Source organism: Prionailurus viverrinus, chromosome B4 (assembly GCF_022837055.1).
Source record: "Prionailurus viverrinus isolate Anna chromosome B4, UM_Priviv_1.0, whole genome shotgun sequence".
NCBI classification, from domain to species: Eukaryota; Metazoa; Chordata; class Mammalia; order Carnivora; family Felidae; genus Prionailurus; species Prionailurus viverrinus.
The window spans coordinates 69,489,111-69,550,058 of NC_062567.1; the positions used below are offsets into that span (position 1 = coordinate 69,489,111).

A 60,948-nucleotide genomic window follows, 5' to 3' on the forward strand; every position below is an offset into this window, starting at 1 on the left:
TCGTATTTTAATAGCTAAGTTTAATCCATTTATACTTATTTTGATTATTGAAACATTTAGAATTATTTATGCCATACTATATGTTTTATGTTTTTCATGCTTTTTCTTTGCTTTTTTCCCACTGTTTCTTTTCTTTAGTTGATTTGCTAAAGTTGTTTTAATAAAAATTTAAAGATTTCATATTTCTTTCCTCATATTAAAATTACAATTCTTTACACACTGAGAGTTTTCTTTCTGATTTATAGGCATCACTTAATTAATTTACAAATGTGTTCACCAATAAGATATCATACTTCCTCTCTAGAAAACTATTTTTGTGTCTGAATAATGTCTATATTTTGAATTCAATTTTGAACAATAGTTAGCTGGGGATAAAATTATATTTTGTGTCTGCCAGCAAAATTCCAAAAAATTGGGGCAGAGAAGTTATTCTTTGAAGGGGAGTCTAGATAGTACATCACAGGGTCCACCACACCACAATTCTGATTCTGTCCTAACATGATCTGAGGGACATCACAGACTGAGTCCCCATGAAAGCAGCTTGGTTTACATTCTAATTGCTCAAATGTTTAATCTTCCCTTACCATCCCATATAGACTACTTTATGTAAATTATGAAGCTCTGGCAGGTGTCCTAGCCATTTTTTGCTTACCTTTACAGTCTGGAGGATCTACCACCATCCCCATTTTCTTTCACACAATTAGTCTGGTGTTAAGTTTCCAATAACATGTGGAATGAATGTTGTCAGATCTTGGTTGCTGTTGTTTGTTGGTTTTAATTTGATCTGAAAGGATATTAGTTTTTATCAGTTCAATCCATGTATATTTCTTCTGATTTGTGCTTGTTAGAACATACTTATGCAGGGCACCTAGGTGTTTCAGTTCGTTGAGTGTCCGACTTCAGCTCAGGTCATGATCTCATGGTTCATGAGTTCGAGCCCTGTATCAGGTTCTGTACTGACAGCTCAGAGCCTGGAGCCTCCTTTGGATTCTGTGTCTCCCTCTCTCTCTGCCCCTCTCCCACTCACACTTTGCCCCCCCCCCGTCTCTCAAAAATAAGTAAACATTAAAAAATTTTTTAAATTAAAAAAGAACATACTTCTGCTTCTTTATTTTATATTTTCTGTTTATGTATTTTATTCTGATTTCCTGTCTTCTACTTGGTAGATAAAATTTTTTCTGAAGTGAAACTTATGTATCCTATTTTTATTCTCCTTGTGAGTATTCATCCCTATATTTTTCTATAAATTTATTAAGGTTATGAATGCTCTATTTTTCCCTGAATAAGACCAGTACTTCAACATCTTCTCTTTCCTCTCCTACCCTACCTTTATCCTGAAGTATAATGATTATACCATCTAGACTTTTAGACTTCATTAAGAGTTGTTAAACACATTTTTTAAATCTGGTGTTAGGGATGTCTGGGTGGCTTAGTTGGTTAAGCGTCAGACTCTTGATTTCAGCTCAGGTCATGATCTCACAGTTCATGAGATCCAGCGCTGCGTGGTGCTCTGTGCTGGCAGCTCAGAGCCTGATTGGGATTCTCTCTCTCTCCCTGTCTCTCTGCCCCTCTCCTGCTCATGCTGTCTCACTCTGTCTCAAAATAAATAAATAAACTTTTTTAAAAATATGGTTTTATAGGTAAGAAGTAGACTACTAAAATATTTAAACACCCTTATTACTCAAGTATTTCTTTTTGATTAAAGTCAATGAATATGGGAAGAATTTTACATCATATATTTGAATTGAAATTTTTTTGAGAGAGAGAGGGTACAAGTGAGTGAGGGGCAGAACGAGAGGGAGAGAGAGAATCCCACATGGGGCAGGAGAGGGAGAGAGAGAGAAAGTGGGGCTCACCCAAAGCAGGGCTCATGGTCACCTGAAACAGGGCTTGAACTCATGAGCCATGAGATCATGACGTGAGCTGAAGTCTGATGCTTCACCCACTGAGCCACCTAGGTGCCCCTGAACTTAAATTCAATACAGACTCTTCTTTAATTTACTTGCAAGTCTACAAGAACAGAACTAGGGATCTGAGATATATAAGTAAGAAAAATTTTGTAGAAAGTCTGAGCATGCAGATTAAAAAGGCATAGCACAATCCAGACAAAATCAATGAAATTAAGCCATTAACTATTTTGGCAAATTTCCTGAACTTTAAGGATAATGAAAAATTTCTGTGACCTTACAGACAATAAATTTTGTTTCCTACAAGGAAGCAAAATTAGGCTCACCTCTAACCTTTCTTGTGTAACCCTAATGCCAGAAGACTATGAATCAAAGATCACAAATTATAAAGGGAAAAGTATGAGACTCAAGAATGTACTAACCTGATGAATTGTTGACCATTTACTTAAGCCACAGATATATTGTCTCAGATATGTAAGGACTTAAAATATATTCCACCCTAGAGGTGGTAATCAAAATTTAGAATGGGAAATATGAGATATAAAAAAATTGGCTGAAAATGTGAAAATCAAACAGAATTTATTATAACTAATCATTGGAAATATAGTGATAAAATCAGATGCCTACAGTAGAATTAATTCAAAATATAAGATTTGAGTGGTGCCTGGGTGCCTCAGTTAGTTAAGCATCCAACTCTGGATTTTGGTTCAGGACATGATCTCACAGTTCATCAGCTGGAGCCCTGTTTGAGGATCTGCACTGACAGCATGGAGACTTATTGGGATTCTCTCGTTCTCTCTCTCTCTCTCTCTCTCTCTCTCTCTCATCATACCCCCCCACTCATACATATGCTCTCTCTCTCTCTTTCTTGCTTTCTCTTTCATAATAAACATTTTAAAAAGAGAAGATGTGAAAAAATTACATGTTAATAAACATAATCTAGATCCCAGATTATAGCAACAAATTGGGAAATATCTAGCTGGATATGGAAGAGAGAGAGTTATGCGTGTGGAACTGGTTCTTCCTTCCCCTGGAATGAAATTTAAGGCCAGTTCCATGTCTTCTCACCACCTTCTGGTAGTAATTAATAGGTAAAATAGTAATCAAAATTTAAACTCTGTTCAAAGATTATTCCCTTTCCTAACTCAGGCCTTTTACAACCAACTCTCTGTGAGAAAAGAATTCTGGCACTGTTATCACTCCTACCCATCTTCTAAGCTAGTTTTTGGACTCAATTATGTTGGAACCTAGAGAAAGAGAAAAGCAAATCAGCAAAAGAAAGAACTAACCCCATGAGTAAATTTAAAGGGGTACCAGTAAATTAAAACAAAGTTTCCCGATGATAACATTCCACAGGTCATAATTGTTCAATATGGTCTCGACATTATACCCTTTGTTTTGGTTCCTGTCACATCTCCAGCATCAAGGACTGCCTGGCACACCATGGGAACTCAGAAAATATTTCTGATGAATCAGTGGATAAATAAGGAAGTATATGATACACAGAAGAGATTCATTAAAACAGAATGGCAAAGGTTTAAAAAAAAAAAGAATGGACCAAGGTTTTCCAACCAAACATAAATTAAAATAAGACAGAAGGAGCAGGACAAATTGTATAAAATAGAATCCAAAAAAATAAAATAAAATAAAATAAAATCTAAGTCAAAAGGAAATAGTTTAAAAGACATTAGTCCATAATAAAAACATATCATTGAGGTTTAAGCACTAAATACAATAGCTTTAAAATATAGAAAGTGTGATTATTCAAAATAAAAGCAAAACCAAAAACATTTACATTCTAGAAGACTTCATAGACCATTTTTAGCCTTTGACAGATCAAGTATACAAAAAATAATGACATAAGGAATTCGAAATTTAGTGGGAAAAGAACCCTATAAAAATACATAGCTCCTTGTGTCTTTTATATGTCTATAAAAAGTGATAGTGTACAAGATTCACTACATTGGCCTACCCAACATCACTCTAAACTTTATTCTCTACAAGAGGTTCCTTTTCAGTTGTCTGCAGGCTCTCTCTCGTGCCTAGGGGTGCCCACATGGTTCAGTTCTGACCAAAGACACATCAGCACAAACCTGCTGTGCTGCCTCTTCACCTTCCTCCTTCTTCCTGCTTAGACCCCACACTGAACGCCCAAGACACAGCACCATCTATGCATATCAGCAGAGCAGGAAAAGGGCAAGAGCCCCGTTTCTTCATTTCAGTCCTGGACTTCCCACTGTGGACTTGTTCCAGGACACAGATCAGCCCCTTACTCACACAAGCCCCTTTTTCAGGTTTTCTGGTACTCACTGCTAGGCACGATGCTGGTTTACACAGCCCCAAAACACATTAGTAAATACACCAGCACCGAGCTTGTATGGGCCACATCCTCTAACCACAATTCAACAAAACTAGAAATAGGTAATTAGAGTGTTAAAGTCAGTTATAAAATTTACAGTGATCTTCTCAATAAGTACTGGCAAAGAAGGAAGTAAGAATGCAAATATTATTACTATCTGGACAAAAATAAAATTAAGGTATTAAGAATTCTCAGGATGCTTGGATGGCTCAGTGGGTTAAACCTCCGATTTCAGCTCAGGTCATGATCTCGTGGTCCATGAGTTTGAGCCCTGCATCGGGCTCTGTGCTGACAGCTCAGAACCTGGAGCCTGCTTCAGATTCTGTGTCTCCCTGTCTCTCTGCCCCTCCTCTACTCATATTCTGTCTGTCTCCCTCTCAAAATAATAAATACACATTAAAGAAAAATTTTAAAAAAGAATTCTCAAGATATAATAATTTAATTCTACAAATTACAAATTCTACACCCCCACCCCAAATTTCTTATCTACTCTCTCTGCTTTATTTTTTCCCCTAAAATTTATCACTTTCTCATATACTACATAATTTACTATATCTTTTCCACCTCCCACTACTAATATAAACTCCATGAAGTCAGGGATCTTTGTTTTGTTCACTATATCATCCCCAGTTCTTGAAATACTGCCTGACTCACAGACAATATTGAATGTCACAGTAGATATTCAAGAAAATTATGAAATGAATTAATAATTCCACTAAAGGCAAAATGCATCATCTTGATTTTTATTATTAAAATTAAATATGAAAATAACTATTCCAACTCAAGGTGAAAGAGATAAACAACAGTCAACCACCCAATAAATAAAATACCTAAATAAAAGCAGAGATAAAGGTAATAAAGATGAGCAGAAATGAATTTTGAAAAGAAGTTTTATATTAATGAAAAACTTCTTGATGAAAAAATATCATAGACAAACTTTTGGTGAATCTAATCAATAAAAGTAGAAAATCATAAACAAAACTGGGGGGGGAAGCTATTATAACAGACACAAAGGAGAGTAATTAATGATAGTAGAGAACTATTTATAATTCCCTGCCTATAATATTTGGTCTTGGAAAATACACAAGTTTCTGTGAAAAAATTTAATAAAATTGACTTAAGAAGGTCAACGAAATCAGAATAGATCAATAATCATCAGTAACCTAGAAATGGAAGACTATTAAATCATTACTTTTTTTAAAAAGACTTTCAGAAGGAATTTTTTCAGTCAGTTCTTTCAAATTTGCAAGGAAACATAAATCTGGGTGCTGTAGAAACTATTAAAGAACATAGCAAAACATGAAATTGGTGATGAATTTTATCAAGTGACTTGCACTATCCATTGATGTTCTTTTTTTCCTGAGCCTCTTGATTTGATGGATAGTGTTAATAAAAATCCTAATAGTAAATCACTGCCGCATCGTTGTGGTGGAGAAATATTTTACTATACTGTTGAATTTAGTTTGTTGGTCCAACAGCACAATAGAATATTAAACAGCCAATTAAAAGGGAGGTTCTGAAAAAATATTTATGACATGAGAAAATGCTTGTGAAATAACAGTGTTTACTCCATTTTATTCCGTCTAGTGAGTTGAAAATTATACATCTTTGTTCTTGCATACGACATTTCTCAACTCTAAATCCCACTTTGTCTGGAATTCCATTGCCACCTTGGCTTTCAGTGTTTATTACAGCATGGTGTATTGATAACTGGGGGTCTCCAGAGGGTCTATCAAAATGGTCTTTCAGTAGTTTGATAATTTTCAAGAAAAAGGTGATGAAACCATCTTGTTCACATACATTTCCCCAGCTTGAAATATTAGATTAATGATGATTTTCACAGAAATCCCATCACAAAGTAATAACCATTGTGTTTTAAAAAACTATGTATGAACTGAAAGAACCTGCCATTTCATCTCAGTAATACTAATAGCGTGAAGTTCTTCTCGTTATCTTATATTCACCTTATTTGCATATTTGCACATTTCCATTAATTAAAGGACTATATGCAAAGCAGCTGGACAAGTTAGACCTCTTATCTCTCGCCTGTGCTGAGTAGTTGGTAACAAGCTCATTTACCTCCAGATTAAAGTTGTGACAACTTCTACCTGTGTTATATTTGTGGAAAGTTAACATTTTTTCCCACATTATTCACATATTTGCATTACATTTGGTATATTAGCATTTTGCTTTTTATTTTATAGCTCAAATCAACAAAATGGATGGGTGGGTCAAAAGTGTTATATTAAGGAGTAAGCACAGTAATTGACAAGCTGATTTGAAGGTGTATATGGAAATCAAAGGATCTAAAAGAATCAAAACTATCCTTAATAAAGGGTGGGATTTATTTTATGAATCTGAAAAACTATCCTTTATGATTTTGAATGGCTTGTGTGGTGTACATATTAGTTTGAATAGCCTGAACCTGTCACTTTAGGACTGAAATATATGCAACATGTCAGAGTTTTTAATGAGACAAAGCAAATAGTACAATGCTAGCACATTTGACCCTTTCCCATTACTTGATCATTTTCTTCACTTGTTCAAACAGAGATTGACAATACTGGGTCTGTTTTTAAAAATCACATTCCAGGGCACTGGACTGGCTCAGTCAGTAGAACATGTGACTCAATCTCAGGGCTGTAAGTTTGAGCCCCAAGTGGGGTGTAGAGATTACTTAACCATAGAATCTTAAAAAAATAATAAAATAAAAAATCACATCCAAACATTGGAACTCTGCGTCCTTTTGTTACAGAGTTCCTGATGACTCCCAATTCTTTCTCTAGACCCACAGCTCATGCTAGACCAGCACCAAGAATTTCATACACTATTTTAAGAAAGGTTGTCACAAGTTTTATCAGGTGGGTTGCTACCAGCTGCTCAGTATGGGGAGAGAAAAGGTGTCCAGATCCAGCAGATACAATTAATTATCCTGATCATTGCCCTAAACACCCTCCCCCTTCATGTTCTTTGTATTGGTTGGCCCTGAGCTGGAGTGTCTGAGCTTCTTGGGGAAGGATCCTTACTTGTGTGAGCTGTTCCTGTGGGGTTTAGTCTTCTATTTTCTATCCCAGCAGAGAAGGAGCCAGCAGAAAGGAGAGTGATAATAAACAAGGGAAGAAATAATTGACAGAGCAAGTTTCCTGAGGGTCTGGAAAAGATAGAATTGAGAACACAGGTAGAACAGAAATAGCAACACTTTGTTAAATGGAGAGAAGATAGGAAAGCAGGGAGCAAGTATAGCCTTAAATAAATACGTTGTGTGTAATAGCAACTCAAATACTTATTGAACTCAGTAGTATTAACTCGTGACACAAACTACCAGCTCCTAATGAATAGGAAAAAGTGTCACTAAAACTTTATATCCAGCAATGAGCCATGTGGAAATTTAATATAGATATTTAGAGCAAAACACTGGGCTGGGTTAACCATGTGGTTGACCTAATGGTACACTCAGTAGGCACCTGTTCTTTTAATTATAATGATTACCAAATGTACCTTGTTAGTCAACATACCATGACTAACCTGTACCAGCAGCACAAATGCTCTCTCAGCTAACAAAGATGAACTCTTAAGTGAGAGGCTCTGTGCCAAACACCTAAATACGTTGTAGTTTCAGTTAATTTCTCACAACACCACTGTGAAAGAAAGTGACTCAGAGAAATTAAATACTTCACCAAGGCCATTGGTCTAGAGAGCAGGGCTGAGATTCAAACTCAGATCTGCCTCGCTTGAAATTAATTAATTAATTAATTTTAGTTAGTATTTTTTTAAAGATCAACCTCCAGTTAATCAATTTCATGCTAGAAAATAACTGTTCAAGTACCTAACAGAGACAACGTCCTACAGAAAAACAATTCCACTTAACCCAACCCTCTTGCGTAGCTCTATAAAGTGTCGTAGATTTGTGAGTATTTTCAGAAAACTGACAACTTGGGGATGGAGCGTAACTTGGTGCTCAGCTCTAGCCTTCCTGTATTCTGGTGAGAAAGCAATTTTTAAATGCCTCCTATTTCTCTCCCTCTGAATTTGAGGTCCTCTATTATTTTCTGGTGTCAAAACTCAGACAAACCTTATTATTTTATTAGGTCATTGGATATGATTTATTTGTCTCCTAGGAGGAGTGACTGTAGAAAGTAAGAGTGACAGGACATATCAGGCCCCGAGTGGACTGAGCTCACCCATTAAGTTAGCCTGTCTGCCCTGCTCTTGACAGTTATTAATGCCTCCATCTCCTGCTGCTTGCAATGCCTACTCTTCTGGAGTGCCAACTCCAGATGTTATTGTTACATTGTGACAGTACTTAGAGCCCAAACATGCCAGGGGTTTCCATGACTTGGGCACAGTCTTGCTGTGACAGCACCCTGCTTGGCCCCCTTCCGATGCTTCGTCCAGGAAGCCCAAAATGACCAGCATGAGCCAATCAGAGCCTCCAAAACAACCAGCATATCTTTGCTTAGGCCAGTTTCAAGTTGAAATTGTTTCTTAGCAAGCAAAACATTGCGTGTTGCTAATTCCCCATTAACCTGACATTCCCTCGTTTACCTCCATCAGCCTTCATTGTGTTTTAACTTTGCGTGGCTGCTCAGCTCTACAGCCTTATTCTATGCCCACAATAATAGCTGTTCCTTCTAGAGGCTGGGTGAATACTGGCAATGAGAGATGGGATCTCCTTGTATGCATCAGGTGTGCTAGGTTATGCTATAGTAACAAATGACCCCAAAGTCTCAGTGGCTTACAGCAATAAAGCTCTATTTCTCATTAATATGATATGTCCATTGTAGGTTGGCCTCAGCTCTGCCCTATGTCTGCTTCACTCCAGCACCCAGGCTAAGAAGCAAACCTCCCTGGAGAACATTAAGACTGTGGCAGAGGCAAATGAAGCATGACAAAACTGAAGCTCATTCTTAAATCTCCTCTCCCCAGTTCATCAACAAAGCAAGTCATAAGGCCACTCCTGATATCAACAGAGAAGGAATGTGAAATCCTCTATCAGGGAGCAGTGCCCCAGGGAAGGACAACAACTATTTTGAACATGAATACAATCTACCATTCTCACTTTGGAGACCGGTCACTGACATCACCAAACTGTCTTAGAAGGAGCACCGTCTGCAGACCTCAAGTCTCAAGATTTCACAAGATTCTGCCAGGGCAGCAGAGACCTGCTCATTTTCTCAGCTGTGCCGCCATATTGAGTTGAGCTCCTCTGACACTGACAGATGGCACTGGTGTCCTAGAGACCCCCTGAGGTGAGTCAAGGTGTTATTCCTGGTCTTTGTAATTCTTAGGCTGTGTGATCCCAATACCTTAAGAGGCAAACCTCACCCCTTGCCCAGCCCCTGGGACAAGGTAAGTAGAAAAGCTTCTCCACCAGAGGCCGCATTTGTGTCAGTGAAGGACGCTATACTCTGAGTCACTTCTTTTTACAGCCTGTCAGAGGCCAAATTCGATCACTTTGAAGGAATACATTATGACCCATCTGTCCATTCACATAAATCACTGACCTTCCTTTTTTTCTTTTTTTTTTGCCCTAGCAGGAGGGTGTTCAAAACAGTTGTCTCTGTGATAAATCTTTACCAGTTTAGTACTATAAATGTTGTTGTGCTTGATGTTTTATGCTATGATTATTTCTCTATTGAAATGTGTAGGACTTAAGATAATGCTTTCCTCAGCAACGTGAGGCACATATGAAATAAAGATGATTTAATGATGTGAATTTTATTAATATACAGAAAATGCCAGTGCAGGAAGTACTTCTTCTAAATATAGTTATTCAAAATCCATTTGAAAATCATTTCAAAAGTATAAATAATATAATAGTTTTAAATATACCATATTGGGGCTACACACAGACACAAATTAGATATAGATAAATATATATTATAAATTGTTATATTATAAATAAATATATTAAAAATTATGATTTATTATAAGAAATATATATGGTCTTCATTCCCATTTCTGGTTCACAGACCTCAAAACTCTGAGGTTGGGGGCTAGTGGCCAATGGAGCCAACTACATATTTAGAGGGTTGGAACTTTCAGTCCCACCCCAGACTTCCAGAGAATAAAGAGGGGCTGGAGGTTGAACAGTTGACATGGCCAGTGATTTAATCAGCCATGACTATGTAACGAAGCTTCCACAAAAGTCCAAAAGGATGAGGTTTGGAGAGGTTCCAGGTTGGTGAACACATGCAGATTAGGGGAGAATGTTGTGCTCTGAGAGAGTATGGAAACCTTGTGCCCTTCCCACATACCTGACCTTATACATCTCTTCTGTCTGGCTATTCCTGAGCTCTATCCTTTTGTAATAAACCAGTGATCTAGTAAGTAGAATGTTTGAGTTCTGTGAGCTGCTCTAGCAAAGTAATTGAACCTGAGGAGGAGGTTCTGGGAACCACTGATTTGTAGCTAGTTGGCCAGAAGCACAGGTGACAATCTGAATTTACAACTACTATGGGGTGAGCAGGGTGCAGTCTTGTGGGACTGAACCCTTAACCTGTCGAATCTGATGCTATCTCCAGGTAGATAGTGCAGAATCGAGTTGAACTGTAGGACACCCTACTAGTGTCTGAGAATTGCTTGGTATTATGTAGGAAGCCCTCCCCAACATATGTACACACATACACATAGAAATTGGGGCCCAGGAACTTAAATATATATGATATAATTTATTATCAAACATTTATTACTCATATAAATTCTGGAAACAAAGAGAACCAACAGAAAAAGCATCTCTCCTGGTGACAAATTATACATAGCCTATAACTGTTGTACCATTGTAGTTGTGTTTTTAAATGCATGTTAAAACAACTGATATGTCTTCATTCAAGAAACATTTATTGAGCACCAACCATGAGCCAGCCACTGTTCTAGGCACAGAGGACACAGCAAAGAATAAAACAGGCAATAATCCCAGTCCTCGTGGGACTTAGGTTCCAGTTGAAGGAAAGGACAGGAAGTGAAATATAGTGGTAATCCTCTGTATGCTCTTCCTGACCTACTCTCCAGCCTTCTCCACTGTGGGCTGTGCCTCTCCACAGACCACATCAATGAGCTCCCTGGCCCTCTCATCTCCAGTTGGATTTGGTCAATGGGAGGGACTTGTGGCTCAAGAGGAGAAAACAGTTGTGAACTGTATTCATCATGGCATGGCTATATCCTTCTCCCAAAGGTGGCCCTCCCCAGGCTGCTGTCCTTTCTAGATTTTTCTCTCAATTCTACTGTTTGCTCTTTCACTTCTCCCCTACAGGCCTGGGAGTGGCAATGGCTTCCATCCCTACTGCTAGTATTCCCAGCCCTGTGGTACTTCATGAGCCCTTGCTGTTTTCCCTAAACCTTGCCCACATCTTTGTTAATACTTCTTTTATTACACTGTGCTCCGATCACCCAGTGCAAGGATACTGTGTCCTGTTATAATCCTGACCAATACACAAAATAAAGAAATAAGTTATAAAGTAATTTAGATATTGGTAAGTGCCATTGAGAAACACAAAGCAGGGCAAGGGGATAAAGCTACTGGCTCAGGGCAGGTGGGTTCTTTCTAAACAGCATGGTCAGATAAGGCTTCTTCAGTAGAAGTACATAATGGTACACATTTGCCTATCTCCCAGCAGAACTTTGCTTTCAAAGGAGCTCTAAAATTTAGAACCTGGAATTGAGGAACGTCACTGGTTGCAGCAGAGGCTCAGACCACTCACACACAGCCTGGTCCTCCCCCCTTCCCTCCAGGTGGCAGCCTTAACCTGACTCAGCCTTGGCTTTTGTGGCACTCAATTGGTCCTGAACTCTGAGACACTCAGAACCAAGGGTGATACAAAATATTGTTTCTTAACCAAACTATGGAGAGAGTCCAAATGTCCACTGGCTGATGAATGGATAAAGATGTCAGATATATACATGCATGCATGCATGCATACATACATACATATAAATAGATAGATAGATAGATAGATGGAATATTACTGAGCCATCAAAAAGAATGAGATCTTGCCATTTGCAATGACATGGATGGAGGCAAAGTGTATCATGCTAAGTGAAATAAGTCAGTCAGAGAAAGACAAATACAATATAATTTCACTCATAGGTGGAATTTAGGAAACAAAACAGATGCACATATTGGCAAGCAGGGAGAGAAAAGAGAAGGAAACAAACCACAAGACTCTTTTTAAAACTTTTTTTTAATGTTTATTCAATTTTGAGAGACAAAGAGAAACAGAGTGCAAGTGGGGATGCGGCAGAGAGAGAGGGAGACACAGAATCCACAGCAGACTCCAGGCTCTGAGCTGTCAGCACAGATCCCAGTGCAGGGCTGGAACTCATGAACCGCGAGATCATGTCCTGAGCCAAAGTCAGAAGCTTAACTGACTGAGCCACCCAGGCATCCCACAAACCACGCAAGACTCTTAATAGTGAACAAACTGAGGGTTGATGGAGGGAGGTGGTTGGGAGATGGGCTAGATGGGTGATGGATATTAAGAAGGGACTTGTGGGGCGCCTGGGTGGCGCAGTCGGTTAAGCGTCCGACTTCAGCCAGGTCACGATCTCGCGGTCCGTGAGTTCGAGCCCCGCGTCGGGCTCTGGGCTGATGGCTCAGAGCCTGGAGCCTGTTTCCGATTCTGTATCTCCCTCTCTCTCTGCCCCTCCCCCATTCATGCTCTGTCTCTCTCTGTCCCAAAAATAAATAAACGCTGAAAAAAAAATTTAAAAAAAAAAAAAAGAAGGGACTTGTGATGAGCACTGGGTATTGTATGTAGGTGATGAATCACCAAATTCTACTCCTGACACCAGTATTGTACTGTATGTTAACTAACTAAAATTTAAATTTAAAAAAATCCATTCTTAATCATCTCCAAGTTTATACGACATCACTCCAAAGAGACATGAAACTCCTCACCTCACCCTCAGGAATAGCTTTCATAGAACCACAATTTAACATTCTGTCCTCGTCTCTCACTCACAACTGGAAAAAAATACTTGAGGTGTATTTCTTTTCATCTCTGTTTGTAAAATTGACATTAAGTTTCCTGTCCCTATTTTTCTCCATGTCTTTTTCACAAAGACCTATAGGATGAACTACCTCAGATCTCAGGACTGGGAAAGCGTTCTTTCTCTGGCTGAACTTACACGCTTCCTTTAGTGAACAATGAGAAGTATATACTCCTTCATGTTTTCCTCTTGGCATTGGCCTATAGGGAACCCAGAGCTAACTCTCATGTTAAATTGCTATGACTTTTCTCAAAGATGTTTTCTTAATGTAATATTCTTTTCTAGTTTCCCTTCTATGGTCTTTGCTTTATATGTTTTATTTTATTATATTTGTGCTTTTCTTATAGAAGTCAGTAGGTTATAAAGAAATCTTATAATGCAATCTAATTCTATTTTGATTTTGGTTGACTATTTTTCCTGACTATATCTATATCAAAATAATCCATGAATTATGAAAACTTTAGCCAATTAAGAATTTCTGATCTCTGTGCTAACCAAAATAAGCAATTTGACTGATTTTTTCTTTCCCACCCAAGAGACTGTGTTGCTTCATTCATGGAAAGAAAAAAAAATGATACCTATAGGTAATTTATTATTGTCAGGATCTGTGCTCAATACTGAGGGCTCAAAGATGAATGTGGTACAGACCCTATCCTCAAGGAATTTACTGTCTAGGAATAAGTTTATTTATTCTTTCAAACTTATCATTCAGAACCAATATTTATTTGTAGTTAAAGCTAATTTGCACAAGAATACATTTTTTAAAGCAAAATTAGCTTTCCCACTTAGTTCTGTTCTCTCAAGCCAACAGGGTTTAAAAGAAATAAAAAGTCTAAACATTCTACAACAGTAGCTTGCCCCCAAACAAACATGAGATTGTTTTTAAAATACTTCTCACAAAAAACACTTATGGAGACCAGCCACAGCTTCTGACAAACCGCTGGGGGCCGGGGAGCTTTTGCTCTTGATCCACCCTGCTTCCCTTCAACATCAAATCCCCTTCAAACATTTAAAATCAATATGTGCCCTTGAAAGCCTGAAATGTATCCGCCTAATAGGTCAAGCTATCCTTTTATATCAATCATACTTCCTAGCAAGTTTTGTAATTTTCCAAGTTTAATAAATCATTGTTTGCCATTGACTATGCTAAAACTACCCACAAAAATATGTCAAGACCTCCCATTTGCTGATGTGACCAGCCCCAGTGAATCTCCAACTTATATAACATGCAAGTATTTGACAAATACTTGTTAAGCATCTACAGTGTTTCAGGCTCAATACCACGTGCTGGGATATAAAATGGTAAACGAGACAGATATGTGCACTGCCCTCATGGAGCTGTGGCTAACAGAGAACACAAAGAGTAAACAAATAACCCCAACGTGCGAAGGTCAAGGATTTGTGTCTGTTGCCTTCACTGCCGTGTCTCTCAAGCATGTAACAATGCCAAACTCAATGAGTATTTGCTGGATGAATAGTGTGAAGGAGGAAGCACAGAGTCTACGAGAGCATATGCAGGGGACCTCAGCTAGTCAGGGAAGCTGAGGAAGGTCAGCCTAAAGAAATGGCATTTCATCTGACACTGAAATGATGAGTTGAAGAGGAGAGGCAAGAGTGACACACGTGGAAGAAAAACTTAGCTCAGAGACCCACACGTAAAGGCACTGGAATTTTGTTTGTACTCACATACCTGCAAACCCAGAATGGCTGACTTGGAAAGAGCATAGAACAGAGTGACAAGAGATGGGATTGAAAAGTTTGATATAAGCGCCAGCTCAGACAATCTCACCAAGCAAGTTAAGAATTTTGCACTTTATCTTACAGGCAATGGGGAAACACTGAAGGGTTTCAAGTGGATGGGGGATGTGATCAGATTTGTATTTTTAATAGATTCTTCTGGGGATAGAGAGAAGTCCTTGTAGCTGATGTGAAAGAGTGATGCCTTTATTCCCATAATCTTCCTATTGCTCTACTCTCTTTATTCCCCTTTTTGCTTGCTCTGTAGTGTTCGGTCTATAAGACATCTTTGTCAAAATCCCATATCCCTTCTGTGATCCCAGCCTTTCCCCTTGGAGAGGGCAGTATCATTGCCTCTTACACAGAGACTTTGTTCCCTCCTCTGTGTGTGTGTGTGTGTGTGTGTGTGTGTGTGTGTGTGTGTGTGTGTTATTCCATGTACCCTTTCATTCATAAACACACCATATCTTGATTTATAATACCATACACGTGTAATTATATGCCAGGATTCTCCTCTCTTCGGTGGTGACTCAATACACTTAATATCCATACAAGCAAATTTAAACTCCTCTGCCTCAGGAAAAGCAGAGCCCTGCACAATTCTGAGAATACCCAGAAAATGTTCACCTTCCTCTGGTGTGGCTTATTCTCCCATTCCACTCTGCTGCTCCCTAATCATTTCCAATGGTCCCATCATCACTTTCATATGATGCCCCAACTGTCTGCAGGTGTACATTGCTCCCAAACACAGACCTACCTCCCTTAAGCCCCTGAAGCACAACCGAAGACTCAAGAACAGGGGAGAACATCAGAGAAGAAAAACAGAACTAAAATTTGGTTATCAGCCCTCACTGTAATCACAAGTGGATGCCCTTGGTTGGTTGGTATTTTCCTCCATAGCCCTCAGCCAACTGCGATGTTGTTGGAACCAATGTCAGTTCAAATGAGAGTCTGGCTCTTGCTTGAACTCCCACACTGTGTCTGGAGCCCAAATGTTCCCTTTCCCTTAACCCCAACCAGAGGGGCTAAACCAGACAGCTCCATAATAATCTGCAAGAGTTGTCAACCTATACAGAATGGTGATAGCTTTTGACATTCCTCTGTGTTTCAACCTTTCTCTTCCAGACTAGCTGCTGGGATTTACTTAACGTGACAAACGAAAAGGCCCGCTAAAATGTTTTCTTCCACGCTAAAAAGCAATCTTCCTTTGAAAGACAGTTCTGCAACATGTCCCTAGAATGCAGACATGCAGCAGATCTTTAAGTAACACTTTGCATTCACTTTATAGATGTACAAATATGTTTAATAGGGGGAAAATTATACATACACCCACGCGGTGTTTCTCCGATTTTGCAAACTAATTACTCCTAACAAGTGAGAAATCCAGGAGGAATTGAGCATATTATCTCAAAGTAGCCTGTGGCAAGCATATTATCTCTTTGGAGTCTTCTTATTTTATCTTCAAAAATTCACATACATTTTTTTGCATGCACTGCATAATATGTCCATTTATTTCAGTACATAACAATAGAATGAAATACACTTAAACGCAACCACAGTGCTGTAAATGGGATCCAAAAGTTTCTATCATATGAAATACAGAATTGCATTATTCCAAGATTATTGAAATGACCAGTGCAACCTATAGACTGGGAGTTCTCGGGGGTCCCCAAGTTATATACATATCAAGTTCTATGAACATTTGCATTATCATAGGCATCACTAATATCTTGATACTTTTTGAGAACACTATAGTATGTGATTTATACCAAAAGAAAATGTGATATAAACTAATCAAGCTCCACTGTAATATAGCATTTTGACGCTTATCAGGGTTCACTCGCTAAGTAAGTGACTTGATCCTACCCACCAACTTTGATGAGAGTATAACTCAACTTCTTGCCTCAGCAAAATTAGAAATGATTGCATATAATTAAACCATGATGTCACTTTCAAAGAGTTGAAACTTTAAATGTTTTCTTCACCCTTGTCTCCTAGAAAAGAGCCTAAAGCAAGGATTAAGATGCCAACATTTTACGTGAGAAGAACAAGCCATGAGCAATCTGGGTGATGGGAAAAGGAAAGTCAGGCAAGGTGCAAAGCAGTGTTTTCAGAGCAGTTTGCTTATCTTAGGATCAAGATGATAATCTGAAGGGAGGCTTCTTGGATGGATTCACTCAGCACTTGCAAACTCTCTGGAAGAGTGACGTGGAGAAACCATGTCTTAGAATAGCCTGTGGGACAGAGAAAAGAGGAAGAACTGATCCATCCTTATTTACCAAAAGCATCTAATTCCCCCATACCGCATCCCCACACTCCATCCTCTGGGCAATTGCTCAGGATAATGGAGTCCCCACTCTATAGTGAGGGGTTTCATCTACATCCAAAAGTGGAGGGGAGAGTGCAGGAAGAGAGCTGAATAAGAACAAGAAGGAAGTAGTCAAGAGCCTCTGAGGAAGTTCACAAGGTTTTGTCCCAAAACAAGCAAGTTAGACACAAAGGACAAAGTTCTATCATATTCAACACTTATCAGAAATCCAACAAAAAAGCTGATCATCCTGACTCAAAGATGAATGAACTTCATGTAAAGTCTACAGTATTATCCCTCTGATTTGAACTCCCCAATCTATAAAATTTTAGAACAGTTTCTAGTTGTTACCCCCAAACTAGTATTTAAATGTCTTCTTTTTTTTTTTTTAAATGTTAGCAGAGTGTGATGTATGGTTTGTGGCTATGTGCATGTTTGTGTTGGTTTTCAACGTTTATTTATTTTTGGGACAGAGAGAGAATGAACGGGGTTGGGGGGGGCAGAGAGAGAGGGAGACACAGAATCAGAAACAGGCTCCAGGCTCTGAGCCATCAGCCCAGAGCCTGACACGGGGCTCGAACTCACAGACCGCGAGATTGTGACCTGGCTGAAGTCGGACGCTTAACCAACTGCGCCACCCAGGCACCCCTAAATGTCTTCTTGTATAGTTTTCTAAGCATGTGTGTAATCCTTGCCCCCTCCCATCACATTTGTGGTTGCTCTAAATCAGGGACCAAAATAATATGGCATAATATTTAATTTTTATTTATTTTTGAGAGAGGCAGACAGAACATGAGCGGGGGAGGGGCAGAGAGAAAAGGAGACACAGAGTCCGATGCAGGTTCCAGGCCGTGAGCTGTCTGTCAGCACAGAGCCTGATGTGGGGCTCAAACTCATAAACGGTGAGATCATGACCTGAGCGGAAGTCAGACACTTAACCTACTGAGCCAACCAGTCACCCCAATATAGCATAATATTTAAGAACATTGACACTGGTGAGTTTACTAACCATTACAATTCTGATTCTTAATAAACTCAGTCTGTTACAAGAAATAAATGACATAATGCATAAAAAACACTTTGTAAGAGCACCTGAGTGGTTCAGTTGGCTGAGTGTCCAATTCTTCATTTTGGCTCAGGTCATGATCTCACGATTTGTGAGTTTTAACCCCGTATCGGGTCCTGTGCTGAGTGGGGAGCCTGCTTGAGATTCTCTCTCTGCCTTTCCCCTGCTTGTGCATGTGCTCTCGCTCTCTCTCTCTCTCTCAAAATAAACGCTAAATCAATTTTTTAAAAAACCACTTTGTAAATTCCTAGCACCTAGAACTTAAACATTTTATACTGCTACTATAATAATTTTCTTTCATGGCACAAATCAATAAAGTATGGAACATACTGTTCAGTAAAGTTTTTTTAGTTTCATGACTGATCCATGTATGCCCCGCTTTTTTAAATACTTGTCTATCCAAGGAGGAATAAAATAATTCTGTGTCTTTTTTGATTTATTGGTCAAATGAAGGGATGAGACTAAATGATATCAAAACTCCATAAGTTTACTTGTTATATATTAAAGTTCTTTGTTGTTGTTGAAATATCTAGTTGCGATAGCTTCTAGTTACTAGCCAGTGTAAGTACAACATGTACTATTATGGAGAAATGAAAATCAGCACTGGGTGTATCAGCTATGATTCATAAGGATGACACAGGTGATGCTCCACTTAGATATCTAACTGCTCTACCAAAATTGAATACATACAAAACTAAACACATCACCTCTCGCCATAAATATTCTTTTTTTTTCTATCACCATGAGTAGTTTGTCCATACACCCGGAGGCTCATGGCAAAGACAAAGGTGGCATTCCCTTTAACCTCAGCATACCTTGTTACTGGCATCTACAACATATATATTTGAATCCATCCAGTGCATCTCCAGTAGCACCACCGAGCTCCAGTCACCATCATCTCTCTCTTAATAATAGCACAACAGAACCGCCTTACGTGTCTCCCTACAATGATTCTTGAATCCTCTAATCCATTTTCCCCACCCCCAAATATGCCTATTTTAAAACCAAATCTAAAATTAAAAATAGAACTACCCTGCGATCCAGCAATTGCACTAAGACAATTTCCCCAAATGATACAAAAATACAGATTTGAAGGGATACATGTACCCCAGTGGTTATAGCAGCATTATCATAAATAGCCAAACTATGGGGAGATCCTAAATGTCCATTGACTGATGAATAAAGAATATTACTCAACCATCAAAAAGAATGAAATCTTGCCATTGGCAATGATGTGGATGAAGCTAGAATGTATTATGCTAAGTGAAATAAGTCAATCAAAAAAAGACATAGCATATGATTTCACTCATATCTGGAATTTAAGAAACAAAACAGATGAACATATTGGAAGAGGGGGCAAGAGAAGAGAGGGAAACAAACTACAAGAGACTCTTAATGATAGAGAACAAACTGTGGGTTGATGGAGGGAGGTAGATGGGAGATGGGCTAGATGGTTGATGGGTACTAAGAAGGACACTTGTTTTGTTGAGTACTGGGTATTGTACGTTAGTAATGAATCACTGAAAAAAAATAAAAAAAAAATAAAACCAAATCTATGTTCCTCACTTCTAAGTATAATCCCTCTGTGTCTTCTGTGGTATATTAGATTATTATAGAAAAATTATTCTCTTGCTCACCTGCCTCCTTTAGAAGATTATACTTCTGTGCTCCAATGATGTAGGGCATGGCCGTATGACTTACTTAGGCCAGTAAGAGGTTAGTTCATGTGACACGAGCAGAATCTGTCCCTGTGGTTGGCTGTCAGCCTTGTTCTTTTGTTGCTATCACCATGAAAAGAGCTTCCTCAGGCAGCTACTGACCCTTGGGCCTACACCACAGAGTGATACAGTTGGAGCACAGCCTCTTTAGCAGACCCTCAGATCTGCAGCCTGAGGTCAAGCCAAGCCAGTCGACTCGTGTAAGCAAAAAATAAATGCTCACTGTCTTATGCCCCCCGGATGCAGTGGCTGTTTGTTCTGCAGCAATCGCTAACTGATACAGCTTCATGTAAAAACCCACTTAAAAATCCTTAATATGACCTGAAAGGCCTATTATGGGTCTCTTCAGCTTCATCTTGTACCATACTCCTCCTTCTTCCTCCCCACACTATACTCTGACCCTCTCAGTTCTTCTAATAAGCCCTTTCCCAGCATGGAGGCTCTACATACATTGTTCTCTCAGCCTGGATGTTACTTCTCTGACCTCTCAGTCCAGCCAACTTCTTCTCACATTCAATCTATCCTTGTATGTCCCTGCTGCAGAAACACAGCTTTAAACTCTGCCTCACCAAATATCAGGCTGGGAATCATCCTCATACTACATATATCCCACTCACTCTGGGCATTTCTTTCAAAGCACTCACAAGAATTGTGATTTATTAGCTTGGGAAAATACTTAGTATCTCTATACTATATAAATAGTTCTGTCATATCAAGGATGATGTCAGTCTTGTTCACCTCTGTACCTTCATGACTAACTTGAATAAACAGCTTAATCACTCATATTTCCCTGATTGGAGCACAGTAAAGTAGTATTTACACACTGCTTATGTTATATCAAATGATGTCAATAAACCTACCATATGTCGGAGTCCTTCAATTGCAGGTTGTTTCAATTGAGCAGACAATTTTCTTGTCTTTCTAGAATCCGGTCTATTTCTCATATTCTTGTCACTACAATAGATCCAGGTATGTTACCAGTCTGAAATGATAGCTAACTATCTTTTCCTTGTTTTTTCTCTAGCAATACCATTTGACAAATTCAATTATGACACCCCATTTGTAAACAAAAATAGTAAGAGAAATTTTAACATGCCAGAACTTATTCTTTAATGTTAAGAAAATTTTTTTTTAATTTTATTATTTATTTTAAAGGCTTTGACCTTAAGAATCTTAGCGTACATCTGGAGAAACACACAAAGGTTTAAAACACTCCGTGTAACATAAAATAGGTCAGCAGCTGATCTATACAGGGCAGGTAAACTAGTCTTGATAATTGAGGTCAATTTATCCCGAATTGGGGGATGTGAATTGAGGTCCTCCTGATGAATCAATCTCATTTTTTTTTCAATATATGAAGTTTATTGTCAAATTGGTTTCCATACAACACCCAGTGCTCATCCCAAAAGGTGCCCTCCTCAATACCCATCACCCATCCTCCCCTCCATCCCACCCCCCATCAACCCTCAGTTTGTTCTCAGTTTTTAAGAGTCTCTTATGCTTTGGCTCTCTTCCACTCTAACCTCTTTTCTTTTTTTCCTTCCCCTCCCCCATGGGTTTCTGTTAAGTTTCTCAGGATCCACATAAGAGTGAAACCATATGGTATCTGTCTTTCTCTGTATGGCTTATTTCACTTAGCATCACACTCTCCAGTTCCATCCATGTTGCTACAAAGGGCCATATTTCATTCTTTCTCATTGCCACGTAGTACTCCATTGTGTATATAAACCACAATTTCTTTATCCATTCATCAGTTGATGGACATTTAGGCTCTTTCCATAATTTGGCTATTGTTGAGAGTGCTGCCATAAACATTGGGGTACAAGTGCCCCTATGCATCAGTACTCCTGTATCCCTTGGGTAAATTCCTAGCAGTGCTATTGCTGGGTCATAGGGTAGGTCTATTTTTAATTTTCTGAGGAACCTCCACACTGCTTTCCAGAGCGGCTGCACCAATTTGCATTCCCACCAACAGTGCAAGAGGGTTCCCGTTTCTCCACATCCTCTCCAGCATCTATAGTCTCCTGAGTTGTTCATTTTGGCCACTCTGACTGGCGTGAGGTGGTATCTGAGTGTGGTTTTGATTTGTATTTCCCTGATGAGGAGCAACGTTGAGCATCTTTTCATGTGCCTGTTGGCCATCCGGATGTCTTCTTTAGAGAAGTGTTTATTCATGTTTTCTGCCCATTTCTTCACTGGGTTATTTGTTTTTTGGGTGTGGAGTTTGGTGAGCTCTTTATAGATTTTGGATACTAGCCCTTTGTCCGATATGTCATTTGCAAATATCTTTTCCCATTCCGTTGGTTGCCTTTAAGTTTTGTTGGTCGTTTCCTTTACTGTGCAGAAGCTTTTTATCTTCATAAGGTCCCAGTAGTTCATTTTTGCTTTTAATTCCCTTGCCTTTGGGGATGTGTCAAGTAAGAAATTGCTACGGCTGAGGTCAGAGAGGTTGTTTCCTGCTTTCTCCTTTAGGGTTTTGATGGTTTCCTGTCTCACATTCAGGTCCTTTATCCATTTTGAGTTTATTTTTGTGAATGGTGTGAGAAAGTGGTCTAGTTTCAACCTTCTGCATGTTGCTGTCCAGTTCTCCCAGCACCATTTGTTAAAGAGACTGTCTTTTTTCCATTGGATATTCTTTCCTGCTTTGTCAAAGATTAGTTGGTCATACGTTTGTGGGTCTAGTTCTGGGGTTTCTATTCTATTCCATTGGTCTATGTGTCTGTTTTTGTGCCAATACCATGCTGTCTTGATTACAGCTTTGTAGTCGAGGCTAAAGTCTGGGATTGTGATGCCTCCTGCTTTGGTCTTCTTCTTCAAAATTACTTTGGCTATTCGGGGCCTTTTGTGGTTCCATATGAATTTTAGGATTGCTTGTTCTAGTTTTGAGAAGAATGCTGGTGCAATTTTGATTGGGATTGCATTGAATGTGTAGATAGCTTTGGGTAGTATTGACATTTTAACAATATTTATTCTTCCAATCCATGAGCACAGAATGTTTTTCCATTTCTTTATATCTTCTTCAATTTCCTTCATAAGCTTTCTATAGTTTTCAGCATACAGATTGTTAAGAAAATTTTTAAATCAGGGGCACCTGGGTGGTTCAGTCAGTTAAGCATCTGACTTCCGCTCAGGTCATGATCTCATGGTTCCTGCTTTAGAGCCCCGAGTCAGGCTCTGTGCTGACAGCTCAGGGCCTAGAGCCTGCTTTGGATTCTGTGTCTCCCTCTCTCTCTGCTGCCCCCACTCTGTCTCAAAAATAAATAAACATTGAAAAAGAAATTTTTAAATCAAAATCTTGCCAAGGGAGAAGGGTGAAACGAAAATATCTTGAGTCCAGAATCGTGATAAAAGAGGAAGGGACATACCAGGTAACCGTGGGGAAAACAAACAAACAAACAAAAAAACCTGCTATCCCATATGTGCAAGAAATTGTAATTGGCAAGAAAAGAAAAAGAGACAGAAGAGGGATGGCGAAGGAAAACAGAAGGAAGGACGGAGGGAGGAAGAGAAGAGAAGAGAAGAGAAGAGAAGAGAAGAGAAGAGAAGAGAAGAGAAGGAAGAAAAAAAAGATTTTCTGTATCAGCAGCCCCAGTGCTTTCAGCTGAATTGGAACATAAGCTCCTGTCTATAAAATAGTATCTTTCATCAGACTTCAAAAATAGCTGTGAAGGGGTTAACAGTCCAAAGGCTGGAAGTCAGCCTGGTCCACTCTCTGCTAAAGCAGCTGTGTAAGCAACAGACTCTGTAACCTTCAGAGCAGCTGTTAGGAGCAGCAGAGAATGAGGGTCAGCCCATATGGGAAGAATAGGTCAAATCAGCATTTTTACACAGGAATAACTCAAGGTAAACCTTCTTACCGAGTTTTTTGATAGGGCCTTCTATAGTATCTGAAATCTGTCCTTCCATCACTATGAACCATTAGCAAGCAAGACTAGGAAGGCCAGATTTTATCAGGCTTCTCTTCAAGAACAACCCACATAGATAGGCCCCAAAGCTCCTGGTTTTCTATACCTGGGGACAAAGCAATTTGATGATAAACTGAGCTGAACCTTACGGGTTATTTGCATGTTATGGCTAGATTCTCTTAAGTAACATGTGTAAGATACTTAACATTACACCCATGTAGTGAACGTTTATGATCTGATATGCCCCCAAATAACACCTGTGCTTGTGATGTGTTATTGCCTCAACTTAGCTGTATGATTAAAAGGAAAATTGCCATTTTCTTATAGATCCCACCTAGTCACCACCACTGATTCACCCAGAGATACTTACTCAACAGAAACTAGATTAATTGGAATATCCCACATTCCAGACAGTTTATTGGCCTGGGATAGGGTACAGGTATCCTTTGTTTTTCAAAAGTTCACCTTATGCCACTTCGCTTTTAGGAAAGACCTACATTAGTACTTGATTTCACCAACCAAAAGAACTCTGAAGATTTTCATGCTTTTTTTTTTGAGCATTTTATTTTTATCCTTTTATTTATTTTTTTAATTTTCATCCAAGTTAGTTACCATATAGTACAATAATGATTTCAGGAGTAGAATCAGTGACCCATCCCCTACATATAACACCCAGTGCTCATCCCAACAAGTGTCCTCCTTAATGCCGAAGATTTTTGCTGCTAAGAAAAAAGAAGAGTGAAAATAGCATTCAACCTTTATTTTGCAGCGCGCTGTCCTAGAGGCAGTGCAGACCCTGAGCAATGAGTGGCATCCCCAAACTCCTTCCCTGGGAACTACACTCAGCATCTCCACATCAAGCCACCATAGCTTGCTTTTTTTTTGGTTTTTTTTTTTTTTGTTTTTTTTTTTTTTTGTTTTTTTGAGAGAGAGAGAGAGCACATTAGCAGGAGGAGGGGCAAAGGGAGAGAGAGTGTCTTAGGCAGGCCTCACACTGAGCCTGACACGGGGCTCAGTCCCATGACAGTGGGATCAAGAGTTGGATACTCAACAGACTGAGCCACCCAGGTGCCCAAGCCACCATAGCTTTAAACTGTCCGTGAGCATCTGTGCTCTACCTCGATTTATTTTCTTCATCTGTTAGCAAGACATGCGCTAAGGTATCAGAAAAGCCTACAAGAGATCATTTTTTTGAGCCTTGGAACACTCAAAAGTTCTTTCCACATACATCGATGTTAATTGCTTCTTCACTTTATACCATTTTAGGTTTCATAGGTACGCTCTACTTTCGGATAGTGGGGGACACCTGTACCTAACTTCTGTTGAGGTAATTTAAACTTTTCCTTAGGCTACAGTTTTGTTTGTTGTTTATTAACTTGGGACTAGAGAGAAAGTTTGGGTCCCTCCTCAGTGGTACAGTTGGGGAGGAATGAGGGGAAAAGCTGCTGGCATCTGTTTCCTGCTGGGTAGCAAAAGTCAGTGTGAGAGAATAAAAGCAACATGCAGAGAAAAACAGAGAAGATAGACCAACCTCGTGTCTGTCAAGCCATGTTCCTTCCAGTTACCTCTAAAGCCAGCTGTGGTCCTGCTTTATTTCACTTGCAACCCAAAGTCCTGACTAAAATACACGGACATCTAGTAACAATTCAGTAAGCGATGAATAGTACTGAGCCAACTTTGGCTCAGGTCATGATCCCACAGTTCATGGGTTCGAGCCCTGCATCGGGCTCTGTGCTAACAGCATGGAGCCTGGAACCTGCTTCAGATTCTGTGTCTCCCTCTCTCTCCAATCCTCTCCTGCTCCCACTCTGTCTCTGTCTCTGTCTCTGTCTCTCTCAAAAATAAATATTTTTTAAAAAGTGTGAAAGAGGTAGGGTGCCTGGGTGGCTGAGTCATTAGGCATTCAACTCTTGATTTCAGCTCAGATCGAGCCCCACTTCAGGGTTGTGAACTGACAGTGTGGAGCCTGTTTCAGATCCTCTGTCTCCCTCTCTCTCTGCCCCTTCCCTGCTTGCACTCTGTCTCTCTCTCTTTCTCTCAAAAATAAACATTTTAAAAAAAGGTGTGAATAGCCAAAGTATGGAAAGAGCCCAAATGTCCATCAGCAGATGAATGGATAAAGAAGATGTGGTACACACACACACACACACACACACACACACAATGGAGTATAGCTCGGCAATCAAAAAGAATGAAATCTTGCCATTTGCAACTATGTGGATGGAACTAGAGGGTATTATGCTAAGTGAAGTTAGTCAGTCAGAGAAAGACAAATATCATATGACTTCACTCATATGTGAAATTTAAGATTCAAAACAGATGAACATAAGGGAAGAGAAGCAAAAATAATATAAAAACAGAGGAGGACAAAACATAAGAGACTCTTAAATATAGAGAACAAACTGAGGGTTGCTGGAGGGTTTTTGGGTGGGGGGATGGGCTAAATGGGCAAGGGACAGGAAGGAGGACACTTATTGGGATGGATGAACACTGAGTGTCATATGTAGGGAGTAGAACCACCAATGATTCTACTCCTGAAGTCATTATTGCACTATATGCTAACTAACTTGGATGTAAATTTTATAAATAAATAAATAAATAATTTTTTTAATATGTGAAAGAGGCGAAATTTATCTTCAGTTTTTCTCACAAACACTACATATATGTATGTCTCAAATCTGTGAACACATTTCTTAGGAAACTGGCAAAATTAATTGCTCCCTGCCCTGAACTCCTGTGCTTTCTGTTGAATCTCCCATCCTATATGGTATTTCCACTTTTTCTGCTACATTATGAGCTTTTCAAGGGCAAAGATTGTTTTGAAAAACAATGTGTTAACCAAATTGATTGTTCTCTCCTCAAAAGAAGTGAATTGAATAAATGACTAAAATTCAATAGCTAAAAAATTGCATTGAGATAAGCTCCTTGTGTTTCTGTTCCCTGAGGACAAAAGCAATGACTGTTTTTGACCATGACCCAAAGTAACAAACACATTTTACCTTGTAGTACAGTGTACATGTGCATAGATAAATAAAACCAAAACAGAGATTTCATAAAACAACATTTATTTTTTAAAACATGGCACAAGTTCTGATGTCTATCCTAGTCCATTTTTTTCCTTTAGATAATAATGGTTGTGACTCATTACAGCAATTTCATGACTCCTAATGAGTCCTAACCCATAATTTGAAAATATTGCTCTATTGAGAACCTATGGCTTAGTGCATACTTACCGGAGCAAGTGAGAAAGTTGAGTGAAATCCTCAAACCAGGTGAAGTCTCAAAAATAGCTAGGACTTCTATAGCTTGCATAGCTTATAGGACACAGAATTATGAATTCTTAGAAATATTAGCCCAGAAGCAAAATTTAGAGGACTCATTCTCCCGCTTTCAAAATATTTTTCATCTATATAGTACAAGATCTGGGCAAGGTAAACAAAATCTTGAAGAATTTATTCATTGTTTCAATAATTTACTTGGCACTGTATTTTAGGTATTGGAACTGTGGAGGTGAATAAAATATACAAAGTCCCTGTCCTCATGGAGTTTACATTCTAGTGAGGAATACAGAGAATAAACACAGACATAGTTAATACAATTTCAGGTAGTGATAAATGTTATGAAAGAAAAATGACTTGTGGTAAAGAGCTAGAAAGTGATGGAGCGGAGGGAAAGGGCTATTTTAGACAAGGTGGTCTGGAAAGGCTTCTCTGTAGAGGTGCTATTTGAACAGCATCTGATTGAGCCAGTTGAACGTCTAAAGAGATGTATCAAGAAGAGCAGCATGTCGTAAATCTGTGCTAAAGTAAGGGACTGCTAGGCAGGTGGTATGGTCAGTAGAGTTAGCAATCACATCCATGGTATAGATGAACCTAACCACAGCTCCTTCCAAGGGAAACCATCTTAAATATAATCACTGGCCATCTGGCAGATATAGGCAGTCATGACAGTAACATGCCCTCCCTTCTCTTCCAGCATGTCAACCCCCAGGTATGGGCACTTGACCCAAGGTTCCTAGACTTGGAATTGATAGGAACTTCAATAACTTGATAGAAAATAGGGTTTCTATTCTGTTATGGGTTGAATTGTATCCCCTTCCACATTTCATATGTTGAAGTCCTCACCCCTCATACCTCAGAATGTGACCTTATTTGGAAATGGGACCACTGACGTTTTAATTTGTGAAGACGAGGTCCTACCAGAGTAGACTGGGCCCCTGATCCAATATGATTGGTGTGTCTTCACAGGAAGGGGGAATTTGGACATAGGCACACAAGGAGGGTACCATGTGAATATGAAGATGATCATCTACAAACCAAGGAGAGAGACTTGCAGTAGCTCCTTCCCTTACCTAACTACCAATACCTTGATATTAGCCTTCCAGCTTCCAGAACTGGAAGACAATAGTGTCTGTTGTTTAAACCTCCCGGCTTGTGGTGCTTTGTGACAGCAGCTCTAGCAAACGGACACGTCTCCCTTGGGGGGGGAGTTGAGTGTATTCCGTGTAGTAAGATGGGTAATAGGTGGGTGAATTGTGGCACACGTGGCAGATTGGCAGTTGTCCGCTTCCACGGTAAGAATAGCCCCACTTTTTAGCTGAGCCGACCACATTTCCCACCCTCACGTGCAGTTAAGCGTGGCCAGGTCTCTAAGCTCTAGCCAGTGAGCTGTAATCAGATGTATCTGGTGGCAGCTTCCAGCAGCCTTCCTTAAAAATAGCTGACAGCTGTCTTTTTTTTTTTTCTTTTTCTGTATCCCTTCTTCTTTCCTGGTGGCTGGAATGCAGATGTGATGGTGGTATTTAATCCATGAGTGACATTGGGAGTGAAAGCCATGAAGGATGAAGAACCAGAGTGAAAGGAACATGGATCATTAAAAGCTTTGTGGGACAGAGTCATCAGAAGCAACACTGAACTACCCACATCTGGACTTTGACAAAGAAATGGTCTCTTATCTGTTCTAAACAGTTGTTTTGCAAGGGAGGTTAACTATTACTTGCTGTGGATTCTAATCTTTTTTAAAAATTTTTTAATGTTTATTTTTGATAGAGAGGCAGAGTGCAAGCAGGGGAGGGACAGAGAGAGAGAGAGAGAGAGAGAGAGAGAGAGAATCTGAAGCAGGCTCCAGGCTCTGAACTGTTAGCACAGAGCCCTGTGCGGGGCTCAAACCCATGAACAGCATCATCGTGACCTGAACTAAAGTCAGATGCTTAACCAACTGAACTACCCAGACGCCCCTGTAATCTTTTTTTTTAATGTTTATTTGTTTATTTTGAGAGAGAGAGAAAGAGAGTGGGGGAGGGAGAGAGAGAGAATCCCAAGAGGGGCTCTGTGCTTTCAGTGAGGAGGCCGATGCGGGGCTAATCCCACAAACCATGAGATCATGACCTGAGCCGAAATCAAGAGTTGGATGCTTAACTGACTGAGCCACCCAGGTGCCCTGGAATCTAATCTTAACCAATTCAAGCATGTAGAATAAAAACAGGAGTAAAACAGAACCCAAAGGAGGATTATAGCCCCGGAGGAAGGGAAATCAGATTGAGAAGGAATAATCAGTGATATGAGGAAAACCTGGAGGAAATTGTACCTGGAAAGTTTAAAAACTATCTAAAAGAAGGGGGAAATAAAGCATTAGATATTACTGAACTGATACGAGGACCAAGAGATATCTCATGCTTCTCAAACTTGAATGCGCATAGGAATCATTTGGTGTCTCATTAACATGCACACTATGATTCAGGTGATGTCCATGTCAATGCTACCGGTCCACTTGGAGTGGCAAAAGTTGAGGCCAGAGTGGTTCTCAAAGTACTGTTCCTGAGCCAGCAACATCAGCATCCCCAGGAACCTGTTAGACACGCACATGCATGGCTGCACCCAGACCCACAGAATCAGAGAGAGGGGAGATGGGGTGGGGCGTAAGGCAGAGGTGGGGCGGCAATCTGTTTCAACAAGCTCACCAGGTGATTCTGATGCACGCTGAAGACTGACAGCCACTGGTGAGAGCAATGATAACAATAATAATAATGACCACCACAGACATTGATCACCAGCTCTGGGCCAGGCCTGTTAACACATTTCTTACATCATCTTATTAGGTCCTCACAGCAATTTCTTTCATCGATGAGGAAAATAAGACAGAGAGAGGTTAAGTACTTTGCCAAGGTCATACAACTAGCAAGTTGTAGATCCAAGAAACCACGTCTGTCTGGCACCCAGTTCTGTTCTCAGGCTGCTTTGCCAACTCACCCTCAAGGGTCAACAGTGATATCACTATAAACAATTTCAGCAAGTATGAAGTCAGAAGCAGATTGCGGCAGCTTTGGAAGGGAGGGAGTGGAGAAGTGGGTGCAGAATACTTTTTTCAAAAACTTAGAGTTTGAAGGAGAGGAGAGAAAGTGAAACCTGGAAGGTAATGGAGTGTGTGTGTGTGTGTGTGTGTGCTTCTTGCTTGACTGCCTGTTTTTAAGATGGTAAATGCTCAGAACTAAGAGAGGAAGAGAGAACCTCAAGACATAGTGATATGCTAGAGATTTCAAAAGATCAAACTTGAGCACAATCAGGGGAGGATGAATGAGGAAGGAAAGATTATTGATTATGTTATGAGTGCTTTGAGGAAATGGGATATGTATCCAGGAAAGGGGAGAGACTTAGGCAGAATATAATCGTGAACTTTGAATATCTAGCGGGCTATTATATGGAAGGGGAACAAATCTTATTTTTATAGCTCTAGAGAGTGGACCAAGGGATGGAAGTTAGAGGGAATAGATTTCACCTTAAAATGAGAAAGAACTGTCTAATGATTTAAGTTATTTAGAAATGGAATGACTTGCCCTTTGAGATGGTGATTTTCTTGTAGCAGAAAGCACTTAGGGAAAAGCTATTTGACATCCATGAGACAAGATGCATAGAGGATTATCCCTGTGAGTTCACTGGGGGTTTTAACTATGCTAAAATTCTATGCTTTGTCCCTGCACTGCCCGTTCCTTTAGTAAGCCACTCAGGTATAGTACTGCCTATGGCAAGGAAGATCTTCTTTGTGTGGTTTACATCTTGAAACCTTCTTGCTCTAATTTAGAAGTAATGGAGATTACCTACATTGCTGCCATTATCAAAACAATTCATATATTTGAAATAATTTAAATCCCATTTAAAATCAGTGATTCTAGGGGTGCCTGGGTGGCTCAGTTGAGTGTCTGACTTGGCTCAGGTCATGATCTCACAGTTCGTGGGTTTGAGCCCTGCGTCGAGCTCTGTGCTGACAGCTTAGAGCCTGGAGCCTGCTTCGAATTCTGTGTCTCCCTCTCTCTCTGTTCCTCCCCCACTCATGCCCTGTCTCTCTCTCTCCTTCAAAAATAAATAAAAACATTAATAAAAAAATTTAAATCAGTGATTCTAAAGTCTCACTTTTTAAAATAAATCCTGTTTCTAAGCTTCCACGTTTTTCTTTTCCTAGATTATTTTGACTACATAAACAAGTGACTGGATTTTCTTATCATGCTGAATTGGAGTGCTTTAGCAGATTTTGTTCAGAGCATTCTGCAGACATCACCATGATTTAATAGATAGAATGTCCCTTCTCTCATAAGACACCATTATTTCCAAAGAGAGAAAAGAAGAGTTCAATGAATTTATGAAAAGAAAATCACAAAAGCCAGCGCATCTCAACAGATCCCAAATTGGCCCTGCAGAGGTTTGATCTGTTTTTTTGTGTTGTTTTTTTTTTTTCCTCCTAGCCTAAAGACCTCGGCATAACATGAAAACTTCCTGGTCTCTCCACTATGAACGCCCAGGCCATTGGAAAGGAAGCCCAAATGAAAGCCCTCTGCCTTCCAAGAAAATGAACACAACTCACCAGAGTAAGTGGTGGCTTTTTTGCCTACTGGTAAAAGGGCAGAACAAAAGCGATGGGGGGAGCGCTGGAGAGCAACGCCATCTGTTGCACCTGTTGTGCAGAACAGTTGGCCCAACGACCATATTGTGGATTGCAGTCAAGGGTTGGCATTTTACAGAATTGCTGTTTCCTCTGGAGTTCAAATTCACTGCAGCAGCAAGTGCTTTGTGAAACTTGATTTAAACTTACATTTTGCAAAGTGACCAGAACGTTCCATCTCTTAGAGTAAACTGGAGAACTAGAGCATTGACCCTTAATTCATGGCTTGTGAATTTGGAAAGATGGTTTCTAAAGTTACACTTAAGTTTTTCACTTGAGGGGTGCCTGGGTGGCGCAGTCGGTTAAGCGTCCGACTTCAGCCAGGTCACGATCTCGCGGTCCGTGAGTTCGAGCCCCGCGTCAGGCTCTGGGCTGATGGCTCAGAGCCTGGAGCCTGTTTCCGATTCTGTGTCTCCCTCTCTCTCTGCCCCTTGCCCATTCATGTTCTGTCTCTCTCTGTCCCAAAAATAAATAAACATTGAGAAAAAAAAATTAAAAAAAAAAAGTTTTTCACTTGAGTCACAATATGTGGGTATGCTTTTGAACAGAATGTCTTTGTCTTCACGTATCTTTGTAATATTTTGTAGAATACAGTGATTTATAAGCATATATACACATGCATGTATAAGCATGTAGAATGTATAATGCATGTATAAAGCATGTATAATGCATGTAGAATACAGTGATTTATAAGCATATATACATGCATGTGTATATATGCTTGAGTGTGTTTATATAGATATATAAGAACACATTACATATGAAAATTTGGACATTTCTGAAGCTTCAGATTGAAAGTGGCAATTGTACTTGCCATGTTGTCACATGATATTTGCATGCACATAAATTATTAGGAACATGTCAGGAGAGAATGAGAAGAACATCCACCAAGCACTGTCCATTCTTTTGAAACAGTTTAAAAAGAAACAGTATTTTATATGGCAGTGTTATACTGCTAATATTTGAGTCCTTCTTTCATACTTGAAGGTCAATAAAATTTACAATGTAGTCCAGAAAGGCAGCATTCTAAGATTCTAAGGTGACCCTTGAAAGCAATTTGCTGGTGGCATGTATTACCATGTTTCAGTGTGTTTTAAAAATCTCTGTATTTATTTTTGTCACTTTTTGAAGTACCGAATGATCCCCAAATGGGCCTTTTAAATTTATTTGTATTGCAATCATGACATTTTAGTTAAATTAGAAGAATTTTTGATAAGATCATCCTGTCTCAAAATATTTGGAAGAACTAGTTTGAAACCTGGTCTAAAAAGATTTCTTTCTGATTTAACTCCTGAGCTTTTCTATGAATCAGTTAGTTGATCTGTTCTTCTGTTTCCTCTTCTGAGAGAAGGAAAGAGCATTTCAACCTGGTGGTGCCTTTGGAAGCAGGGCTATTAACAGTAGACCACTAGGAGGCAGCATGGAACTGGGAATCAGGAGCTTGGGCTCTGGTACTGCTCTGCACTGGCCGTCCCCATGATTGTCAGGTAAACTCTTTGAGCTTCACTTTCCAAATCATAAACACGCCACAATTTTGCAACAGCTATTGTTTTTAGAATTTGGTTAAGACTGTGACCCACTTGGAAGGCATACTGTACAGAGACACTGGTTGGGAGTAGGAGGGTAGGCCACCAAGGGTCTATTTGTGTGAAAGAAGCTGGAGCTTCCTGGGGACTCTCCATTCTTGGGCACAATGGTTTGGTCCAAGCACAGCAAGTGTCAGGATAAGGAAGGGCCTTTGAGTACAGCCAGGAGTGTGTTGCTCCCTCAGCCCTCCAGCTTCTTCCTACACCTAATGTGGGATGTGACATGGTCAGTTCTTAGGGCAGGGTATATGCAGGTAAATATCATCCCGTTAATTTGTAAGAAGACATGATCGCCTCAGGGATCAGAATACTCCTATCTCTGCACAAGCAGGGCAAAGCACTGAATCTCTCTGTGACTCCACCTTCTTCATCTCTAAAATGGGGGAAATAATAGTATCTATTTTCCAAAATTGTCGTGAAGATTAAACGAGTTAACACATAAAGCATTTGACAGAGTGCCAGACACATAGTGAGCACTTGGGTGTTAGCTGTTTTGAAAATGCACTTGCAGGGGCACCTGGGTGGCGCAGTCGGTTAAGCGTCCGACTTCAGCCAGGTCATGATCTCGTGGTCCGTGAGTTCGAGCCCCGCGTCAGGCTCTGGGCTGATGGCTGGGAGCCTGTTTCCGATTCTGTGTCTCCCTCTCTCTCTGCCCCTCCCCCGTTCATGCTCTGTCTCTCTCTGTCCCAAAAAAAAAAAAAAAGTTGAAAAAAGAAAAGAAAAAAAAAAAAGAAAATGCACTTGCCTGTGTCCTTTGCAAATATTTTTTTTTGTGGCCTTAATGCGTCTAATATAAGTAATGACTTATTGTGTTCCATACCAGGGTGGTGTTATAACATGGTTAAGTATTTAATATAAGCCTATACTCATACTGATTAGTCAGTTCACATAGCCAATTTTTCAACAGAACTATTTTATTATACATACATGCTGATTAGTTAAGTGACATAGCTAACTTTTTAGCAGTAGTGTTATGACTGTTATCACCATAATGGATCACAGTGCTAAAATGAAACTTGTTTTTTCTATTAATGAGCATGTATTCCTTAGGCACAAAGGAAAAAAATATCTATTCGTGGTTGAAGTCTTTTTCAACTGGAGTCATGGCCTTCAAAAGGAGACAATCTATTGATCCCTTCCAGAGTTGTACTGCAGGAAAAAGAAAGGAGCAGAAAAAAGAAGCCTTAGGGACAGGTTTTGCATGCATTAGCAAAGTCCGATGTGAGCTTTCTACATTAGTGTGTCAGGATATGTTTGCGCTATCTTATTCCCATTCCCTCTGTAGGGTCAGAGTAATTAAAGAAAACAAGTAGTTCCAAAGTATTGGGCAAAACTTGCAAAATAAAAATAGAGGACAACTTTAAACCACATAAATGAACCTTATTTAGCAATTCTGAACAGATGCAATTGGATTTGCTTCTTTTGCAGTTGGTTTTGAATCATTTAATTCATGTAAAATATATTATCCCAGGCAATATTTAATCTCATCTTTTGAGGGTTTAAGACTTAATAAGCGGCAAGCTAAAAATGTAGTTAAATGTGTAAATCATTTGTACAAATAATCGATAATAGGATTTATTAGAGAATATAATAGCCAGTGTAACACTTAATCTTGAGTAAATGAATAATTTGTGAAGTATTTCATGACTTTTCAGGAAATTTATAATCACATGGTTAGATTTAGATCAGTGCTTTGGGTAATTTCAGAATATAAAATAATAAAAATATTATAGGATGAATTCTTGAAATTTGGGATAAAAAGAGCTTGATTGATGTTATGAAATCATTGTTTTAATTATACTTTCTTTGGCTGTTGGATTCTATCCCCTGCCTTTTAATGCCGGTTTTTATGATTTAAAAAATCCCCTTCACATTCATCTCTGTTGCTAGCACCCTTTCCCTGCTGTTTTACCTTCGCACACTTACACATGCATACCATGAGGAATATCAGGGGCTGGTCAACAGACACTGCCACTAAAAAATGGAGCCCAAATTCGACATTTATTTTTCATATTTTTCAACAAGGGTGTCTATGGTGGTATTTATGACTTGGTATAAGAATGCACCCTCCTGCTGAAAGTAATAAGAATGGGCTGGAGTTCTCAGAGACAGATGCCTGTTGAGCACCCAGAGGCAATGCCCAGGGTGACAGTGTCTTCAGTGGGTCTCCAGGGACCATGATTTGGCTCTCAGTAAGTTCAGAAACTTAATTTGGCCCATGTGTCTAGATAATCATCCTCTTGGAGACTCACATTAACCGAATCATCTCAGATTGATGCATATATTAGAATCCCAATTAATTAGGTTGCAGTGAAAAATACATACTCTTTCCTGTTACCGTAATATCTGAACTGGCCAGGGAGGGTGTCTCATTTTCTAGCTTTACCTAGGTGACCAAGGTGCCTAACATAGTATTTTGCGCATAGCAGCCATTCAGTAGGTATTAATTAAATTTAAAGGAGAGAGAGTGAGGGAAAGCGGGGGCAGAGAGACAGACAGACAGACAGACGAAGGGAATAAGACTGAGGAAAGGATATAGTTCCAAGTGAAATGTCATCCAAATCTTAAAAGCTTACTATTCCATCCCACTCCTCGGCAACTTAGTTGTGATATACTAGTTAATACTAATTCATACTAGTACTTTAGATTCCTTTTTTTTTTTCTCCTGAGAAAAAGACAAATAATTGAATTCTTTTGGCTTTCTTTATTTTCAGTCTTCTTCTCTTTATAATTCAGGCTTTCTGCAGAGAGATTACAATATAATTGGTAAAATGGCGATTTTTCCAAGGAAACTTTTCCAACCCTACCTCTCAGGGACTCCACAATGGCCAGCTTACTCAAACTTCCCAAATCTCCATGGACACATATTCACAGACCATCTCTTTGTTCTTTGACATAGTCTCCTCCAAATTCAGGATCCCCTTCTTTACCTGCATGTACCATCTACAAAGAATATCTGAAAGAGGAGTGAATGCTTCTTTGAGTAGAAAATATATTTCAACACATCTTCCCACCCTACCCCCAAAAGATAAGGCAATTCCATGTCAGGACCCACGCCCCCCGAGCAAAAAAAGAAAAAAGAACCTTATATCCAATTTGTAAATTCCTGTATTCAAAACCTATTGCTATTTATTACTTCAGAATTATGCATAACTGTTGGGGCGCCTGGGTGGCTCAGTCAGTTGAGAGTCTGACTTTAACACCTCTGAACCTGGTGCCTGCTTCAGATTCTGTGTCTCCCTCTTTCTCTGTCCCTCCCCTGCTCATGCTGTCTCTCTCTCTCTCTCTCTCTCTCTCTCTCTCTCTCAAAAATATCAAAAATAAGTAAACATTAAAAAAAATTTAAATAATAGGAAACACAATTATGCATCACTGTTGACAATACAAACTTCATCCTGTCTGACATTTTTGGGCCCAGGGCTGTGCCACGGTTTTCTATGTTAAAAAGTCAAATAATAGTTCCCTCATTCTAAGTCTTGGCCCAAATCAAGACAAGTCATGCGTCAAACAAAGAACTACTGAACTGACAGCTCAAGGCACCCATGGCTGATCATTTGCCTGGGAAGCTCTGAATCCTGCTCAGAAAGTATACAGGAAACATAGGACCAGATAGTGTCCTGTGGGTGATGTCAAGGAATCCTATGAGCCTGTCTGGTCCTGGGGCACAGCCTCAAACACAACACTGAGTTGGGAAGGATCATGCACAGAATTCAGACTTCCTATCTCCACTTTATTTCCCAGCAAATGTCTAGGGAAACTTTCCCTGTTAAGGCTGTTACTATTATCTTCATTATTTATGCTAAAAATAATAAAGATAATGTTGAGAATTACAGTCATTATGATGACGCTAATGACTAATATTAATCAAAAGTCTCTTCTGGCCAAGTCTCTCCCTAGTATTTCATAGATATTGTCTCATTTCATCCTCAGAACAACTCTATGAAGTTTTATCTTTTTCATTATACAAATGAGGAAATTGAGGCCTAGAAGATTAAAAAAAAAAAAACAACTTGCTTAAGATTAAGCAATCACACAGCAATTAGGTGATTGGAGTCCTGGATTGAACAATGTTGGCCTCGCCTATCTTAAGTCCTGGTAGGTAAATTAGTTGCATGGCACAAGCCAACAAGAAAAAATCTGATTTCTAAAAATCTCATTAGACTGCTTTTTATATTTACCCTTTGATCAATCTTGACTTATTTCAGATTGTCTACCTAGCCCTCTAGGCTCACCTATCTTTCTGCTCCGCTAAACTATTTATCACTTTAGGTTTATGTCCCACTCCCTCAGAAGGGAAGGAGGGAAACTAAGAGATAGAAGACAGTACAGTTAATTGTGTTACCATAACAGCTTTGGGTACAGCTGGGAGACTTTGAAACTAATGTATAAAATTAAGCTTTGGGATTATCTACTTCTTTAGTACTTCATTCATCTGGATATAATGAGATGAGTCAGCCAGTAGCTAAATCCCACTTACAATTGTGATGTAAGTATTAGGAGGAAAAGCTTCATATATTATACTTCTGCCACTGTTGCCCTAAGAACATTTGCTTTATGTGCTCTTTTTATAGTTGGAATTCTGTAAATATAACTTATGAATAGCATTTACATACTGTGAAGCCATAGTTTTTCAATTTCTTAGTATTGACCCAGCTTTTAAACTGTTTATAAAGGCAAGCTAATGCATCAATTGCATCTTTTCCTATTATTTTTCTTTCCTATGACTATTCCTAATTTCTGAAAAATCATAACAGGAAATGCAGACAAATGAGAGTCTACCCTATGTTTTATGGCATCTAGAGAAGACAACCCATAATTCCCCTTAATATTTGTTTCCAGAATTTTTCAGTGTTCATTGAAGAAATTACTCTATAACATCTAAATCCTATTCCTATGAGTGAGTTTCATTTCCTCCTGCTCCGTCCCCATGAAGATGGAGAATAGTTTGTCACAGGAACGGGGAAGGGTTAACTTACATGCTATGAAATGTTCTGAGTTTTATATATATGGAGAAGACCCAGAAATTAAATTTTAATAGGCCTCCAGATTTGGGCAGCAAAGATTTTCTCTATAGCAACAATTACACACACCACTGATCTGAGATCAAATATTTATGTCTTCCCCTACATGCTAGAGAACTAACATTTTGCTAGTTACTGTTATTACCAGGGCAATTCAATAGAGGGCAAAAGAGACTAAAGATGTCATTTCACAGTGGAAACTGTAAGAGAAAGCAATAACAAGCCTGGAAAAGATTAAGCACAATTGGAAATGAGTCTAAACTGAAATAAAATACTGTATTTGAGTAGATTTTTTTCGGGCTATAATTTTAACTTCTACTCAAGGACTGTCGTTTCGCCTATCACTGAAACACACACAAAAGAAGACAAAGAAGCCTGATGCTAGCAGGAAACAAAAGCTCTTCCCCATTTCCTAAAAGTACTTTCTTTTCTAGAAGTGTATTGTTTGAAGAAGACTCTTCCATTATGCCTTGGGGAAAATGTAGCCATTTTGAAAAATGAAACACAAATTCTACTTTCCTTTGGAAAAACTTTGTTTCCTTTGGCATTACTAACATAGACAGCAGTACGGGAGTAAATTCGGCTCATGCAGGACCCCATCCAGCAATACCAATGTCTCATTCACCTTAACAAACTAGAGCTGTCTTTACATTGCCATCGTTATCACCACCCCCATGATCACCACATTACCAACTGCTGTATTGCCATCTCTTCGGGAGTGCAATATTGCTGTAAATTCCCCCAAACAAGGCACTTCTCAGGTACTATTACAGAACTGCCCCTGAAGAATTTATGATTTAAGGACTTACATTAAAGTATTATATTGCCATTTTTTCATGACTTTATTTCTTTTCTTTTCACATTTCTGGTGATTTTATTTGCTTCCAGGGAAGCTGTGAAATTCTGTTATTTCTTCCCATTTGGCTCCAAATATACAATCCCCGGGCCTCCCAAGGACCTCTTCAATTTCCACTGGGGCTTCTAAACTGGGAATGGTTCCAATGAGGATATGGTCCCTGGGCAGAGTGCTTGTACAGCCTAGATGCGCAGATAAGACCAGAGACAAGAGAAGGTAACCATCAATCGAAGGCAGTTCTAAGTAAACGGATGACATGACTGAAGAGTTCAGAAGAAGGAGAGACCACCAGGTCTGGTGGAGTCTGGGAAGGCTTCATGGAGAAAGTTTCCATGTGGCCAAGACTGAAGGCAAGTTGATCTCCAAACAATGTGAATATCTAATGTGAAGGCTAGGAGGATGGAAGGGATGTGAATGCTCATGGAGCAGTAAAAACATCTGTTACCTCTGATGGAGGTGTTTAGGAAGGCAACAAGTAGGAGATAGAAGAAGGCCTTGAATGATTGGCGGGCTCAGAAGTTGGAACTTTATTCTCCATTCATGTTGGAGTTGAAGATTTCTGGAATAGGGAAGTGACAGGAGGAAGGTGGTATTTTAAGAAGATGAACATGGGAGCAAAGTGCAGAGCAGATGTGAGAAGAATGGAAATTCCCTCCCTGGAGTGGGTAATCACATTATTAGGAATTCCTATAAAATGCCAGACATCATTCATTCGTTAGCATTTATTGTTTACTATGTGCAGGCACCATTCCAGGACCCAGGAATACAGTAATTAACAAAGGTGGGTCTGAGTTTCACGGGATCTGAAGTTCAAACAATTTGAGAAGCCTTCTTTGAGAAAAAGAATACCAAATTACAAATACAAAATTAAATATAGGACTTTTGAAGAGGTACGTACCAGTGGGGGTCCCTGAGCATAAGACTCATAAGCTTCGTGGTAAATGTCCTTGTAGCTAATGAGATAGACAAGGTGTCTGCTCTCTTGATGCTTATGTTCTAGAGAAAGCAGGGAGGAAACCTGGGCAATAAGCACGTAAACAAATGAGATTTTTTTCAGAGAGTCATACTTTGAAGCAAATAACATGCCTTGATAAAGAGTAGGGGGTGGAGAAGGGAGAATGAAAAGAGAGCAGCTTCTGATGGGCTGTCCTAGAAGGCTGTCTGGGAAGGTGGACAGCATTACCAGGCAGAGGGTCTGGCTAAAGGCCATGCTAAGGTAATGTGTCTGAGGAACAGACACAAGGCAGGATGGCAGAACATAGTGACTGGAATAGAATATGAAGTCTGAGACGTAGGCAGGAGACTGGTCATGTAGAACCTTGTAGGCTCCTCTAAGGAGGAGCTGGATTTAATCGTGTTTCTTTACCTATTACTATGCACCAAACACTTCAAACCTTAGTGTTTTAAATCCATTTGATTATCTCACAATTCTGTGACTTGACTGGGCTCAGCTGGGCAGTTCTTATATTTCACACGATGTCAGCTGGGGCTGTAGTTATCTGAGAGCTAGACTAGGCTGGAGCAGCCAAGGTGACTCACTCATTTGTCCAGTGCCTTGGCAGAAATAACTATACTGCTGGACTAAGCTGGACACCGGCACGGCTAAGCCTCTCTCTCTCTCTCCCTCACCCTCCACTCCCTCTCCCTCTCTCTCCGTGTAGTTTCAGAGTCTCCCATGAGATCTGACCACCAGGATAAGTAGACAACTTATATGGCAGCTCAGGTCTTCTAAAAGTACAAAAACAGAAGTTATCATGACTCCTTAAAGCTTCAGCCCAGAGTTGGCACATTGTCACTTGTGCTGCCTTCTGTTGGTTGAAATGATTGACAGGGCACTCAGATTCCATGAGGGTGTGAAAACTGGGAGACATGGTTCATTGGAGATCAGCTATCATGGAAGCCATTTACCTTTTAAAAGACGACTCTGACTGTGAGGAGGGTGTTGTAGCAAGACAAAAATGGAAGCAGAGAGGCCAGTTAGGAGGTAACATCCCGGGAAAAGGTGGTGTAGCTGTGGGTGTGGAGAGAAGTAGATGGATCTGGGGATGGGATGAAATAGGCAGGTTTGCCCAGTAGTTAGAAACATGTCTGTCTGGCATATGTTGAAATGAAAAGAAGAGGAAGGTATTGGGATGTCATCAGGGAGCTAGGGAGGTTTTCCTGAGTGAGGAGTTGGTGGAATGAAAGCAGTGTTTACAGAAAATTCATGGGAAAGCAGAGTGCAAAACGGATTTGGGTAGAAGCAGAGTGTAAGAGAGGGAAAGAAACCTGAGACAGGAGACAAGTTAGCAAGTTCATTCTTCCCATCCTCCAAGGATGAGATGGTAAATCCTAAACCATAGTGATAGCAGATAAAGTGGAAAGGATGAGAAGTGATAGATGAGAGACACAGTGTGAAGGCAGAGCCAGCAGTCCTCAGTGACTGCTTTGACGTGGGTATTAGAAAAAGAAAGAGGGGCGTCTGGGTGGCTCAGTTGGTTAAGCATAGACTCTTGGTTTTGGCTCAGGTCATAATCTCACAGTCCCTGAGTTCAAGCCCTGCATCAGGCTCTGCACTGACAGTGTGGAACCTGCTTGGGATTCTGTCTCCCTCTCTCTCTGCCCTTCCTTCTCTCTCTCTCTCCCTCTCTTTCTCAAAAATAAATAAATAAACATTTGAAAACAAGAAAAAGAAAGAATCAATGATGGGTGCATTAATCAAGATTAATTTATCAGGGTGTCTGGATGGATCACTCGGTTAAGTGTCTGACTCCAGCTCAGGAAGCCCCACATTGGGCTCTATGCAGACAGCTCAGAGCCTGGAGCCTGCTTCGGATTCTGTCTCTCTCTCTCTCTCTCTGTCCCTCCCCCACTCACTCTCTCTCTCTCTCTCTCTCTCTCTCTCTCTCTCTCACATTTTTAAAAAAAAGTTTATCAAATTCTCTAGCCAGGACATAGAGTTGGCTGGTACCACTGATCGAACTAGGAATTCAGAGAAGGTGCTGGCTTTGGGGAGAAAGACCATGCGTGCACTGTCACACCTGTTGCTTTCAGTAGGGCCAGCCACAGAGAAGTGCTCAGGTGGAAATGCTTGGGAAATACAAGGTTGGACCTCATGAAGAATGGAGTTAGAGAGGTAGATCCACCTGAATGTAGAGGTTCTAGCTGAAGCAGTGGGAGAGAAAAGCCCTAATGGGTCTGGGCTGCTGGAGCGAGAGAACAGAGGGCTCAAGGGCAAAAATGTTTTAAAATTCAGATCTGAAAAAATGAGAGTTTCAAACAGAAAGGGAGTGGTCTGTAGTATGAGAGGCTGCAAAGAGTACAAGGATGATATAAACATTGAGTTTGGCAGTTAGGAGATCATTAGCAAGTTTTCAAAAAGCATTTTGGAGTGATTGGATCAAAGATCATGGAGACAAGATTTCAGGGACTAAGATAAAGTGAAAGAAGGGGAAAAGGTTTGTGGCAACCGGTTCAGACAACTGCCTTATAGTTAGTGATTATGCAGTGGGTGCAGAGGGTGGAGAGAAAAAGTGCGTGTTTTACAATGAGAAGCTTTAAAGGAACCTAGAATGTTGAGTTACCCACTAGCCCTTTATATCACGACATGGAAGAGTTACATTTACTTATAAAAGTGACAAAAAATAAGAATATACAAAGCTTACCACATTAGAGAAACATGCACGTGACATTTGTTCTGCCCTAAACTAAAAAGACAGTTTTTCTCCCTTTTTAAAAATAAATTTAAAGAAGAAAAAGAAGTTAATCACGATTTCTTTCTTTAGCAAGAATATGAAAACTTGGTCTATTCCTTTTGCATCCTAAAATATAGTTTTAAGGTTCTTTGTTTTTAGGGTGATGGGGGAAAAGAAACCTTAGAGAGAGGGGGAAAATGACATTTCACTCATTCTCCTACATTAGCCAACTTTAACGAAACCTATAACCGGCTGCACTTTACTACCTTTAAAATATCACCTCTTACAGATTTGGCAAGGAAATGACAGGTTTTTTGGTTTTTTTTTTTAAGTAGCTATATTTTTCTCTCTTTCTTCTGTAACCCATTTAGCAACTGGTTCACATGAATCACAAGGCCAGACTGCTAAAAGTTCGAGATATTTCCAAGAAAACTGAGGGAAAAAATATCAGCATCTATAGGAAGAAAACTTAAAAAAAAATAATACCCCTATGTTTCTGAGAAGTTGACACACAATTTCAATTGCTTGATCCTAAACTATAATAATAAAATGCCATCATTATTATTATTATTATTAGGCACTGAAGACAAATTAAAGAAGAGCCAGAATTCTCTAGCTCCTGTATCTAAGAGGTGGTAATTGGATTCAAGCAAATCTAAGGTTGAATTTCTGCTTCATCACTTACTTACTGGGCCAGGGGCTACTAACTGCTCTGAGTGCTCATTGTCAATTTATGTTCAGTGAGAGAATATCCTAAGTTTTAGCAGGGCACACGGCTGTCCAGCCACAGACTACATTTCCAGCCTCCTGGGCGGTGAAGTATGGCCATGAGTCTAAGTTCAGGTCAGTGGAGTGTGAGCAAGCAGGATTTTCACAAATTCTGGGTCATCTCCTTCAGGATAAAGCTAGTTGCCCTAACTATTGTTTTTCCTTCCCATATGCTGGAACATATACATGGTGGTGACTGAGCTTTTGCCATGGCAGTAATATTAGAAAGGGAACCTGGGTCTCAAAATGACCTCATGGAGTATTCTTGCTCTGACAATCTGGAATGCTCACACTGGGGCTGTTAAGAAAGCATCAACTTAATTAACTAAGCCACTATACTTTCTGGTGTCCTCATTACAGCAGCTCAGACTATAATCTCAAAAACTGATCTGTCAAGAGTCCTTGGTGTTTAACCCCTCTGGATCTCAGTTTTTTCTTCTGTAAATTGGGGATAATGCTTACCTCGCATCTGTTGTGAAGATTACATGAGAAAATGCATGGGGGGCAGAGGGAGAGGGACCACAGCTTAGCAGATGAATGGTGTATGATAAATATTTGTACTATTCCCTTAAATCATTTAGGAACATATGTTTCATATACCTTTTCAGTGAATATAGAAAATAAGAGAATGAATGTCAAGTAGCTGAATATGATTTGTACTGTGTAGGAGATGCCAATAAATCCATCATAAGTTGAAAATGTCATAAGTCAGAAATGCATTTAATACATCCCACCAACCAAACACCCTAGCTTAGCCTAGCCCACTTTATTTATTTTTTTTTAATTTTTTTTTCAACGTTTATTTATTTTTGGGACAGAGAGAGACAGAGCATGAACGGGGGAGGGGCAGAGAGAGAGGGAGACACAGAATCGGAAACAGGCTCCAGGCTCTGAGCCATCAGCCCAGAGCCCGACACGGGGCTTGAACTCACGGACCGCGAGATCGTGACCTGGCTGAAGTCGGACGCTTAACCGACTGCGCCACCCAGGCGCCCCATAGCCTAGCCCACTTTAAACGTGCTCAGAACATTTACACTAGCCTATAGTTGTGCAAGATCATCTAACACAAAACCTATTTTATACTTCAGTGTTGCATAGCTCATGCAACTTACTGAATACTGTACTGAAAGTGAAAGCCAGAACGGTTGTACGGGCACAGAGAGGATGTAAGCGTATGAGCTGTTTACTCTCCCGAACCCGTGGCTGCAGCTCACTGCCACTGCCCAGCGTCATGAGAGAGTATCATACCCCATATCGCTAGCCTGGGAAAAGAGCAAAATTCAAAATCTGAAGTACAGTTTCTGCTGAATATGTATCCCTTTTGCAGCATCACAAAGTCAAAAAAATCAAGTCAAGCCATCATAAGTTAGGGACTGTCTGTATATAATAGGCACTCACGAGTTTCCATCAGATTATAAACTCCTTGAGTGCCAGTTCTGAGTCTCGTTTACCATTGTATCCCAAATGCACACACATATTTAGACTCAATATTTGTTGAGTAAGGAGAACATTGATATAAAATGTGAGTTAGCTATTTTTATCTCCATCACTTCCTTCCCTCCCCGTGACCCCACCCACGGAAGGAGGAAGCTCACATACAGAGTGAAGTAACTTGCCTGCACTGGCCCGGTTTGTAAGTAGCCAACTCAAGATTCGAACCAAATCCAGGCCTCACTGGATCCACATTTTGAGGTCTTTTCACCCTGAACCTGGATAAGTACTATTTCTTGAGGGCAGACTTGGAGACAAGTAAGATATTTGTGCACCAATGGATGGAGAAAAACAATCTGAAGGAAACAGGGGCCGGGGGGGGGGGGGGGTGGAGGACGGTCAGAGGAGATGTTTTTATGTTTTAAAATTTGGCTAGTACTGCACAACCCTGCAGCTGTGGTAATTCTCCCCTCTCCTTGTTTCTTAGAGGGGAGAAACTGAGCTAAAGCACCCTTCTCATTTTATTCTACCAATCTATGGCATAGCTAGAACTTTTGGATCCCTATGGGAGGAAAAAGTTTAAATAAATTTCTTTAAAGACTCCTTGTTAAACGGCCAGATTAACAGATGTTCGGCCTTCAGCCCTGGGTGTATTTTACACTAGAGAGGAGAGGAAGAGAGAAGCCACCCACAGGGCTAACACGTTCTAACTCTAGCTGGTTTGCAGTGCCTTTCACAGTTTCATTATCACTATTATAGCAGTGTACAGGAGTCCCTGATCCTCAACAAGATAAGTCATTGCTCTTCAGCAAGGGGAAAGCAGAACTAGGTCCCCTATGCAGAGGGGTCAGTTGATGATCGTTATGAATTATGAATTAGAGGCATATTGTTCTTATATCTGATAAGAAGGATATTGGCTGACTAGGTTTTAGTTGGATGCTTTTGCAGAGATATTGGTATATGAAAAAAAGCAAGGGAGGGGTGCCTGGGTGGTTCACTCAGGTAAGCATCAGACTCTTGATTTCAGCTTAGGTCATGATCTCATGGTTCGTGGGTTCGAGCCCTACATCGAGCTCTGAGCTGAGTATCGAGCCTGCTTAAGATTCTCTCTCTCTCTCTCTCTCTCTCTCTCTCTCTCTCTCTCTCAAAAAAAAAAAGCAGATGAAGATGACAAATTCCAGAGGAATGAAAAAATTCCAGATGTTCTCTGTTTAGATTCAGAAATGCTTCCTCTATGGTATCCCTGAACTACTGGCTGACTTGCAAAACAGAAACTTATAATTGACCATCCTTCCATATGTCTTCTCAGGATCCACTCATTCACAATAAAATAAATTAATATTTATTCATTTCATTGGGTGTGTGTGTGTGTGTGTGTGTGTTCCCAGGTTTAGAAAATTTCTGCAGTTATTATTTGAAAATACTGGATTTGGTCTCAGATATCTATGACAAGATCACTTAATACTTTTTTTTTATCACTTAATACTTTTAATTAATGCTCTTTTCTCTCTCTCTTCATCCTTTCATTTTAACCCCTTCTACCACTTATTCTTCTTTTTCTCTAACCTGAATCACAAAGGTAGATTCGGGGTGAGCATTTGAAAACCGTGTCACTTCCTTCCTGATTCTGCCTTGAGACGTGAGGAAGAAAGATGCTTTTGCCATCCCAGGTCTAAACTTTGTGGATACTCTTTTGTACAAAGCTGTAACCACAGAGGATAGTCGGAGAAAATGCCTTCAGTCCAGACTCTTTCCCGGGGCCTGGACTGCATCTCCACGTGGATGATGGACACCCCTACAGAAATCAAGACTACCCGACATCCACTCCAGTGGTGGTGACATATATAGACTAAGGAGACTCTGCCCTTCCTTGAACTTTGTGTCTTCTGAGGTTTAGATTAGATCCTGATAGAAAAAATTGTTCCCAAATTAAAACATATAAGAAAATGAGCGCCTGGGTGGCTCAGTCAGTCAAGTGTCCGACTCTTGATTTCAGTTCAGGTCATGGTCTTGTGGTTTGTGGAATGGAGCCCCACGTCCAGCTCAGTGCTGACAGCATGGAGCCTGCTTGGGATTCTCTCTCTCTCCCTGTCTCTCTGCTCCTCCTCTGCTCACACTCTCTCTCAAAAGAAATAAACATTTTTTAAAAACATATGAGGAAAGATAATAAAGGAGCACAAATGCATTTGGGAAGGGGGAGAACTTGGGACCAGACTGGGGTTTAAATTCTTGACCTAGTGAAGAAAAAGTATCATGAAGCCAGTACATTTTGGAACTTGTAGGCCTTTGGTAAAAAATATTGTGTCTTTTCTGTTTTCTTGCTATCATGTGAGAGAGACGGAGCAGGAGCAGCAGGGAAGGGTAGGTAGGGCAGGGTGGGTGCAGCCCAGGAGAGGAGAGTGAAGGGAAGCAGATTTAGGTCCCAGAAGTTCCTTGTAAAGAAGAAATGATGTAAGCTCTTCCTTTCATGCCCAGTTTTGGGTTGTTGTTTTTCTTTTTAATGTTTATTTATTTTGCAGAGAGAAGAGAGAAAAAGAGCACATGTGACCAGGGGAGGGGCAGAGAGGGGGGGAAGAGGATCCGAAGTGGGCTCTTGCACTGACAGCACAAAGCCCAATCTGGGGCTCAAACTCACAAACCTTGAGATCATGACCTCAGCCAAAATCAGATGCTCAACCGACTGAGCCACCCAGGCGCCCCTGTCATGCCCAGTTTTAAAATGTAATCAATTTTCAGGGCGCCTGGGTGGCTCAGTCGGTTGAGCGTCCGACTTCGGCTCAGGTCACGATCTCACGGTTCGTGAGTTCGAGCCCCGCGTCGGGCCCTGGGCTGATGGCTCAGAGCCTGGAGCCTGTTTCCGATTCTGTGTCTCCCTCTCTCTCTGCCCCTCCCCCATTCATGCTCTGTCTCTCTCTGTCCCAAAAATAAATAAACGTTAAAAAAAAAAAATTTAAAAAAATGTAATCAATTTTCTACTTGGAAGGTAGAGGAGATGGGGTAGTTCCAAAGGCTAGTGAAAACAAACATGGTCCTAAACAAGGGCTACACATGGTACTAACTGGTTGTAAAATAAACATCCTTAGTGATCCATACTTACTAATCCACGCATAGAAAAGGAATGAATCATCTGGAAAGTCATTCAAAAGTGTAAATTAATACACTTAGGATTATTTAGGAACACTATACCTTACAAAAATGACTAGACAAGAGACTTATTAGTGGCTAAAAAAAGTCTTGAAATTATGTTACTTAACAGACCTTTCATTCCTGGAATGCAAGAAATACACGAAAATCCCTCATTGCCTACGCAGCCCTTCCCCTGGTGTGAAGAGCAGATATAGAATCCACAAGCTGCTCTCATGCCCCTCCGGCACAGCAGCCAGTGACAGCTTCCCTGGGAAGGCTGCTGGAGGAGGGAGGAACGTGGTACATCTGATTATCAAGAATGAGGTGGCCCCACTTTGCAATGAACAGTGTGGCATCCATGGCCTCACTAGCAAGTCAAACGAGCGACACTTACTAATGTGTTTAGAGATTTTTTTTTTTACATCTATATACCATAGTGGTTTTGTTTTGTTTTGTTTTGCCTCTCTTACCAGAGCATGTACTATAGAAAGATCCTAGGTCAGTGTTCTATAGCCTCACATCAAAAAATAAGTAAGGGGCCTGGGAGGCTCAGCTGGTTAAACATTCGAAGTTGGCTCAGGTTGTGATCTCAGGGTTAGTGGGCTCAAGCCCCACATTGGAGCCTGGAGCCTACTTCAGATTCTGTGTCTCCCTCTCTCTCTGCCCCTCCCTGCTTGCTCACGCTCTCTCTCTCAAAATAAATAAACATTTAAAAAAAAGGTTTTTTTTAAAATAAGTAAATAAAAGAGGATCCCATGCTCAAATACAGTTAAGACAAGCTTCGTCAAAGATAAGCAGGATTTATTTCAGGAGGGCTTCTGAGGGGCTTTGTAAATCCCAAAGAGGGTGTGGAACATGTCCCTAATGTAATTGGTCACCAAACTCTATTTCCTTTTTCTTCTTCTCCCTTTAAAATTTTTTTTTCTTTACGGGTGCCTGGGTGGCTCAGTTGGTTGGGCAGCTGACTTCAGCTCAGGTCATGATCTTGTGGTTTATGAATTCTAGCCCCCTCCTCAGGCTCTGTGCTGACATCTCAGAGCCTGGAGCCTGCTTCGGATTCTGGGTCTCCCTCACTCTCTGTGCCCCTCCCCTGCTCGTGCTGTCTCTCTGTCTCTCAAAAATGAGTAAATGCTAAAAAACATTTAAAAAATAAATAAATAAAAATTTTGTCTTTAAACCAAGTCATATCAAAGGGTTAGAATACTAAAGCCAAAGACCTACTTAGAGGTTCAGTATGTCATTTATTCAACAAATGTTTATGAAACCAGTCAGACAGCAATACTTAATAGGCATCTGTTATGCACCAGGAACTATCCTACCTGTTGGGTCCAGGGAGGTGAAAGAAGACAAAGTCCTGGCCCTCAGTGAGCTCACACTTACTGAAGAAAGATGGGCAACAAACAAGTAAAGAAGCAAGTCTCACAAGTGCAGTGGAGAAATAAAAGAGCCTAATGCAACCCATGTGAGCTGAAAGCTGAATGAAAAGGAGGATGGAGCCTTGTGAGGACTGGAAGGAGCCTTCCCAGGAAAGAGAAACAGCAAATGCAAAGGCCTTGACACGGAACCCAATTGGCTGGCATTCAGAGAATGCCTGGGGCGGTGGGAACTGTTCCAACAAGGGGAGAGTGAAGGAGATGAAGGCAGGGCAGCATGGCGGGGTGAGGGAGCACCCAGAGGCTTTTGTCTGGGGCTTGTTTTTACTTTTTATTTTGAGGTACTTTCAAAGTTATAAAGAAGATGCAAAAGTATACAAAGAGCGTCCATATACCTTCCTCCTAAATTCCCCTACAAATCCATAGTACAATCATCTAAATTAGGGAATTAATATTGATATAAGCCTATCACCTAAGAGATCCCACTTATCTTCGACAGTTGTCCTAATAATAATATCCTTTATAGAAAATTTCTTTTTCTTTTGTTACAGGACCCAATCTAGAATCATGAGCTGCATTTAATTGTCATATCTTTTTTTTTTTTAATGTTTATTTATTTTTGAGACAGAGAGAGACAGAGCATGAGTGGAGGAGGGGTAGAGAGAGAGAGAGAGAGACACAGAATCCAAGGCAGGCTTCAGGCTCTGAGCTGTCAGCACAGAACCCGACGTGGGGCTCGAACTCACAAGCTGTGAGATCGTGACCTGAGCCGAAGTCAGACGCCCAACTGACTGAGCCACCCAGGTGCCCCAATTGTCATATCTTTTAAATCTACTTCAATCTAGAATATTTCCTCTTTCTTGTATTTTGAGACCTACACATTTTTCAAGGTCGCAGACCAATTATTTTATAGAACAACCCTCAGTTTGAATTTTTCTGATGTTTCCTCATAATTATTCAGGCTATGACTTTTTGGTAAGAATTTTACAGAAATTATCCTGTATTCTCAGAAGGCACATAACGTTAATTTGTCTGATTTCTAGTGGTGTTAATTTTGATTAAGGTGGTATCTATCAGATTCTTCCATTATAAGGTTATTATTTTTTACTTTTAAAATAAATTATTTTGTGGGGAAAAAGCTTTGAGACTATGTAAATATACCATTCCTTAATAAACCTTCACCCCCTGGTTTTAACATTTATCGATGCTTCATGTCTGAACCGTTATAATAATGGTTGCCAAGTGGTGATTTCCCAATTTTTTCATTCTTTCAAAATTTAGTAGTTGCATTCTAATGTAAGAAAGAGTTTTCCCTTTCCCCCTATCCATTCATGCATTTATTCATTCATCCATTCATATGTGTATAGACCCATAGATTCCTATTATATTTGATGGATTACAATTTCTACTTCATCATTTCTTTGGATGCTTAAGTTGTCCAGATTTAACCATTGAGAGCCCCTTCAGGCTACCTCCTGTGCTCTTCTGATATGTCTTCATCATTTTTTGAGTTCTTTCTTATTTTCTGGCCCAAGAAAAGTTTCTAGGCTCCTCTTGTGCTTCCCCTGCCCCGGCCCTGGAATCAGCCATTTCTTCCAAGACCCCTGGTTCCTTGTAGTGGAGAATGGTTTTAGAAACTAAGATTCAGATGCTAAGTGTGGTCATTGCTCCTAGGATGTTATTGCTTCTAGATCCTTTCATTGGACTGAGGTAGGAAACACATACACAAGCACAACATATGCATATAGCATATACATATATGACAAACATACAACATATCTGCATCTGTGTCTTTATCTGTCTACCATGACTTCCAATGTCTCCAATTCCAATCAAAACCACAGCAGTTATTCTGGCCTTCCCCCTGTCCATATTTGTACCTTATTTACTTACTTGCTCATTCCTCCTTTATGTAACCAATCTTTTAACCCCATCACTGCTTTCTCAACCTTGGAACTCTATCTCCCCTACATCCTCTCAGCCACTTCCTCAGCTCTGTTTCCTTGGTCCCACCCCTTCAGGCCCTGCCATCCATAGCTACCTCAGAGGAAGGAAATAGAAGAAAGCTTTGGGGCGCCTGGGTGGCACAGTCGGTTAAGCATCCGACTTCAGCCAGGTCATGATCTCGCGGTCCGTGAGTTCGAGCCCCGCGTCGGGCTCTGGGCTGGTGGCTCAGAGCCTGGAGCCTGTTTCCGAATCTGTGTCTCCCTCTCTCTCTGCCCCTCCCCCGTTCATGCTCTGTCTCTCTCTGTCTCAAAAATAAATAAACGTTGGAAAAAAAAAATTTAAAAAAAGAAGAAGCTAATAACTTTCTTAAAGAAAAAATAAGGGAAAAGAAGGGAACAAAAGCGGAACAGAAAGACACTGAAAGTCTTTTTCCCCTTTTTAAAAAAATACATTATAAAACATACAAAGAATAATATACTGACCCCTACCTAGCATTTGTCCTTAGTATAGACAATTCTCAGCTCCTGCCCAGCTTTGTTTGGTCAGTACCCCTACCTACTCACCCTCTCTATTATTTTGAAACAATCCCAGAAATTATATCATTTCATCTATAAATATTTCTATATGCATATCAAAAATTACAATACTATTATCACACTTTAAAAACTCACAATTGTTCCTTAATAGCATCAAACATCTTGGAAGTGTTCAAGTATGTTCAATTGTAGAGAGTTTTAAGCAGGGAAGGAATATATTCAGATAGAAATTTTCAAAGGATCTCTTTAGCCACCAAAAGGAGAATGGGCTGTAGAGAAGAAAGAGCAAAGTTAGGAAGATCAATTAGAAGTTTTCTGATTGCCTTAGCCATAGATAATGGTTACTTGGATCATGGTGTATTATGGGAGATAAGAAGGGGTCACATGCTTGATGTATTTTGGAGATAGGGTGAACCAGACTTGTTGAATAGAGTGGATATGGATATGAGAAAAAAAAAGTGGAATGAGGAAAGAGGAAAATAAAATTTTGGCCTGAGAAAGTGACTAGCTGTTATACTGTATTAATTATCATTTGCTGTGTAACAAATTACCCCCACATGGAATCATTTATCATCTCTTGTGGTTTCTGTGAGCCAGGAATTCAGACAGGTCCTAGCAGCGATGGCTTGTTTCTGTTCCATATATGGAACCTCAGCTGGAAGGCTTTAGGGCTGGAGGCTGAAACCATCTAAAGGTCTGTTCAACTTACCTGTCTAATGGTTAATGATGGATGTCAGCTCAGGCCTTACCTGAGGCTATCAGCTGGAATATGTACACATGACCTCTCCATGTGGTCTGAGCTTTTTCACAGCATAGTGTTTGGCTTCAAAAAGTGAGCATCTTGAGAGAGATAAGGAGCCAAGCAGAGGAAGCTCTACCTTTTCTATGATCCAGTGTCAGAAGTTACATAGCATCACCTCCTCTGTGCTCCACTGATCAGGGAAGTCACAAACCCTGCCAAGATCCAATAACAGAGATCACAGAACCCACTTTTCAATGGCACACTGTCAGCCACATTGTAAGAAGAGCATGGGAAATGGGATAAGTATTTTGGTGCAGCTATCTATAAAATACAATCTACCAGAGGTGCTCTGCCCTAAATCGAGACAACTTGGGTAATGGTGTTTTGGTAGTATTCATAAGTCTTTTTCACCAAGTAGGAATGTAGAATAGACAGGTGGACATAAAAATCTGGAGCACCCAAGAGATGTCCAAGTTAGAGATACAGATTTAGATGATATTTTTAAGTCATGACACTGGATGAAATAACCTCAGGAAAGGAAGGAGGTAGAACAGAAGGCTAGAGGGTTGGTAGAACAGGATTGGCTATTGACTATGGAGCAAATAGATCAGTGAGACGTCCTGGGAAGCCCAGAGAAGACTTTCAAAAAGGAATTTGAATCACTTTTAAGAATCACCTTCTGGGGCGCCTGGGTGGCGCAGTTGGTTAGGCGTCCAACTTCAGCCAGGTCACGATCTCGCGGTCCGGGAGTTCCAGCCCCGCGTCAGGCTCTGGGCTGATGGCTCGGAGCCTGTTTCCGATTCTGTGTCTCCCTTGCTCTCTGCCCCTCCCCCGTTCATGCTCTGTCTCTCTCTGTCCCAAAAATAAATAAACGTTGGGAAAAAAAATTAAAAAAAAAAAAAATCACCTTCTATGTAAGCTTTAAATATTAGAAAAAACCTGTGATTTTGATGCTTCATATATATACTCATGAATATAGCTATTCATATAGAGTCAACAGGATGTATAGAGAATTAAAATATAACTAAACAAGTAAGCATTAACAGTGAAGTATATTAAATGCTGGTGTGAGAAAATACAGGATACTCTGCAAGTATGAATGAGAAGCATTCAATATAGACTGGGGGAAAATCAAGGAAGTCTTCCAGGAGGAAGTAAAATTTAAGTGGAGACCTGATGAATAAGTGAAAGCCAATTCAGGAGAGATGTGGTCCAAATAGGGAGAACAGCATGTGCAAAACCTTGGAGTTATGGTAGCGAATAAAACCTTCAAGTAACTGGAGGTGCTAGAGGTACTGAAGATGCTGAAGAGGTGTTGAGAATGAGGCCTGAAATCATGAAAAAGTCTACCACTATCCACAGTCTAATGGGAGGTCCGTGGGGAATTTGAAGGGAATGACCTCATCAGTTTTCACTACAGGAGGATCATTTCTGACCATAAAAGGGAGAGTGAATGGAAAAGAATAAGAAAACTAGTAAGGAGGCTTCAGCAGTACTCCAAGTGAGAAATAGCTCCAGCAATTCTGATACTTCCACACCCCCCAAAGTATTCAACTTTCTGATCTTACAACTCTTGTTCAGTCGTCTCCTCACTATGTTATCTCTTGGATCCGGTAATTGTTAAAAGCCATGCCATCAACGCTCTCCTCTCCTTTCTCTCTGTTGAACTTACCTTGCAAAACCCAACTCTACTTTTATCTAACAGTCCACCAGTTTGATGCTTGGACCTGAGTAGTGGAACGTGCCTGGAAAAAATATATGAACGTGCTAGTAGGTTTCGCTTTAAATCTACAACCTCGCATGGGTCTTTGGTGTGATCCTATGCTCTTTCCCTAGTCTATTTCCTTCCCAGCTATCTCTGATAACTGTTTTAGTCCTTCTCTCTGCCTGATCCCCCTTCTACATTTTCATTCCCTGCCAGTTACCTTTGTTTTCTATTTTACTGAGAAAATCAAAATTATCAAGATAGTTTCCAGACCTTGATGACATTATATTATGTGAAAGAAGTCACTCACAAAAAGACAAATGCTATGTGATTCCATGTATATGAGACATCTAAAGTAGTCAGACTCATAGAAACAGAAAGTAGAATAAATGCTGGTTGCCGGAAGCTGGGGGAAGGGGAAAATGGAAGTTGTTCAATGAATGTAGAGTTTCAGTTTTGCAAGATGAAAAAGTTTTAGAAATCTGTTACACAGTGTGAATATATGTACGCTGATGAACTTGCACTTAGAAATGGTTAAGATGGTAAATTTTATGTTACATATTTTTTTTTACCTCAATGAAAACAACAAAAATATAGTTTTCAGTCTACAACCTGGTTTATTCTCAGCTGGGAGCACTGTGCCCACCCAAGGTCTTCTGTCCCTGCCACTGCCTCCCACCCCCCACCCCCCCCCCCCCCCCGCCCCGGCCAGGTGGTCTCACACCCTTTCATATCCAACCAGAGGTGCCAATGAAGATAATTCAGAGATATCTGTACAGAGTTACTCCCCTAATAAAACCCCAAGGCAGAGAAGTAAACATGTCCTGCATGAAGAATCTCAGAGTCACAGAGCTCAGGGCTCTGCTGCAGCCCAGAACTGCGGCACAAGTTACCAAGTGAGACCATCACTGGAGATAAGCTGATGGGATTCCTGAACGAGTTTGTGGAAGATGTGGAATGGAATGCACCCAGAGAAGGACCGGCTCAGTTTGGCATGTGGAATGATGAAGACTGGCATCACCACCCAGAATCTAGGCCAAGAAACTAAGTGAGCAGAAGAAAGGTGTCGTGCATGTTCCCCAGGCTGGATGGAAACTGACGAGGCAGGACCCAACAGCACAAAGGCTTGGTTGAAAGAGCAGAGACCCACATATTTAGTCCCTTTGCCCACACATATACTGAGGGGCTTCAGGGGCCAGTTTGGGAGGAAAATGTAATGTTGGGCTGGACTCAGAGCTCCATTCTTGGGCACCGTTTAGTCCCTGTCCTGACTCAGACCAAGGTACATTTAACGCTGGCCAAAAACATCATTGTGGAGGACTCCCTTCGGGTTGCCTGCTAATTCTATAAAGTCATTTGTGATTTCCTCCACGATAAGCTATAGGGGAAAAAATGTGTAATTGCTGAAAATAGTGAATGAAAATCAACACATAAATAAGTCGTTCTTCATAAATACCCATTTGTGCAGATTGTTTACCTGCTGAAACAACTCCATCTCAGAAGTATAATATAGCTTTCAAAGATTACATCCAGGGGGCACCGGGGTGGCTCAGTTGGTTAAGCATGTAACTCTTGATCTCAGCTCAGGTCTTGATCTCAGGGTCCTGAATTCAAGCCCTGCGTTGGGTTCTGCACTGGGTTTGCAGCCTTCTTAAAAAAAAAAAAAAAAAAAAGTAACACTCAAAGAAGGGACAGTATAACCCAAGTGCTGATAAACTTTTTCTGTTAAAGGTCAAATAGTAAATATTTTCAGATTTGTGGACAGGCCAGACAATCTCAGAAAATGAAACCATCTGTGCCAAAAAGGCTAAAATAATTCTGTGAACTGACTATAGTCATGTTCCTGTTGATGGTAAAAATATCCAGCAATGTTCTAGAAAAGGAGATTTTATTTCACTTTTACTCACAAATTATTTGTGAATTAAACAGCAATGAAAATGAAAGACTATATGGCAAATCAACAGACATGGGCAATCATCAACTTCCCTAAACTTCTCTCTAGTTGTAACAGAAAGCTATTTCTCATTGTTAAGTGTGAGACACTTGTGTTATTTGCTCTTCATAATTCATCTTGTCTTGCAGAGTATTAGATGTTTTAAAAATGAGGGGCATCTGGGTGGCTCTGTCAGCTAAGCGTCCAACTTCAGCTCAGGTCACCATCTCATGGTTTGTGAGTTCAAGCCCCACATTGGGCTCTCTACTCTCAGCACAGCGCGCACTTCAGATACTCTGTCATCCTCCCTCTCTTTCTTTTCCCCTCTCCAGTTCACACGCTCTCTCTCTCTCTCTCTCTCTCTGTCGGAAATAAACAAAAATTTTTTAAATGCAATTAAGTTCTAAATAACTTTGAGATTGTTTAGAAACACACTCTGCTTCTGCCCGTCACCCCCACCTCCCACAGCAATGACTTAGATTTTATAGTATTTGAAGTGGGCACGTAGACTTTGGGGTATTTGACATTTTCCATCATGTATAGCAATTAAAAGCAAGCTATGGACAAAACTGGGGCCTCCGCTTAATTTCATAACCAACCAACCAAACAACCCACCAACAAACCAAGTAGGAAAGTCTCTTTTCTTCTCGGTTTCTTTATCCTTTTTGTTCTTACATTTTTTTTACTTTTAAATTTTTATTAAACTACAGTTGACACATAATATTACATTGGTTTCAGGTATACAACACAGTGATGAAACATCTCTATTGTGCTCACCACAAGTGTGGTTGCCATCTGTCACCATCCAACTCCATTATAATACCATTGACTATAGTCCCTATGCTGTGCCTTTTATTCCCATGATTTATTCATCCCATAATTGGGAGCCTGTACCTCCCACTTCCCTTCACCCATGTTGCAGCAATTTCCCCCCACCGTCCCCTCTGGCAACCATCAGTTTGTTCTCTGTATTTATGGCTCTGTTTCTGCTTTTTTGTTTGTTTGTTTTGTTAGATTCCACATAAAAGTAAAATCATATAGTATTTGTCTTTCTCTGACATATTTCACTTAGCATAATACCCCCTTTTTCCATTTATGTTGTCACAAATGGCAAGATCCCATCCTTTTCATGGCTGAGTAATATTCCATTATACATATACATATACATATACATATACATATACATATACATATACATATACATACATATACATACATATACATATACCTTATCTTCTTTATCTATTCATCAATATGGATATGAGTTGCTTCCATAACTTGGCTATTGTAAATAATGCTACAATAAACAGGGGTGCATATATCTTTTCAAATTAGTGTTTCATTTTCTTTGGTTAATACCCAATAGTGGAATTTCTGAATCATATTGTATTTCTATCTTTAATTTTTGAGGAACCTCCATAGTGTTTTCCACAGTGGTCGTACGAATTTACATTCCCACCAACAGTGCCTGAGGCTTCCTATTTCTCTATATTCTTTCCAACATTTGTTATTTCTTGTCTTTTTTATTCTGCTAGAATAAAAAGGTATAAAGTAGTATCTCATTATGATTTTAATTTGCATTTCCCTGATGAATAGTGATGTTGAACATTTTTTAATGTGTCTCTTTGCCATGTATATGTCTTTGAAAAAAATGTCTATTTAGGTACTCTGCCCATTTTAATCAGACTGTTTTTTTGGCATTGAGTTGCATAAATTCTTTATATATTTTGGATACTAAACCCTTTTGGTATATATCATTTGAAAATATCTCCTCTCATTCAGCAGGTTGCCTTTCATTTTGTTGATAGTTTCCTTCGCTGCGTAAAACCCTGTTATTTCAATGTAGTCCCAATAGTTTATTTTTACTTTTATTTCCTTTGCCTGAGGAAACGTATCTAGAAAAAGGTTGTGAAGGCTGATGTCAAAGAAATTACTGCCTATGTTTCCTTCTAGGAGTTTTGTGGTTTCAGGTCTCACATTTAGGTCTTTAATCCACTTAAAGTTTACTTTTGTATATGGTATAAGAAAGTGATTTAGTTTCATTCTTTTTCATATACCTGTCAAGTTTTCCCAGCCACATTTATTGAAGACATTGTCTTTCCCCATTGTATGTTCTTGCCTCCTTTGTTGTAGATTAATTGGCAATACACATATAGGTTTATTTCCAGGTTTTCTGTTCTATTCTATTGGTCTATGTGTCTATTTTTTGTGCCAGTACCACACAATTTTGATTACTATAACTTTGTAGTATCTTGAAATCTAGGATTGTGATACCTCCAGTTTTGTTCTTCTTTTTCAAGATTGCTATGGCTATTCAGGGTCTTTCCTAATTCCATTCAAGTTTTAGCATTATTTCTTGTAGTTCTGTGAAAAATTTATTGTTATTTTGATAGGAATTTCTTCGGATCTATAGATTGCTTTGCGTAGTATGGACACTTTAACAACATTAGTTCTTCCAATCCATGAGCATAGAATATCTTTCTATTTGTGTTGTCTTCAGTTTCTTTCATCAATGTTTTATCACTTTTTAGGGTACAGATCTTTCACCTCTTTGGTTAAGTTTATTCCTAGGTATTTATTATTTTTGGCACAATTGTAGATGGAATTGTTTTCTTGATTTCTTTTTCTGCTACTTTGTTATTAATGTGTAGAAAAGCAATGGATTTCTGTATATTAATATTGTATCCTGCAACTTTACTGAATTAATTTGTTACTTCTTATAGTTTTGGTGGAGTCTTTAGGGTTTTCTATGTATAGTATGGTGTCATCTGCAAACAGTGACAGTTTTACTTCTCCCTTACCAGTTTGGATACCTTTTATTTCTTTTTCTTGTCTGATTACTGTGGTTAGGTCTTCCAGGACTACCTTGAATAAAAGTGGTAAGAGTGGACATCCTTGTGTTGTTCCTGATCTTAGAGGAAAAGCTGTCAGTTTTTCACTGCTGAGTATGATGTTAGTTATGGGTTTTTCATGTATGGCCTTGATTATGTTGAAGTATGTTCCCTCTAAATTTGTTGAGAGTTTTTATCATGAATGGGTATTGAATTTTGTCAAATGCTTTTTCTGCATCTATGGAGATGATTATGATTTTTATACTTGATTTTGTGATGTGGTGTATCATGTTGATTTCAAACTATTGAACCATCCTTGTGTCTGTGGAATAAATCCGACTTGATCATGTTGAATGATTGTTTTAATGTATTGTTGAATTCAATTTGCTAATATTTTGTTGAGGATTTTTGCATCTATGTTCATAAGGGATATTGGCCTGTAGCTTTCTTTTTTTGTAGTGTTTTTGTCTGGTTTTGTTATGAGGGTAATGCTGGCCTCACAGAATGAATTTGGAAGCTTTCCCTCCTCTTTTATTTTTTGGAATAGATTTTGGATCTCCTTTAAATGATAGAATGCAGTTGTGAATCCATTCTGGCCTTGAACTTTTTATTTTAAGATTTTTTTTGATTACCAATTCAATTTTGTTACTATTAATTACTCTCTTCAGATTTTTCTACTTCTTTCTGATTCACCTTTGGAATTGTGTGTTTCTAGGAACTTATGCATTTCATCTAGGATGTCCAGTTTGTTAACATATAATTTTTCATAGTATTCTCTTCTAATTCTTTGTATTTCTGTGGTGTTGGTTGTTACTTCTCTTTCTTTTCTCATTTTATTTATTAGCGTCCTCTCTTTTTGATGAGTCCAGCTAAAGGTTTATCAATTTTGTTGATTTTTTTCAAAGAACCAGCTCTTAATTTCATTTATCTTTTCTTGTTTGTTTTTTTTAATTTATATTTCCCTTATTTCTTCCTCTGATCTTTATGATTTCTCTCCTCCGACTAGCCTTGAGCCTTGTTTATTCTTTTTTTTTCTACTTCTTTAGGTGTCAGGTTAGATTGATTATTTGAGGTTTTTCTTGTTTCTTCAAGTAGGCCTGTATCACTATAAATTTCCCTCTTAGAACTGCTTTTGCTGTGTCCCAAAGATTTTGGACCATTGTATTTCATTTTCATTTGTCTTTATGTACTTTTTTGTTTCCTCGTTGACCCATGGACTATTTAGTAGCAAGTTATTTTGCCTCAATGTGTTTGTGTCCTTTTTTCTGTTTTACTTTCTTATGATTGATTTCTAGTTTCATACCATTGTGGTCAGAAAAGATGTGAGATATGATTTCAGTATCCTTAAATATACTGAGACTTGTTTTGTGACCTAACATATGATTGATCCCAGAGGATGTTCAATGTGCCTTTGAAAAGAATGTGTATTCTGCTGTTTTTAAATAGAATATTCTATATATATCTGTTAAGTTGATCAGGTCTAATGTATTGTTCAAAGC

At 39.7% G+C, this 60,948-nt stretch overlaps 1 long non-coding RNA gene across 1 annotated transcript; it reads left to right on the plus strand.

The window, feature by feature from the left end:
- The first annotated feature begins 45,437 nt into the window (after positions 1-45,437).
- Positions 45,438-46,610, plus strand: LOC125170928 (uncharacterized). Its single transcript, XR_007154132.1, has 2 exons — positions 45,438-45,574; positions 46,418-46,610. It is a non-coding gene; the product is annotated as an uncharacterized LOC125170928 (long non-coding RNA).
- The last annotated feature ends 14,338 nt before the right edge of the window (positions 46,611-60,948 follow it).